A 72,089-nucleotide genomic window follows, 5' to 3' on the forward strand; every position below is an offset into this window, starting at 1 on the left:
AGTTACATCTTTTTAGCCCTCTAGGTCTCCGAAAACCAATATGTCACTCTCTGAGTCCTGCCAGATATATTATTTTAAAACCCTCTTCTTTGGTCTGGGAGCATACCCTCCTCCTTGTGACTGTGACTGATGAGCATATTTTGGAGGAAAACTAGTTCGCAATGATCTTACCCAGTAAAAATGCTAAATGGGCTCTTGGCAGCTGGAGATAGAGGAAGGTAAAAAGAGTATTATTACTACTAAGTAACAATTGAGCGTCTTGCTCCAGTTTGTGTAAGACCCCGGCTGTTTTCTGTTTTGCTTCCCAGAAATCACTGAGGCAGCGCAACTAAGGACTGTGCTGCTAATTGGAATGAGCCTGAGTGGAGACCATGACCCAGGGAGAAAGTTGATGTCACTTTTAGTCAGAGGGCAGGAAAGTACATTCTAGAGACACGCTATTATGTACTGTTGAGATTAAAAGAAACCCAGGTTCTAAAAACTCATGAAGAAAAGATTTTTAATGAGAGTTTTTGTTTATTTGCATTAGTGATTGCTTACTGACCCAATTAATGAGAAGCCAGAACTTCAGTTGCAGAAGAAAATAAGGAGAAAAGTAAAAGCGTAACTGCAGAAAATGTTATTCAAAATCACTTGAAGGGAAAACGTTTTTTAATCATATAATCAAAATTATATTTTTTCTGTATATAATTTTAAATTATATGTGCCAATTTGGGTATCATAGTTTACAGAAGTTGAGATCTTAGAACGATGGAGCCAAGGAAAGCATAGAAATGGTCTCTAGTGTATACAACAGAATGAACTGTCTTTAGTATGAATTATTCCAACCATGAAAAATTTCTTTTAACTGAAATTTAAGCATTCCAAAATGTCTTATAACGTGTGCGCTTGTGAATGAATACTTGCATGCATGTGCTTATTTTAGTCAGCTACCTGTTAACTCATGCCTGGAGGAAGAATCAATGTTTTGGGAAGCAAGGAGCATAGTACATCTGTCCCTGTTCTGTCTTTATTGAGCTCTGTGAATCTCCAAGCACTTCTCTGAACTCGGTGTTTTTAGTCTCTAGAATAAACCCATTGTCTTGTAAACCTATTACTGTTCATGTATTTTAATTCTGTAAGCCTATAAATGTGCATATATTTTAGTACAGGTCTTTCTACTCTGCCCATAGGTAGATGTAAATTGAGTAATACAAATATATTTGCAATATCCTCTCCTCTCCATCTGCCAACTTTCTACAATGGAAAGAAACTTCCTTGTTGAGGTTAACAACCTATGGGTGTGTGAATTTTCTTTTGTTGCCTATTTGAGGAAATGGGCTACACCTCAGAATTAAAAAGAGCTAAGAAAGGATAGATATTTTAAAATTAGAACTTGAAGTGCTCCAGAAGAGGGACAGGAGGATCAGAATAAGAGAAATGAATCAGTAAACCTAATCAGTTAGGAGTGGAGTTTGGGGTATAGAGGAAGGTGTATGACCAGAGATAATTAAAAATCATCTTTTTTCATTAATTTCTAAGACCTGAGTTTCCTTCTTGAACATTTTGAGAACCTACTTGGAGGACTTTGGAAAGCTAGCTAGGACCTCCTGTTCTGAGAAGAATTTTGTGGAGGGCTTTTGGATTCTCCTGGCACCACCTGAAATATTTTAATGATTATAAAAATGTCTTTTCGATACTGTTTGAGTCCATCCTCATATCGAAGGGGACATATGGCAGCTTGGGTTTATTAGGGTATGTAAGGATATGGTGCATAGTGTTTAAGTTCTTATTCCTTATAAATGATTTTCCATTCCCTAATGACCATTACTGCTGCTCTAGCCACCTTGGCACCAGATAATGTGTTACATGACTTTGTTCTATCGAATAGCATCTCACCACACTTTCATTCACAAATCTGCTCCTAAGTCTTGCCTATTTCTCACTTCAGTTTCTTTTCTGTCTTCACCATATGAGTGATTGCGTTGATCTTACCACACGCTAAAGATGGAAGATGACAGCTACGGAGTAGAGCATACCACAAAGCTGTTTTATAACAATAGAATCTGGAGTAGGACATGGTGGCCCATGCCTATAATCTCAGAACTTTGGGAGGCCAAGATGAAAAGATCACTTGAGCTAAGGAGTTCAAGACCAGCCTGGGCAAGTAGTGAGACCCCATGTCTACAAAAAAAATTTAAAAATTAGCTAGGCATGGTAATGCACACCTGTAGTCTCAGCTATTTGAGAGACGGAGGCAGGAGGATCACTTGAGCCGAGGAGTTCTAGATTATGGCAAGCTATGATTGCACCACTGCACTTCAGCCTGAGTGACATAAGGAGACCCCCATCTCTAAACACACACACACACACACACACACACACACACACACACACACACGCACGCATGAGTCTGGTAACTCTTTACTGAGGAAGCTGTGAAAGTATCTCACAGAAACAACTAAAATCAGCTTTCATAGGCATGCGATGCACAGCAGGTCACTGGCCCTGGCATAAGTATTATTCTAGTCAGTCTTTCTATAAATAGAGTCTCAGATGTCCCATTGAGTAGGTAATTTAACAGAGGTAGACGAGGGGCTAAATAGCCTACAGACGGGGTGCTCTATGTGTCTTTCTATGGCATTTTATACTTCAATACATGTGCTCATATATTATTTGATCCCCTTTGCCACCCTGTGAAGCAGTCAAGGCAAAAGTCAAGACCCCAGATGAGGAGTCAAACTTAGAAAACTGCAGTTAGTTACCCAAGCATGTAGGTACTGTCAGAGTCCATAGGAGAACTCTGGGCTTTGGATTTGAGTCCATCTGTCTATCACCTGTAAGATGTTCCCTTGAGTAAATCTGATCAAGGTCACAACCGCCCCTTAGTGTTTCCATGGACTTTGTAGTCAGTGATCCTGTAGGGTCCTTTGGTCTTTTCACTAGGGTTGACTCTTCTTTCACTGTATTTTCAGAGGGTCAGTTCCAGAAAAGCCAGAGGTAAGAAAAAGCCACAAGCTTCATTAAGAACTTATTTACCTAGATCCTATTTAATTATGGTGTGTGGGAGGAGTTTGTTTATTTTGATTGCCACTATTTAAAGAATACGAATAACTCATCCTAGTTTAGAAGTGGGGAAAGTGAGGCATAGAACATAGAATCCTCTTTAGTCATTTTCTTCCTTCCTTATTCTAATCACCTCCATCATGTTCTTATTATGTGACTATGGGAAAAAGAATGCGCTCATTCAGGTGGAAAATATGGTGCAGCTTATTAAGATGAATCGTTTGGTGATGACATTCCTTGTGGTCAAACTGTTGGCCTTGGGACTATTTTGTTGGAAAATTTGAGGCTGTGTTAATTTCATATTTTGAAAAGACACTAAGCTATTACTTTGGTGTCTTCTTTCAAAATTATGTGCTTGGGAGTAGAACATCAGTTTGGCAAAAATCAGTATTGGAATTCCTTTGTCTCTTGATTGGACTTCTTGGTAACTACAAGACAGTAAATTCAGTAAACATTTGGTTCAGGGGAAATCTTCTACAAATTTATCAGAAAGTTTTACTTAACTACAGCTGATTATTTTTTGCTTTATTCTGTCCTGTTTATGTCTAATCCTTTTAAATCTGTTATAAAACCTATGCTTACTGAGGTTCATCTTACTCTACCACAGAGAACAGCCTACTTCGAGATGACATGTCATAGGCTAAGTAACAAGAAAATTGTGGTGCCTGCCTTGGAATCCTAAGCAACCACTGGGTTGCTGAGGTGTAGCTAGTTACTAATTTCACAGTGCATCCATGCCTTCCCTATAAAAAAAGAATGAAATTCTTCTGTAAAAATAGTTGTGAAGGTAGGCAAGTCAGCTTTCTCTGGGACTATAAGTTCATGGAAAGCAAATGATTGAGAAAGACATTGATTTTACAAATTTAAAACAAATATATGTCATAAAAATTATTCTTTACAGCCAATCATAGTGGCACACAGCTGTAGTCCCAGCTACTCAAGAGGCTGAGGCAGGAGGCTCGCTTGAGCCCAGAAGTTTGAGATTACCGTCTGCCATGATCTTACCATTGCACTCCAGCCTAGGCAACAGAACAAGACTCTTATCTTTAAAGTAGTTAGTTGAATCTTAAAAATTCCTCCTTATATAATAGATTTCTCAAAGTCAAATATGTATTATTTATTTTTTTCTTTATTAGAATATGATGTGTACTGAATCACAGAAGTAATTACAGGAAGAAGTTTCCACCAGGTATCACCCTGAGTGTCTGAACCACTATATATGACAGGGCTGTGGCCTCTATTGTATTATTAATGAATGGTAGTTATTATTCTCTTCTGAGTGGCTCATGGGCACTGCTCCCTGTGCCTGGCACCACATGCAGAGAAACCCACTTCAGGTTACCCTGCTGAGGTAATCTGAGGTAAAAAGGTTAAAGGGTGGCTTTGGTAGTTGTGAAAGGATGTGAGACAAGGTAGAAAGCCCGGTAGACTCAAAAAACTGGTTTACAATTTCAACTTCCCTCCCTATTTTGTGACAATAGGTCAGCCGTTGAACTCTCAAAGTTCAACTTCTTCACCTGTAATATGAGATCTTTATATCACCAATCTGTTGTGATGAATCAGCAAGATAATATTTGGAAGTGTTTTATGTAGGAGTCACTCAATAAGGATGTATGAAATTCACTGGAGTATTAGTTGTTGTGATGAGTTCTGGCTACGGGCTTTTAGAGAATTTTCAAAATCATAAATGCGCTTTTCCCAAACTCTAGTCTGTGGAATATGACCATGTCTTTAGTGGACAATAGGTTTTACATAAAAAGATATGTTTCATCATCAAATAAGCTTGATGAGACTCAACTGGAGAGTCATAAAATGAACCTTAGTAAAGTCACAAAAAATTATATTATTAAAAAGATTTATCCAGTGTTTAGTAAACTTTTTTATCATAGAATACATTCTCACAGAATGTTTATTAAGTTTTTAACATATTTTGAAAAATGCAATCACAGAATTTGGGACAGGTAAGAAGTCTCAGAAATTATCTAGTTCAGCCAGGTGCTGTGGGTCACAACTGTAATCCCAGCACTTTGGGAAGCTGAGACAAGCAGATCATTTAAGGCTAGGAGGTTGAGACCAGCCTGGCCAACATGGCAAAACCCCATCTCTATGAAAAATAGAAAAATTAGCTGGGTATGGTGGTGCAGACCTGTAATCCCAGATACTGAGGAGGCTGAACATGAGAAATCACTGAAATTCATAAGGTAGGGGTTGCAGTGAGCTGACACTGTGCCAGTGCACTCCATCCTGGGCAACAGACAGAGACCCTGACAAAAGAGAGAAACAGAGAAAGAAAGAGTGCGAGTGAAAGAGAAAGGGAAGGAGGGAGGAAGGAAGGAGAGAGAAAAGAACACAAAAGAAATCTAGTTCAAACCCTGCAAAATCTTACTTCATAGGCAAAGGTGGTGGATTCATAGGGATTAAGGAGTTTAAGATCACACCACCAATTAATGGCAGACCCAGGACCATAACACAGATCGATGCTCTTTCCATTGTACTACTTGCTACAGGTCTAGATTAGTGCTCCCTTGCACATAATGAATTATTTATCAGGAGTCTTTGGAATGGCTTTCCATATCCTTGTTTCTACACACAAACCTACTTTCCCATGGTAAGACCCTCAACATTTAAACAATTTGTCTTTTTTACTACATCAATGAGCAGTTGCAGCATCAACAGGATGCATACGCTGAGTTGAGAAATAGCTAGTTCTAAACATCAGACATCACTCAACTATATGCCACTTATTTCAGCTCTCCTGGACGAGTGTATTGAGTCCCTATTCTATAGTTGCACAGTAAAAGTTCCAAAACTGAGAAGGACCCAGTCCTTCAGGAGTTTTAACTAAAAAGCCACGTTCAGAAGTTTTGGTACTTTTATAAGCTCTTTAGTGATCTGTAGCAATCCTGTTAGGTTTAGAAACACAAATTTCTTGTATATACATGGACAAAGATCAGTACTTATGGCAAGGCCAGAGTATATACCCTGTAGGTATTTAGACTCTTCCTTTAGCTTTTGCTGTAAACTCATCTTCCTGACTTTAAAAATTACAGCTAAGTAATTTGGCATATGACCAGTATTTGTTTTGTAAAAAATATTTATCCCATTCTACTTTATACTATTTAAATTCAAAAATAGTCTTCAAAAACAATTCATTTTTACTCTTTTTTTATTGATGGCAACATTTAATTTATGGCTTGGTACCTTGTAGACACTTAGCAGGTTTTGTCTTATTCTTCATCTTAATTGTTGAACTCAAAATGAAGCAAACATTTGAATAAAATTTTTTCTTAAATGTTGCTATGCTTGTATTCAAGAACTAGGCACATCACTTAGTGGCTAGGCTGAATAAAATAATCTCCATTCTCTTCTCAGTTATAGTGTTCCCTGAAACACCATAACTTTGTGTTTTGTACGCTATTCTATAGCATTTTTAACTAGGACATCTAAGACACAGATTGTTTGTACCATTAAATCATGTCTATTTAAAATAATCGTGAAGAATAGTCAAAACGTTCTTCATCAGAGTCAAAAAAATCAAATGCCCAACCTATCTGGGGTGATTATGAATTGCCAAGCTCATGAGTTTTCAAGAGGTGCCCTTATGAGATAAGTTTAATTAAGCAAGACATTCTATTAATCATTTCTAATTACTCATGCAAATCACAGATGCTCTGGCCTGTGGTTTAATAGCCTGATTTGATCTCAAATGCAGCTGATGACTGTGGCCCAATGGATATTTCAATGAACTTATCTGCACCGATCTTGTTAAGGTATCTAGATATGATAATTGTTAGAAAGCCATAGTTTGATTTGTTACGTGTTACGAGTGTGTTAATTGCCGAATTAAAGAGGCAAAGGTAAAAGAATGCAGGAACATGTTGTGTTGCTCTATATAGCAATAAAGTGCAACAGGCACACATGTATCTGTTTTCCTGTCTCTGCACTATTCAGGGTGCTGACCCAGAGATACATTCCTTTTTGTGCCTCAACACAATTTTTAACTATTCACCCCAAAATTGATGCCAATGAAAAGATATTATCTTGAGTTCAGCACCATCATTTACATATATAAATAAAGCACATAGAAGAATACCAAACTTATTCAACCTCATTCCAATGTCTTCCCTGGGTCATAGTTTAAAATTCAAAAATAAGGTTAAAAAATAGACTCTTTACTCATTCCTGTTCCAAATTATTTAAGAACACTTATAATGGCAAAACTACCATGCTTTTAGAGTGAATACATAGTAAGTCCCTCTGATGTGTGTAATACTGTTTTTCAAAATTTGTAGATAGTAAATTATAAATTGATTTTATATAATTTATAAATTAACTTGATAATTGTTTACAAATATATTTATAATTAGAATCTATAAATTTTGAAAACAGTCATTTGCATATGAGTGGGATTATTTATTCACTCAAAAAGCAATGCTTGGTGAATATATACATTCAAGGATTGCCTTGTGGCCAAGCACAGAGACTCATGCCTGTAATCCCAGCACTTTGAGAGGCTAAGGCAGGAGGATCCCTTGAGACCAGGAGTTGGCGATCAGCCTGGGCAACATAGCGACACCCTGTCTCTGCAAAAAATGAAAACGATTAGCTGGTCATGGTGGTGCATACCACCATGCATAGTCCCAGCTATTCAGGAGGCTGAGGTGGGAGGATGGCTTGAGCTTGGGAGTTAGAGGTTACAGTGAGCTGTGATTGCAACACTGTACTCCAGCCTGGACAACAGACTGAGACCTTGTCTTTAAAAAAAAAAAAAAATTGTAGTAATTCTGCAATCCCACTAAAGGTTATATTCCATAGGTTGGAACCTCTGTACTTTTTCTATTCTACAGCAAATTTAGGTCTGTTTTGATCTTCCTACTTGGATGAAAATATTGAAACCCCCAGTACACCAAAAAAAAAAAAAAAAAAACCCAAAAGCACACATACCCCCTGAAATGTCCCCTAAAAATATGTAGCCAATTTAGGCAAGCCTGAGAAGCATTTGCAACCTTGACATCCTTGCCCTCTACCCATTTTCCTCTGCTAAGAATCCTACTTTATTTTATAATCTGAGTCATTTTAGTGTTCCCTTGGACATTGCCAGGATCAAAATCTGCTGCCGCAAAATGTCTTGCTAAATCAATTTGTAGTAAGGTATAAAGGACAGATAAAGTTTAATTTGCATTTGAATAGAGATCCCTCTGTTTCACTAAAGGAATTAGGCTCTGACCTGAAATTTTAGACATCAGCAAATAGATGATAGGAAGGCCTATTCAAAGAAATTGAGCCTTCCTAGTACCCATGAAATCACACTAAATGTTGGTTCACTTATTCACCCACCAGAGAACCAGAGCAATCTAGTAGTTACAGGCATAGGTTCGGGAACCAGACTGCTTAAGTTTCAATTTAGTCTCCGATGTCTTCTTAATATTTGTGACTTTGGGCATGATTTTTTTGGAGCTTGCTTGTGCCCCAGTTACACCGGATGAGAGGTATAAAGAAAAGGGGATAAAGATAAAGCATCTACAGCATAGAGTTGTAGGTTATAAAAACCTGTGATTCAATGCATGTGGAATGCTTAGAAAATATCACACATATGTCAGTGATCTGGATGCGTTTGATATATAACATAAATACTGGTGTGGCTGAACCTGAATCTTTATGGTCTTTCTGTGAAAAACAAGCCTGAATTCCCTGAAGTTGTCTTTTTCTTGAGGACTAGGCTGTGCAGTTGGATGGCTGATTAGGCTTGATTAGGCAGAGAGGTTAGAATGATATTCTTTAAAGTATAAGCAAGTTTAAGAGACACTTGATGGGGAAAGGCAGTGAGACAGGAGGGAGTTTTCTCTGAGAATGAAACCATTTTCTGAAACCATAGTTCTTCATGAACATCAATAAGTATTGGAGAATAGTTTAATGGATGTGAAAATTTTACTCTCCAGATACACTGTTTTTACCTTCCTGCCTTCTCATCTTCCTTGTTTCCCCCTTTATTTTCCTCTTTTATTTATTCTACAAGTATTATTTGGACAATAGGAGGAAGAGAACGTTGGCTGGAATTGGGTGCAGATAAAGAGCTCAGTTAGGGACACTTGGGATTTGGTTGCCTACATGACTATGTCTAGCTGGTTGTTGAATTCAGTGGTTTGAACTCAAGAGGGGAATCAGTGCTCAAGATAGAAAAGACATTCCCATGCATGTAAATGGAACTTCAAGGTAGGCTGCCCCATTAGAAAGCATGCAGATTAAATGGAAAGTCAAAGAAAACCCTAGATAAGTGCCCACTGCCAGTTTTAAAATAGAGAGTAGAAAAGGAACCAGTGAAGAAAAGTAAGGTAAGATAAAAGGTGGGACAAGAACCCAGTTTGTTTGTTTCATGGAAAGCAAAGAAGAATCGTATTTCTAAAAGAAGTTTGAGCGTTGAAAGCAATTTCTAGTAAGACAAGGAGTAAACTGTCCAGGGGATTTGCAATGAGGTCATCTTAATGATCTTTGCCAAAGTAGTTTCAGAGAAGTGATGGGAATGAAAGTCAGATTTCAGTGCGCTAAGGAGTAAATTAGAGGTGAGGACGTAGAGAGTATGAGCTGTGCTGAGAAAGAGAAAAGTAAATAACTTGACAGGCTCAATAACATGGCTCATACGACCTAATATACCATTTGTTGCCTAGACCATTGTGTTTTACTCTCAAAAGCCTATTGAAATACTAGGGGATTGAAATACTAGCAGTCAATCCCCTACAGTCCCAAATCTTGGTTCATAATCACCTTTTCCTGAAAGATTTGAAGAAGGACAAGTAATACAGAATAATGAGCTGATAGATAGAAGCCAAACTTACTTTTGAATAGGGACATACAGGCAAAGATAATCGGCAGTGTCAGGTTGCAGTGTTTGGTGTGAGATCAGGGTAGCAGGTATGTACCTAGAGCTAATCAAAAGAAAAGTGATGGTTGAAGCGATAAACAGGTAACCCAGAAAATATACCATAAAGGGAAAATATATAGATCATTGTTTAAGTTAAGCCTCTAAGTTCAGTGGAGATCAGAAGGAAGAAGAGTCAATGACAGAGATAAGGTGGATCAGAGCAGTGGCAGGAGATCTAGAAGAATGCAGCGCAACAGAAGCCCAGAGAGGGGGGATTCAAATATGGGAGGCATGAAGGACATGCCCAAAACAGTAGCCAGGTCAAGGGAAATGCATAAGAAAATTCTGTTGTTTGCAGGTCTGTTTGATCTATTATATATATACTTATATAGTATTTGTAACATATAAAAATATAAAATACACACACACATGAACACATACATGTACTTATGTCTATGTATATGTATGTATATGATTTATCGAGATATAATTCACATACCATGCAATTCACAATTGGTACACAATTCAGTGGTTTTTGAATATATTGGCAGAGTTACCGTAAGATAACTGACGAGGTGATTGCTGTAAACCTCGGGAAAAGCAATTTCTGGGTAATAACTGGGAGTAGGGCAGTTATTGAGAAATTAAGAAGCAGTGAGTAATGCGTGATAAGTAAATGGAGTCACTGAGTATTTGTTGTTTTTCTGAGATTCTGAAAAGAAAGACAAGGATAGTGGTCAAGGGATAACTGAGTCAAAAACAGATTTGCTTTTAACTTTGTTACTTTGGATTTTTCTGTGTGACCAGCTCTTATTTAAGAAAGGGAGAGAACACAGAATTCAAGTGCACTTCCCCTTTACATTGTAGAAAGTGAATCTGAAGTTGTACAAGACAGGGCTTGATGGAATGAGACCATGAAAGAAGCAGCATAGAGGGAAAGTAGTTAGGGTTTTAATAAAGTCTCAGGCAGAACAAAGCCTTTACATGTACTGATCGACTTACGACCTATGCAACTTACGACCATTTGACTTTACGACCACAATCACTAGCCACGACTGCTCCACGTCTGGCAGCGCAAACGTTGCCCAGCTGGGTGTATGACAGTGTGGACCAGCTTCCGGCAGCACTACCATCTCCGCGTGCACCATTTCAACTGTACATATAGCCTACTCAACTTACGACCAAATCGTGTTACGACCGGTCCACGATCCTGACCGTGGCCTTAAGTCGAGCACTAGCTGTATTTAGAAGTTGTAAAGAAGGGCCACTTTAAGTTTTTGTAATTTAAACTCTTTATTTTGTATTAAAGAATATGTTTTCACAACAATCCTTTTTTTAGGTCTCATCAGGTGATGCCAAAATGACTTTTGAATGGTGAGAAAAGACAGGGCCCTTAGCAAACCCTGAAGTGTATAGTAGCAACCAATTAGTGAGAGCCTACAGTAAGGACTGTGCTAGGTACATGACAGACATTTAAAAACAAAGGGGTTTCCAAGCTGTTTTCCCTGGAATCTTTTTGAAGTCCAGTGTTTAATCTGTAAAGTGAAGCCTAAATTATCACTAATCAAATATTTACTAATCTAAAAGTCATAGAATATGTTAGATATTGCTGTATATGTCAGATGATATAGTTTAAGGCTCAAAAATTCCAATTTTACCTTTAAAGCAAACTTTGAGATTAATTGCCACGGCCACACAATTAATAAGCACACAGTCTGACTCACATTCATTGTCTATCTTCTTTCCACAAGGCTACACCGTGAAGGTCAACAATTCTTTCACATAATTCCTTTGAGCACTAAATGAGTTTGAGGGATGTCTTTCCTAGAATTACCCTTATTCTCTCCTCGTTCTTTTCATATCGCTGCAGCATTAACAACTCTTTTTTATCCTTTTCCTACTGTGCCTACCTTTCTAAATGTGTGCTATTTCAACTCTCCGTTGTTAACTTTCTGTCTCACTCATGTCTTCCTTTCATTTGTTTTTTTCTGTCTTCTCTCCTGAATACTGAAATTCTTTTCTAATACAGGAATATTATGGCCTTGTGTTTGGCCCCAAGTCTCTCTAATTGTCCTAGAATTTTAGGAATTTTAGTAGTAGTATATCAGAAGGGTGCTTGCACTGTTGATTCTAAATATTTTTGAGCAAAACCAGACACAGGTTGGGGGCAAAAGAGAAACTTGAATTAAACAAAAGGCTTAGCAAACATTTTTTCAGAGTTAATCTGAATTATTTAAAATGGCTTCCTGGGGAAGTGGCATTTTGTCAACGTGTTTAAAAATACATATTCAAGAATGTTGCGGTGTATCGGGACTAATATAGTCTGTATCATGCAGCGTGGCAGCATTTAGTTGAACATTTCCATAATGTTCCCAGCACTTCTTTATTTCACTTGAGAAGTAGGGGGAAAAGTGTTTTAAAAATATTGATTGTTAGATTTAATTATACTCCAGACACATCTTAGTTGTTTGGATGGGATTGTGACATTGCATGTTGCAAAACCAATCACTTTATAAATTATCCTCATTTACATTTTATAGTTTTATGAATTTGATTACTAGTACAGAGAGTTCATTCCTTTAACAATAACAGATCTTTGGGTTTACACTCAAAGAAGTGAGATTTTTGTAACTATTCTTTTTTCTTAAAAAGTATTTTACAGCCTCTAAGATGTGAAATATGGGGCTTTCATTAGCTGCACTGAGATTTCCCTGTTACCACTCCAGCTGTTGACTGTTTACTGCGGGAGCTGGTGCTAGTGGTAGGCAGAGAAAAATGCTCATTTAGTTAGAGCTTTCCAGGTGAAGCGTTCTTTGAGGTTGATTGGAACATTTGCCTATAATGAGCAAAAGCTCTTGCATTATTCAAATCATGAAAAACTACAAGAACCTTCCCAAACTGTTCAGTGTTTTGTCAAATAAAATAAGTGCTAGTATTTAGAGGAAGATTCCATTATACTAATCAACTTAAAAATTCATTAACTAACACATTTTTTCTTTAAATGATAAATAGTAGGAAATCCTATATCTGTTTATAGATACATTTTAGCACATTTGTGAATATTTCTTTCATGACCGAGCTAAACTATTGTTTATAGTTGTAGTTATTATATAATGTAGCTTTCAAAGTCTCAACTGCATCTTAAATAATCATAAAACAGTTGTCTATATCCCATTGACCTCTAGGGACATATTCTGTGAATAGCATTATTTTCTTAATGTGAAGTGATGTGCTGCAGCGGCTAAAGCCCCAGCTCGAAGACAGACAAATCTGGGTTGGAATCTTTGAGCACTTAAGAGATAAGCAAATTTAGCAAGTTTCCTGACCTCTCCTAGTCTATTTTGTCACTTGTTATGCAGGTGCAATGATGATCCCAGTAAATGGATTGTTTGAGTCCTGTTAATTACCTGGATCATTAATTAATAACTTTACTCAGAAGTGGTACATATATGTAAACTGTGGTAGAATAAAACCGTGTGATCTATTTTCTTTTTTTTTCTCTTTCTAATTTTTCTAGCATTAAATATATATTTTTAATCACTTTATATATTTAAAAATAAAGTACATTTATAGAGGTAATATTTACTAAGGAATTACTCTGAAAGGCAGGCTAAAATAGTTAAAGAATTTATCAAGGGAAAGGATTATCTAGTCTGTGTCTATCCACTGCCTTCCCCTTCACCTCCCAACCGAAACCTCTGGAAACAGGTTTTACCATCCACTGGCACACACCTAGGATTTCTGCTTGCATAGCCAAGAAGTGCAAGAGCCATGTTGTGAGATTTTCAATTTGATCGTCTCACATGAGGGTACCAGTGTTTTCAGACTGGAAACAGCATGTTACTACACTTTGGCAATAATGCATTAAATACAGATGGGTTTGTTTTTAGCCAAATATGGATCATACAGCCAACAGCTGTTTAGATATTGCCAACGGTCTGTTTAGTACACAGAGAGACTGCGGGTTTCTTTTTTGCTCAAGAAAATCTAGTGATTCCACGTTAAATCTCCACAGTGGTGTCCAGTTGGCTGCAAAACAGGAGACACATCATCAGCACCCCGGCAAAAGCCTGCAATGATATCTTTTTTCTCCCAAATTATAACACCTATTTTATCATAATGAGTATCATTAGCATATTTTAAATATAAGTAATAATATAATCCCAGATCTTTCAGTAGTTAAAGAATTCCTTGTAGTCTCAGCAGTAATTCAATTAATGATGTTTGATATTTAATGTTTTCTTTAAAAGTATGAAGCACTGAGGAATATACAGAGCCCTAGAAACACAGGACTTCCCTGCTCCTGACCACATCTCCCTCAAGTGTGAGAAGCAAGGAACATATGAAATATAGTATTTCTCATCACCTAAGGTTTATTTTAATTACTATTAAAGACATCCAGATATAGAATTAAAAGAACATATGTATTATCTGAAAATTGAAAAAAAACAAAGCATTATTTTATTCCATCAAATTCATGACTGATTTAATAAAGAATTGTCACAATATAAACAAGCCAAACAAAATACAATTTTATATGTTCAAGGGCTTCCCTCCCCCACTCCCTTTTGTAAACATTGTTTTTGCACTTGAAGCCAGGGAAAACATTTATTTACACTCAGGATATTAGGGATACTGCCACCATGTGGTAGTAAGGAAACATGATCTCAAAAACTTCAATAGTTTTTTTTTTTTTTTAACTCCATAACCATACATTTCTATTTTTTAAGAAATGTAATTCTTATTATAAATTCTTATTACCAAAAGTAATGTGTTTGTCAATCAATAGGAGGAAAATAAGGCAAAATTAATATACGTAGAGTGTTTGGGCCGTGGTTGAGAACTGCAGCCCAAAAATCACTAATTCAAATTACCCTGAATATATGCTCCAATTAGCAGCAATTACAAGTGGGTTTTTAAAGAGGAAAAAAAAAAAAAGAAGCTAGGGGATAGTTTCTAAGCTATTTACCAAAAATGTATATTGTTTCATTGAAATAACATCAACTATTGATTGGCTATACATGGCTTCTTATATTATAAATTCCAGGAAAATGAAGATAATGGTTTAGGGTCACGTTACATAAGTTGTGGTAACATTTGGAGATATTTATCAGCTAGTCTGGAAACTACATGAAAGAAAGTAAAAACAAAATGTCTTTAAACAGTTACCCGGGACATGGTTGCAAAGGATGTGACTGAATCCCCAAGCTCTTGCTTCTCTGGGCTTGTTACATTTTGCAGACCTCAGGTTCTTCAGACTGCTCCAAGCTATTTTTCTTTCTCACATCTTAAATCAGTTTTAAATCATAAAGGATAAATAACTCATAATGCATGCAGAGATGATCCAGATTTTGTGGGTCCTGAGATTTAGAAAACTGGGGGGATGTCAGCCAGGCATGGTGGCTCACACCTGTAATCCCAGCACTTTGGGAGGCTGAGGCAGGTGGACCACGAGGTCAAGAGATCGAGACCATTTTGGCTAACATAGTGAAACCCCATCTCTACTAAAATACAAAAATTAAATGGATGTGGTGACATGTGCCCGTAGTCCCAGCTACTCAGGAGGCTGAGGCAGGAGAATTGCTTGAAGCCGGGAGGCGGAGGTTGCATTGAGCCAATATTACACCATTGCACTCCAGCTTGGTGCCTGGCAAAAGAGCGAGAGACTGTGTCGAAATAAATAAATAAATAAATAAATAAATAAAATAGCGGGACTGTGTACTTTTGAGAAATGTCTGTTTAAATCCTTTGCCCTTTTTTGATTGGATTATTAAATTTGTTCTTATTTGGCCATAAAAAAGAATGAGATCCAGTTTTGCAACAGCATGGAAGAGGCTGAAGATCATTATGTTAAGTGAAATAAGCCAGGCACAGAAAGACAAACATCGCATGTTCTCACTTATTTGTGGAATCTAAAAGTTCAATCAGTTGAACTTATTGACAAAGAGACTTGGATGGTTACCAGAAGCTGGGAAGTGTAGTGTGCAATTTGGGGGAGGTGGGGATGGTTAACATGTGCAAAAAATTTAGAAAGAATGAATAAGACCTATTTCATACTATAATATGGTGACTATAGTCAATGATAAAAATATGTTTTAAAGTAAAGAATGTAATTGGATTGTTTGTAACTCAAGATAAGTGCTTGAGGGGATGGATATGTCATTCTCCATGGTGTGCTTATTTCATATTGCATATCTGTATCCCAACATCTCATGTATACTGTAAATATATACATGTACTGTGTATCCACAAAAATTTTTTTAAATAATTTTTATAAAATTTTTAAAAAGAACAAAATTGGGAAGGCTCTTGAGAATACAAAATTTAATATACAAAATTATTTTAAAAGGAAGTCATTATTTGGAATTAGAAATCAAATAACCATCAATCCCTTCAGGCTTGGAGATTCTTGTCCCTTATTTCTGAAATTTTTTAGACATTTCCCCAAAAAAACTCATTGAGAAATACTTCCTCTTTGCAACTTGGACTCCCCGCTCCTCCTCACTTACTTGATAACACAATACAACACCCAGCACTCACTGGGATCTGTGCTAGTCTGTTCTCATGCTGCTAGTAAAGGCATACCAGAAACTAGGAGATTTGTAAAGAAAAGTTTAATTGGCTCACAGTTCCACATGGCTGGGGGTTGTTGCGGGGGGAGCTCACAATCATGATGAAAGGCAAAAGAGGAGCAAAATCATATCTTACGTGGTGGCAGGCAAGAGGGTGTGTGTGGAGGAACTCCCCTTCATAAAACCATCAGATCTCTTGAGACTTACTCACTTTAAGGAGAATAGCATGGGGAAAAAATCGCCTCCATGATTCAGTTACCTCCCACTAGGTCCCTCCCCAACACACATGGGTATTATTTCAATCTCTTCAAGTTGAGATTTGGGTGGGGACATAGCACCAAACCGTATCAGGGTCTGTGCAAAGGGAGAGCTTGGAAGCTTAAGTACTATTAGCTTTATGACAAATTCATCAAAAGGTAAATTTTGACATTTCTTAGCATTTGTTTGCAGCTGTGAGGCTGTCCATATTCCTTCTCTACTCCAAAATACTCTCATAACTAGTTAATCCATAAGCATCGCTGTAAATTTTTACAGTAATTCCATATTCTCAAAATGTTAAACATCCCTGGTAATTATTCCTTTGTTTCTAGTCGCTGGCCATTTCAGTATCTCTTACATGGCAGCCCCCTCAAAGATTTCTTCCCTTTGCTCTCTAGCCAGGAAGGACAGCTTCTCTCTTCAAACCAATAGATCATCACTAAACTGCCTAGCTCTTAGCTGCAGGGCTAAGGAAATCTGAAAAGACATTGATTAGGGAGGAAAAGCCATTGTAAAGGAGGGAGCAAGAGGGAGAAAGCAAAGCTCAGAACTTTCTGGAAAACCTAAGTTTACATCTATCTTATTAGTGGTATTTTTCTTCAGATGTTGAAAATCTTAAAGACAAAATCTTTTTTTGGTTGAACAATTTCTTAGGTAAACATAGCAAATGTTCTCAGTTCGTGTGTTTTCGGCACACTAGAGTAGACACTTAAAATTTCTCTATGGAGTCCCAGTGCAGTGACTGAAGACTGTAATCCCAGCATTTTGGGAGGCCTAGGCAGGCAGATCACGAGGTCAGGAGTTCAATACCAGCCTGACCAACATGGTAAAACCCCATCTCTACTAAAGATACAAAGAATTAGCCAGCCATGGTGGCACGCACCTGTAATCCCAGCTCCTTGGAAGGCTGAGGCAGGAGAATCATCTGAACTTGGGAGGTAGAGGTTACAGTGAGCTGAGATGGCACCATTGCACTCCAGCCTGGATGACAGGGCTGGACTCCTTCTCAAACAAACAGAATGTCTCCATGTAAGAAAACCTGGAAATAAATTAGCTTCTAATCATGGAATTTTGAAATCATCAGTTTTGTTATTAGGCCTTTTCTCCCTCCCACTCTTCCTGTATCTTTTTTCTGCCCCAGCACATCCCTGCTTTACATACTGTCTTAGGATCCCTCCTAAGATATGTGTAAACAAAACACATGAATTTGGACTAGGAGTTTATTCTTTCAGTGTCCCATGGTAAACAGAAAGGAGATGAGGGGAAAAAAGCGCAAACCAAAAAACGTATTGTTCTTCTTTTGACTGCAGTGAACACACAGATTTCTAGAAGACACAGGGAGTGGCAAAAGTCGGCACACAAAGACCTAACAAACTGTTTTTGATTTACAACTGATACTAAGTATTTGAGTTTGTAAACAGGAATTCATGAAGAAATTAATAAATTTCCAAACCTTTTTTTAAAATTTAAAGGCAAGGTTAGCAAAGGCAATTTGCATTTAAATCAACACTTACTTGTCACATGTACTTTTCCCAACTCGAATAACCTGTGACATGAAAAAGATGAAAGGCCTGCGATGTGTATAATCATCTTTAAAAGGTAATCGGCCGACACTTGCAATAAATATTTATTAAGGAAAGAAATGTCCTTTTCTCTTTCTGCCACTGTGTTTCTGCTTCATCTCTGTTGTGTTCTCACCTCCTCATTAACTATGACTTCTCTTTTTATGAGAGGGTTCAGACCACATCCTGATGGCATAGAGAAGATGAAGGAAGCTTGAAGTCTTGTTTTGTGTGTGTGTGTGTGTGTGTGTGTGTGTGTGTGTGTGTGTGTGTGTTTTAACCCAATACACTGCTTTTTGAAGCTGTAGAAAAAGAGTCTGGGACAGGGCTGGATGCCTGAAAATTTCGAAAGGAAAGAAGAGCAGCAATTAGAAGATGAGCTCACTTCAGATTGTCTTTGCCGCTCTTGACATCCTACCAATTTTTATTTATTGACAGGATCTGGCTGTCTCCCAGGCTGCAGTGCAGTGGTGGGATCTTGGCTCACTGTAGCTTCTGCCTCCCAGGTTCAAACGATTCTCATGCCTCAGCCTCCCAAGAAGCTGGGATTACAGGCATGCACTACCAGACCTCGTGAATTTTTTGTGTGTTTTCAGGAAAGATGGGGGTTTCACCACGTTGGCCAGGCTGGTCTGGAACTCCCGGTCTCAAGTAATCCTGGGGCCTCAGCCTCCCAAAGTGCGGGGATTACAGTGTGAGGCACCATTGCCCAGCCTCCTATCACCTTTTAAATCATTCCCAAGTTACTGGTTTTGCTTTAGCTCCTTACACTGTTACAGTCTCTAACTTTGAAAATTGTGAAAACTAATTACATCTAGAGGAAACCAAGCATTTGTCCAATGGCTTTTCAGAACATTTAATGTGAAGACAAAGTGAAGTTTAAGATCACCCTTTCTCTATTTGGCTTGTTGTGTGGTCCAATCATTAACATTTCAATGACCCACTGAAATACAAGCCCCACCCAAATCCTATCAGCCCTTGCAAAGTTGCCTTTAAAAAAACACTTAGTCTCTAGCCATTACCCTTTTCTATCCTTTTCCTCTCCTGTTCCATTAGCTGATTTTTGTCACTGCGTTGTCCTTTGTCATGACTAATCTATGCCATAGTTTTAAAAAATGCTGTTACGTTTAATAATTACTTTAAATAATTTAAGTCGATTTACTCTGAAATCTCTCCTCACCTCATTCATAAAGTATCTTTCAAGCATTAAAATGGGAAAAGAAGTTTCTTCCTATGAACCAGCACTTTATCATGTTGCATACAAATGCCACATCTCTTTCTCCATTCTCAATCCACGTAAAATGGAATCTAGGTTCGCTATGTGCAGTGGCGCAAATTTAGCTCACTGCAAACTAGGCCTCCTGGGTTCAAATGAATCTCCTGCCTCAGTCTCCTGAGTAACTGGGATTATAGGCACTGGCCACTATGTCCAGCTAATTTTTGTGTGTGTATTTTTAGTAGAGATGGGGTGTTACCATGTTAGCCAAGCTGATTTTGAGCTCCTGACCTCAAGTGATCTGCCTGCCTCGCCCTCCAAAGAGCTAGGATTACAGGCGGGAGCCACCTTGCCTGCCCAGGGTTCAATATGATTTCTTACTATAACAAATAACCCTGTTTTCGCCTACCCTCAGTATCTATGCAATAAAGAGCAAAATTTTAGAAGATGCATTATTATGATTTCATTTATTTCAAACTTCATATTATGTTTTAAAAGCCATAGGGTACATTTTAAATGAATTGAAAGATACTGTGAATGAGCTATTCAGGCATCTCTGTAGATTATTGGAAATGCACTGGAATACTATAGAAGCAAGGGTATAAATCTCTGCTGTACATATGTAGAATAACTGCTCAAATGATCTGTGTGCCTTCTACTTAATCCCTTATATTTAACTGCTAATTATGTAAAAAACCCTGACCGTATTAATTTGATCTAATACAACATCTGCAATGCTACAAAACAATGACTTTAATGTTTCTTGGAACTGGTCAGCTGCCATTTAAGTAATTAAATTCTATTGTTCATATTGCAGTTGCCCATATCAGGCCTGTATAAATCCCAAAGGGACTGGGTTGCTCTCCTTTAGAAAAGTAGCACCTACTGAGTCTCCGTGTGCTTTAATGAGGTATTTACAAGGAACCCTTTCCCCTCTCCCAGGCTTAAAGTACACACTTCTCACAAATAGAGAGAGTCCATTTCAATTGCTATCTGAATGTTTACCTTTAATATCTCTATAAGGATTAAAACAAACATTCCTGATTAAATGTTAACTTACTTTAGGCATTTACTGTAGGCATAGCAGACATCCCCATTATGGTTTGTATGTGAACAGTACTTAATGTGAAAATTACTTTTTAAAAAATTGACAAGGAGATGGAATAACTCATTTCAACATTTCTGCAGGTCTCACCTTTTGGAAAGCTTATTACTGAATCAGGGAATGTGAAATTATACGTTCAAAACTCTAAGCTGCCAAGAATACAGTGTTGCACTTTAGAATACTAAAAGATTTCACTTACTTTATAAAATATTGCATAATTTATAAAATGTAAATTAAAGTCCTGTTGGAAGTGGCATTGTGAAAGGATGCTATCAAGTAATTCTTAATAGATTTTCCACCATTCCACTGTATCACTGGGCACTTCAACAGTAATAAGTGTCAGCAGCAGCTGAATCCTTCCATTTTCAGTTAACTAATTTGTTTCTTGTATGTCTTTTAAACCTATGGCTTGTGGTATTTTGGCTTTATTTAGTTTGGCTATAGGTTCCTTAACTCAGGTGATGTGAAAGAGAGCAAGTTAACAAGCCCGGTTAGTCCCAAAGCCAGTCCTGCAGCTGAGTCTTTTGATTTTGTCCAATGTGATTTTTCCACCTCCCTGTCCCACTGCCAATAGCTATTTCAGGCCACCATCGTCCATCACACGGGTTACTGTAATTGTACACCATCTGGATTCTCTGTATCTAGTGTTTTCTTTCTCCATCTATTCTCCACAGTTAAATAAATCAAAAAGCAAATTTCATCATCTTGTTATTTATCTCTTAAAGTCCTCAAAGTAGCTCCTCTTCACTACAAGGTCCCAACTCCCCAATATTACTGTAGCAGATTGTAAAAATAATATCATAAAGAAAGAAATAGAAAATGATCATGCCTTCGATCTTGTATGCATGCCTCTTAGTCATTCTGCTGTTCTGCTCATCAAAAGGTAGACTCTATTTTTCCACCTCTTCAATCGTAGCAGAACATGTGAGATGCTTTGACCCAGCGAATGTAGTGAAATAATTAAAGTTCTGAGCTTAGTCATCAGGAAAGCTTCCGCTTTTGTTTTTGTTGCCTTGGAATGCTGCCCTGGGATCACAATTGGAGGCTTCTGGCCAACTAACTGAAGGACACGAGGCCTTCTGAAACAGATAAAAGCTTTCTCAGCTGAAGCTCCACAGACCCAACAGCCAGCACCAACTGCTGTGCTAAGTACCGTGTGCATAGTGCATATCTTATCATAATTTTAAAGGCAAGACAACCAAGGGAGGTTGCAAACAGCCACCCTGAGATCAGGCATCTAGTATTGGAGCCAGATTCTAAATCCAGACACACCCATGTCACCAACTCCTAACCACCATGCTACATAAATATTAACTTTAAATACATCCTATGTTGCAGACTGTTTCTCCCCCACTTAATTATGTCTAACTGTGTGACCTTTTTATTGATTCTTAACCTAATTGTATCAAAGTTTCCTCATGGCTTAAGACACATAATAGATCATACACCTATAGCGCTTACCGCAGTTCCCAGAATATGTTAAGTGCTGAATAATGATGGCTGCTATATTTATGCGGGTAGCAAATCTCTACCCTTTGGGTATGAATTTTATTTTTCCAAGCAGTCAAAAGTAATTTTGGTACTGAGAAAAGTGAGTAGAGTGGGTAATTCCAACTTTAATTTCATTTTGCTTCAATAATAAAATATACTGGTAAAATGAGGAAACAACGTATCTTGTCTGTGTTAGAACCTGGGTTTGAGGGCCATTCTCTGAAAGTTTCCTGCATCACCAGGAAAGTGCAACAAAATACCCACAAAGTGACACACTCACATGGATGTATAAGTTCTGGCATGCTTATGGAAATGTCAGTCTTCTTATGGCCAAATCTTACATAAGTTCATGTAAATATTTTTATAATATAACAAAATATGGATCATAACTGGTTTTAAATATTCAGTGTATTGATAAGTGCATAAGATGTGCTTGGGTTGGCTGGGTTCAGCTGTGGTACTGACAGTAGCCACGGAGTCAAAGATGAAGCAACTTGAAGATCAAAAGATTTTTACATCCTCAAACTCTAGTGTTTACCAGAGAACTTTTTTTTTTTTTAATTTTATTTTTCTATAGGTTACTGAAGCACAGGTGGTGTTTGGTTACCTGAGTAAGTTCTTCAGTGGCGATTTGTGAGATTTTATTGAACCCATCACCCAAGCAGCATACATTGTGCCCTATTTGTAGTCTTTTATCCCTCGCTCTCTCCCACCTTTCCCTCCAAGTTCCCAAAGTCTATTGTATCATCTTATGCCTTTGCATCCTCATAGCTTAGTTCCCACATATCAGTGAGAATTTCCAAGAAGGATAGATCTAACTTAGTTGTGATACAGTGGCCAGCTAAGTGCCTCTTCTCTTCTTTATTTTACATATCAGGGGAGAAATTATTCTATTCCTGAGAGACCTTTTGTTTCTTTACAGAATGAAGCCCAAAGTCCTCAACCTGGCATCCCAGTCCTTGGTGATTGATTTTCTTTCTGCTCTATGGATGCTTTCCCAACACATCTTGCCTTTCCTCAGTTCTGTGCTTTATTCACGTTTATCTGGGATGTGCATTTCACGTTCCCATTCTTCCCCACCATATTTAATCTTTCCTTACTTAAAAATTTCAAAATCTGTCAAATTATATGATATTTTCCCTAGGAAGTCTTCTCGATGCCTTTAGTAAAGACAATCTTTTCTCTTAATTTTTTTAATAAAATTCTGTTGTGAGAGAATCTCAGCTCAAAATATAACATGATTTTAATAGCATTTGGAATTAATAATAGTAGCTACATGATAGGCTTGTTGGAGAATGCTGTGAATCAGTGTGTGTGTCTTCCCCAAATTCATATGTTAAAATTATTTTTCATAAGTTTAGTTTACATACATTTAAACTTATTTATAAATTTACTTATGAGTAAGTATAAACATTTACAAGTTTATGAGTAATATGTTTCAGCACTGCATTATTATTCATAAGTTTCAACATATGAATTTGCAGGAGGCGCATAAATTTCTTTTTTCTTTCTTTTTTTCTTGTTTTTTTTTTAGACAGGGTCTCACTTTATCACCCAGGCTGGTGTTCAGTGGTGCAGTCTCAACTTACTGCAGCCTCCACCTCCTGGGCTCAAGCAGTCCTCCCACCTCAGCCCTGTAAGTAGCTAGGAACACAGGCGTGTACCACCACGCTGGGCTAATTTTTTGTATTTCTCATAGAGATGGGGTTTCACCATGTTTTCCAGGCTGGTCTCAAACTTCTGGGCTTAAGTGATCTGCCCACCTCAGCCTCCTAAAATGCTGGGATGACAGGCCTGAGCCACTGAGCTCAGCCTAGATAAGTAAGTTTCAAATACGTTGAAACTTATGAATAATAATGGAATAATAAGAAGCAGGGCCTGTGGGAGTTGATGAGACCATGAGAATGGAGCCCTGATGAATGGGATTAATCACCTTATTAAAAAAGCCTGAGGGAGCTTGTTCCTCGCTTCCACTATATGAGCACACATAGAAGGCACCATCTATGAAGCAGAGAGGAAAATCTCATCAGACGCTGAATCTGCTGGCAACTTGACCTTGATCATTCCTGCTTCCAGAACTGCGAGTAATATATTTCCGTCCTGTGCAAATTACTCATTGTAAGGTGTTTTACTATAGTAGCCTAAACAGACTAAGAAAGGGGATTAAATGAGTTATTCCATGTAAAGAATTTAGAATAGTGCCAGGTATATAATAAACAGTATATAAATGTTGGCTATTATTATTTTCAAGTGTTAAAAATAGTGTATAATTGAATTATAGGGATAGTTGCACAGTGTTGTAAGTAAAGCATGAGAATGATCTTGGGCTACCAGTATATTACATAGGTAAGCAGTGAAAGTGGAAAGAGAGTGGTATACAGAGTAGTCACACATTGGATTTTCATACGTATTAAATGGCCTGAAAAAGCTAGATCTAAGAAGACAACAAAATCATGAAGTATACATAACCAAGATTAAAATGGAGCTGCCAGAACTCAGTTGACCTTATAGGGTTGTCATTCAGGAATTAAAAAATAAATATTACATTGTAGGATGGGGAAAATTGTCTCACTTCCTAGGACTTTGTCTTATCCATAAATTGGATGAATTACCTAATTAATTGATTAAAATTTCTCTTCTCACAGTCAAACTCAATGCCAAAGTTAAATTTGTTAAAAACTGATGACCAAAAAACAAAGAGAAAAGATAAGGGGCAATCAGAGAGGCTAGAATTGCTGAGAAACTGAGACCTATTGAGAGAAGGAATTCTTCCGGGATTTTTATTCATACTGACACTAAGATCAAGCAGCTCTCCTCTTCAGAGCCACCAGAGGTAAACCCTCTGAATATTTAACTATGAGTTCTCTGCAGGCATATATGTATCATATGTGTATGAGTATGTAAATATATGGTTAATTCATCTACCACCTACTGGATTTTCCTGAGCAATAGTACTTTGTAATAAGCCTAAAATCTCAAAATTTGAGCAATTTCCCTGTCCTAGGATCTGTAATAACTTACATACTCTATAGGTAGGAGCTATGTTTTGTTATCAGTTGCAATCCCACAAGCATTAGCATACCTTACCCATAGTAGGCTTTCCATAATTATATGACAGGCATGATGGGACCATTTTATTTCTTGATCTAGTAAACTTTATACTCCTATGTGGTCTTTGAATTTCTCACAGAGATTGTCACAATGTCAAGCACATAATAGACAAGGCATTTGGTGGACTTAGTGAATTAATATCAATGTAGTCCAAGATAACAGTTTTTTTTTTTAGCCAGTAATGCAGCACTATTCCTTTTGTCGAATAGTCAACAAAATCAGCCATTTTATTTAAAAATGTATTAAATCAAGCTTTTCCTCATTCTACAAGTTAAAACTTAATGCAGGATTTTTATTAATCCATGCTTATTCACATCATACTAATTTGAACCCATTTGCCAGGCTGTCAAAAATTTTTCAAATCCTCTATGATGGCTTTTCCTTCCTACTTTGTCATCTGTAAATGTCATCTGCTCTTTTTCTGTACACTGGCCTAAAATATTAATCAAACATACAATAGTATAAACAATATGTGAATCCAGGATGCACATTTCCACAGCTCTTGCTCTAGGCTGACATAAGGAAGGCTGTAAAAAAATGTATACTCTCTTCGAAAAATAGTGCCATGGCATTTTCTGCTAATTATATCTGAAACTTGTTTTTCCTGTTCAAAGCCCACTACATCACTTTCCTGTCTTATCAATTTTGTACACAGCCTGAAGTTTGCAAATAAATAGCTTTAAATTTAAATTGTCCTTAGCAAATAAGTTTTCTGGAATATATATGTATCATGAAAACAAAAAAAGGGAGGGGGGTCTGGTGTGAAAATAAAGAGATAATATAATTTAATTGGATATAATTGAATGATATTAGTATATTGAATTTGTATGGCACTTGTAAATACAAATCATTTCTTAGAACATATCTGGAAGGTTCATGGGTACTTTATTCAGATTTATGAATTCCAGAGTCACCCCTTCTTTGTAGGTAGTAGGACATTTGTGTATTCATTGCTGGTTCTAAATCTTTGTTTTGCTATGCTTTTAAATGTTCATAAGTCTTTCTCTCTCGTGCAGAACCAGTTTGTTGATCTTTTGAAAAGTTTTACTTTCATCCGTTCAGGATGATAACAATAATAACAACTTTCATTTGTTTTGGATTTATTATATATCAGGTACTTTACAGTACTTTTCTTCATTTTATCTTCCAACAAGTCTATGAGGTAGGTACTAAAAATAAGAAAAGTAAGCAGCTTTCCCCAGAGTAAACACTCTGCAAATGACAAAGTTGGTCTTAAACTGTGACTTAGCTCAACCCAGGTTGCTTAGCTCTAGCAGGTCCTTACTAGAAATTTTCAGTATTCATGCATTTGTTTTCACATGCGATTTTTCCAGAGTTTTGGAAAATAGTATTCAATAAATAAGTCACCCCAATTATCACTTGACCCATAACTTGCTGAACCATGTTTTCTTTTTCAAGTATTACTATTCCAGACTAACTAGCAAGTCATTGTACGTTTCTTCTGACAAATGTTACTCCAATTATGTCTGCATCCTTGGTCAGTTACTGTGTAAAATAAACATTCAGTACAAACTGCATTTACTAATTTGTATTCTCAGTGCCACTACCCTTACCTTATCTTTTCCATGTTCTACCTGCCCCAGGCCGTGGATCAATCAAATTCATAGCAGGCTAAGTGATTATCAAAACTGAAAATCTGACCTGACCCTCCTCCTTGAAACTCCTCCACAGGTCCTCATTGACCTTAACATTTTAGGCTATGATTTTAACTACTTAGTAAATAATACAGAGAGGGCTCTTTGGGATTTGAGCCTTGTTTACCTTTTACTAGGACACCCATCATGCATGGCAAGCTGCAGGCAGGGTTAGTCTGCCACCCTCTACCTCAAACCATTCCTACTCTCACTCCACCTTTCCTGCCTGCCTAACATCAGAAATAGGTGTCCTGGAATTTGTTTGGAGCTCAGCAATGCTGCAAGAACTCAGGTTGTACTGTGGTGCTACTGAGATCCCTCCCTTCAGGGAAGTACTTAACAACCAACTAGGAGGCCTGCAGTCAGTAGACAGCCTGTAGCTGTGAGCTTCTGCAGTGTCAGCCTTGGCTGCAGGGAGCCGCTCTGTCCCTGGGCATCATACTCTTGGGGAAGCTGACCTCTGGTGACTGACCAAGGCTGATCCTACCGTTTAAAGGTGTGGCTCACAATAGGACCTTGTGATTGAAAATTCTTTGCTCCAGAGCCCACTGCATTTTGGTTGAGGATTTGTTGGGTCTGAATTAGTTTGTCTCCTTCCTCTGCCCAATCCTGCTCCCTCCAATTGTCTTTCACATATGTTCATCCCCAAACTTTGTCTTAGTTCTGCTTCTACAGAGTGAAATCTCAAACTTTTTCTGGCATCCTCAGACAATAGTTCATTCCTTTTCACTGGATGGCTGCAGCAGTCTCTAGTATCATGTTCTCATATGATATTCCACAACGACCACGAAGGAGACAGGGTGTAAGAGTTGTGAGGGCATCAACACAGCACTTTATTTTGTTTTATTATAGAAGAAAATATTTCCCAGAATGCCCCAGTAAAATTAGCTCGTCATTTCACAGATAAAAGCTGAGTGAATTATTTTTTAATCTCTATCGTGAGATGTTGACTCATTTTTTTTTTCTTTAGTTTTTTGGAGATGGAGATCTCACTATGTTCCCAAACTGGTCTTGTATTCCTGAGCTCAAGCAATTGTCCCAGTTATCTAGGACAAGTCTTCAAAGTTTTATGCTCATGAACTGCTAAAAAGAATGTTTAAATAATACAGTTCCTTGTGCATCCGTTTCACATCAAAACCTGTTTTGTTATAAATTTACATAGTTGTTAAAGTGTGATTTCCAACATTTGTAAATACTTTAAAAACGTTACATTATTCTTTAAGTGTATCCAGTGGAATCTGATTACAAGAGAAGTTGTTTTTGTTTGTTTGTTTGTTTGTTTGAGATGGAGTCTCGCCCTGTTGCCCAGGCTGGAGTGCAATGGCACAATTTCAGCTCACTGCAACCTCTGCCTCGTGGGTTCAAAGGATTCCCCTGCCTCAGCTTCCTGAATAGCTGGGATTACAGGTGCCTACCACCACATTTAGCTATTTTTTAAAATTTATTTTTAGTAGATACTGGTTTTCACCATGTTGGCCAGGCTGGTCTCGAACTCCTGACCTTGTGATCAGCCCACCTTGGCCTCCCCAAATGCGGAGATTACAGGTGTGAGCCACCATGCCCAGCCCAGAAGTTTTTATTTGATTTTAATTTTTTTTTTTTAAGAGTCTGTGTCTCACTTTGTAGCCCAGGGCTGAGTTCAATGACATGATCATGATCATGGCTCACTGCAGCCTCAACATCCTGGGCTCAAGCAAAGTAGCTAGGACTACAGGTACACCATCATGCCTAGCTAAGTTTTTTTTTTTTTTTTCTTTATTAGTTTTTTGGAGATGGAGATCTCACTATGTTCCCGAACTGGTCTTGTATTCCTGGGCTCAAGCAATCCTCCCACCTTGGTTTGTCAAAGTTCTGGGATTACAGGTGTGAGGCAATGGACCCAGCCAAGAAATTTTTTTTAGATATGTCTTTAAAAATGCTCATTATTATGGGAATTTTAAGGTATGCACAGAAATAGATTACTATAACAAACCTCCGTTTACCAGTTACCTAACTTGAAGTCAACATTCCGCCATTCTTGCTGCTTACCCAGCCAAGAAATTTTTTTTAGATATGTCTTTAAAAAATTATTTTAAAGTAAATTGCAGACATCATATTATTTCATTCACAAATATTTTTAAACGTATATCTGACAGAAAAACACAAAACTGTTATGTCACAATCAGCACAATTTATAATACTCCCTTAATAGTTTCTAATATTCAGTATGTGCCCATATTTTTCTGCTGTTTTTTTCTGTTGGCTTATTTGAATTAGGATCCATAAAAGGTCCACACATTGCATTTGACTGATTCCTTTGGAGTCTCTTTTCCTCTGTAGCATTTCTTTATTTATTTATTTTTTTAATTCTCCATGCCAGTTACTTGTGGAAGAAGTGGCATCTTTCCTTTTGGATAGGATGGTGTTGTCACAACTGTGTCTTCATGGTGGTGTTTAACATATTGTTCTTTCTCCTACATATCCCATAAACTGAAAGTTAGATGCAGTGAATTGATAGAATTAAGGATTATTTTGTTTTGTTTGCAAGAATACTTCATGGGTGATGCTTAGTATTTTCTATGGAATCACATCATGAGGCACATAATGTCACGTTGCCATATTATTAGTGATGTTAAGATTGATCAGTGGTTCAGGTGCTGTCAGCCTTATCCATCCATTTAGTATTCATCATCAGTCAGTTAAATAGTTTTAGCAGCTGCCTGTGATCAGATCCAATCTTCTACTAAGGTTACAAAATAGTGACTTTCTATCATTCTGCATTTATTATCCCTGGCTCCCTATAAAAAAACTTTACCTTATCAACTATTTGGTTACTTTGAAAAACAGCTCAGTAGGAAAGGCAAGATAAATACTTCATCTGTTCTCTTCATCAGTTTTCAGAATAATGAGTTGTTGCCCTGGCAACCTTCCATGGTTATAAATAATAATAATTATTATTTTTAGTCATTGTGAACTTCTAGACTTTATATGTGTTTCAATCTATTGTAGTCTTTTTGATGCTCATGTTTTTCCATTTTTGACCATGGTAATTCCTTTATGTTAGCTTTTGTCTCCTTTTGATGTGACCCTAGTAGTTTTTACTGTCATCTTTCTCTCAGGCATGGCAAGCCTCACCTTATAAATGCTCTGCTGCAGACCCAGAATTAACCATTTTTTCTAAGACACCAGTTTTTTGTTTTGTGTTTTTAGTCAAAACATAAATGGCATTTAGAAAAACCTAAACACACTGTAGGATTTGGATCTTCACTAAATTAAAGCTTTTTAAACTGTCAACAATCTTACATTGTTCTTTTTTCTTCTGCACTTTTGTTCTTATTTCAGTTCCTCAGGATTTTTACTCTTAACGAAATATGTTTGAAAGCATGTTATTGATCATCTTATCGTAACTCCCATGATGAAATTTATACGTTTAACTTTTTCCTTATCTTGTGTAATCATATGTGTCCAAGTCTTAAATGCTTTCGTAGCTTATATAAACTTCATAAAAGTTAATGAACTTTGTAAAAGTTAACCTCAAAGAAATGATTTCATAAGTTATTTTTCTCCTAAAGATCTAAATAAATGTTAAAAAAAAATACAAACACTTCTTATATAATTTATGTTTTTTTGGTTTTACTTAGTGATGTAGTGTTCATCTGTGAGAAGTAAAGATTGAACATTTTTCTTTTTTCTTAAAATGATGCAAAATATGTATCTGAGGTAGAGAAGGGTGATTTAAAGTACAGGTACTCCCCTAGACCTTTCTCACAGCAAAACGGTGACAAGGGAGCCTTTCATAACCAATTAAAATTATCCAGCGTGTTTCCTACAAGTCTAAAACAGATAGAAAAGGCACAGAGTCTTTCCTTTTGAGTCCTGCATCTATCTTGATGAAACAATGTACCATCATCTTTCTTAGCGACACTTTACTAGTTTTGCTTCCTGAAAACCCATGCATTCTTTGTCAGTAGTCAAGAGTGGAAGAAATGAAGACATAAAAATAGCTATAACTTTACTCCTTTGCCGCACCGTTTGATACATTTGAATTCAGAATGCTCTAACATTGACCAAGCTTCCCTGCTTCTGATGTCATATATCAACCTGCAGACTTAACATTGTCTCTTTGTTAGAATCAGGGATTCAGGTGTTTGAATCCTGGAACATTGTAAGATTTTGGACAGGTAAGTAGTAGGCCTTTCTTCTTAAAGCGAAATAAGAGAAATAATGAAAGGAATAGTGGAAAGGAGAAAGCCAACCATTTAGTTTAAGAATATAAGGAATCCGAAGATTGGAAAAATGATTCAGTTGAAACTATTTGTGCTTGCATACCTCTTTGGATAGATTTTGTGTACTCTCAGAGGTACAAGTACCTCATTTGGAAGACTGCTGCGCTAAAGCAATATCCAGTAGTGGCACTGAAATTTCCTAGATTAGACACATAAATAATTGTACTAATTCCTTACAGATTTTTTAGTTTTGTAGATCTGTATTATACATTTCTACCAGTAAACATCCCATTTCCTTGACTCATCAATACTTGTTATCATTCAACTTTTATTTGTTGCTAATCATACAGTTACAAATTGGTATCTTGAGGTAGTTTTAATTTGTATTTTCCTGATTAATTGTATTACTGTTATACTTTAAGGTTTCTCATTCTCTGAACCTTATTTGCGCATTCTCTCTCCATTTTTTGATTTTCTTTCCTTTGGGAAGTTGATTTTCTGAAGTTTATTGAATGTTCTTTATATGAATCTTTTCAAGATTTAAATGTCAGAACTATCTTCTCAAAGTGTATCACCTTTCAATTTTTTAAATAGTAACATATGGTGATCATACATACTTAATTTCCAGTGTAGTCAAAGCCAACAATTATTTTGATTTTCTTTATAGTTTGTGCTTTTAAGTCCTGTTTAAGCATTATGTACTCACTCCAAGGTAACAAATGTATTTCCTTATTGTATTAACATTACTCTTTTAGTTTCCACATGTTTGAAATTTACCTTTGTGTATAGTATATGATAGGGGGTTCAACCTTGTTGTTATCCATAAATGAATCTCTCTCTCTCAAATATCTTTTACATAATTATTCCTTTATAGATTTCTATTATTGTTTTATTATGTCTTTAGTTCCTGTATGATTATAGAACTCTTTATACATTATTCTATCTAATTTGGTCTGTTTGTTTATTTCTGTGGTAGTTTCATGTTGTTTTTATTATTAGAGTTTTATAATGTGTCTTAAAAACTGTCAGGTTTTCTTTGGTCTACTTTTTGAAAATTAACTTAGTAATCTGATTTTAATTTTTATATACAGTCTTGAATGAATTTGTTGAATTTCATTAAAACAATTCTACTGATTCTGCTGGTATTTTTATGGAGAAATATGTTCAACTTTGAAATTAGTTTATTGATAATACACACCTTTAAAATACAAGGTATCTAATTCATGAATAAGGTATCAACTTGTATTTAAATTTATGCTTATGACATATAATAGATTTTAAAATTTCTCTTTATGAATACTTTGTGAATTTTTGGTCAAGATAATTTTTAGATACTTTTTTTGGTAGTTATGATGAGTGGTTCTTATTTTCTGTCATATCTCTAAATTGGCATTACTGGTTTTGATGAAAGCCATTAGTATGTGCAAGTTGTTTTTACACATCAGGATTTCAGAAGTTTATTTTGAAATCTGTAAAAAATCTGTTGATTATCCTATGTAAATGATTGTACATTTGCAAATAGTTATCGGTTTGTGCTAATTTTTTTCAGTCCTCATCTCACTTTTTTTTTTTTCTTGTGCTTTTGTGTTTGCTAGAACTTCTAGTACTATATCCAACAGGGACTGAGTTAATGGGCATATTTATCTTTTTTCCAGATCTCTGAAAAATGCATACAGTGAATTTTCTTTGAGCAGAATATTTACTATAGATTTGGCATATACTCTTGATAAAGTTCTAGAAGTGCCTTAGTAGTCCCATATTTTAGACATTTTTGGTTTATTTGTTTAGTTTGCTTATATTCATAAGTATGTATTACATTTAATTTAAAGTCATTTTTCTACATTTACTGAGAAAAACCTATGACTCTTTTGTTCTCCTTTAGGCCACTAATAGGTTGCCTTATGTTGATAGATATTCTGATGTTAAACAACCATTTTTCTCTCATGATAAATATTGCTTGACAAATTTATTTTCTTAGTAAGCTCTTGGATTTGGTCACACAATTATTATTTAGGATTTGCTCATCTATGCTCGTAAGTGAAGTGGTTAATACTGCCTTTGCTTTTTTTTTAAGATACAGTCTCACTCTGTTGCCCAGGCTGGAGTGCAGTGGTGCAGTGGCATCATGACTTTGGCTCACTGCAACCTCCACCTCCCAGGTTCAAGCAATTCTCCTGCCTCAGCCTCCTGAGTAGCTGGGATTATAGGTGCATGCCACCACATCCAGCTAATTTTTTATTTTTTGTAGAGACAGGGTTTCACTATGTTGGTCAGGCCGGTCTCAAACTCCTGACCTCCTGATCCACCTGCCTTGGCCTCCCAAAGTGTTGCAATTTTAGGCATGAGCCACGACGCAGGCCTGATAACTCAATTTGCTAATTTTGTCTCAGGTTTGGCAATTGTTTCAATTACTATAGCTGTGTAACCAGTTACCCCAAAATAGGGGTGAAAAATAATTTTTTTTTCCCTCACAGATAGTGTGGGTCAAGAATTCAGATGGGATTATGATGGGATGGCTGGTCCCTGAGTGATGATGTTCCTTAGCAGGAAGAATTGAAGAACCGGGGCTGAAATTAGCCAGAGGCTCATTTATTCACATATCTGACTGTAGATACCAGCTTTCAGCTAAGGCCACTGCTCTTTTTCCTATAGGCCTCTCCATCTGGTTTTTCCATGTATTCTAACTAAATCAGCTAGTTTGGTTTCCAACATGATGCTGGCTTTCTCAGAGAGAAAGACACAGAATGGGAATTTCTTTTTTTGGGGGAGACAGAGTCTTGCTCTGTTGCCAGGCTGGAGTGTAGTGGGGCAGTCTCGGCTCACTGCAACCTCTGTCTCCTGGGTTCAAACGATTCTTCTGCCTCAGCCTCCCAAGTAGCTGGGACCACAGGCGCGTGCCACCACGCCTGGCTAATTTTTGTATTTTCAGTAGAGACGGGGTTTCACCATGTTTGCCAGAATGGTCTCGATCTCTTGACTTCGTGATCCGTCCACCTTGGCCTCTCAAAGTGCAGGGATTACAGGCCTGAGCCACAGCTTCCGGCCCTAGCATGGGAATTTCTGTGGCTGTCTATAGCCAAATTCTTCTATTCAGAGCAGGCATATACCTGCCCTGTTCAAATGAGTGAAAACAGACTTCACTTCTATGAAGGAGTGGCAAGATTCTGGAAGCACGTGTGGATGTTTATAGAAAGAATAAACAGCCACAGTAATTTATATATTTTTTCAGATAGTTCATCAGTGTTTTCACACGTATTAGTGAATTTAATGGTTGTGAATTTAGTGGTTGAGATATTTTTTTTTCTTAATTGCTGTGCTATTTCTGGCTATGTCTAAATTTTTATTTTGTATTTTGTGTAATTGAAAATACTGCCAGAGGATGGATGCAGTGGCTCATACGTGTTATCCCAGCACTTTGGGAGGCCAAAGCAGGTGGATCACTTGATGTCGGGAGTTTGAGACCAGCCTGGTCAACATGGTGAAACCCCATTTCTAGGAAAAAATGCAAAAATTAATTAAATGTTGTTGTACATGCCTGTAATCCCAGCTGCACAGGAGGCTGAAACACAAGAATCACTTGAACCCAGGAGGCGGAGGTTGCAGTGAGCTGAGATCATGTCACTGTACTTTAGCTGAGGTGACAGAGTGAGACCCTGTCTCAAAACAAACAAACAAACAAAAAAAAAAACTGTCTTTTCCCTTTCCTTACTCTTATTGGATATTTGTTTTCCTCACTCTTACTGGATATTTGTTTAGTCCTAAACAAATTAGCTTTAGCTTTTAGTCATATTCATAACTGTACTTTTGTTCAATGTTTCATGATTCCTGCCTACTTTATTAATAATAATGTCTTTATTTCAGTTTGGTCCATTCTTCTCTTTCCCATCAATCAAGTAGGATTCATGGCTCATTTTATTTCAATGTCTTTATTTATGTTTGCTGATCAATGTACTTAAAGCTATACATTTTCCTCTGATTTCTGCTTTAGTTGTGCCCTGCAAGATTTCATATGCAAAGATATTGTTGTCATTCAACTCTAATTGGCTTATAATTTCTCTTACGATTTCTGCTCAAGCCCAGGGGTAATTTAATATCAGGCTTTTTAGTTTCAGGACTAGGTAATATTTTTGCCTGTCTTTTAAATTATTGCTTTGTAACTTTATTGCAGTAGAGTTAGGGAACATATTCTGATGTTCATTCATTGGAATTGATTGAGAGTTTCTCCATATAATTATTACAAATTTAATTTTTGTTGAGTATCCCATGTGAGCTAAAAAATAATCTGGTTTTGTTATCTGCTGTTCACTCTAATGAGACTTTAGAAACTCTTAGCTGCAATCCATGATTCCCGGACCAATAAAAAAAGCATGTAGACATGGATCTGCCTTTTATGTGGGGAGGCAGAGGCAAAAGAACACAACTGAAAATGTTTCCCCAGCTAAATTGGGGAGTGGTAAAGGGTAGGAGGGAGCCAGGGAGAGAACATTTAAAGGGTGTGGACAGAGTTTAGGTAGGTGGTGATAGGGACTTTAAGTGATAGCAAAACAAAACAAGTAAAAAAGATAAAATATCTCACAAAAGAAAAATAAAGAATTGGAGACTACCTCAGGAGGGCAAGAAAGAAGTTAGAGGAGTTAAGGATGATTACACAGTTTAATTAATGGTGTAGGGCAAGAATTATGGTTAAGGAAATTAGGAATCCATGTTCAGATATGAGTCTGAGATGCGGTAATAAAAGCACAGGCAAATGTTCAGAAGGAGCCCAGAAAAGCAGAAGTGAAATCTCCCAGCATCCTTTCAACTGGGAAAGTTGCACTCTGCCTTCCACTGCTCTGCGAGAGCATCACAAGGCTCCCTGAGGGCCCCGACCTCTAGCCCTCATTTCCAAATGTAATGGTCTTCTCAGACAAGTATTTTTATGAAAATAAAGCCAAATAACATTGTGCTGACTTTGTCAGTCTGGCTTTTTATTTCACACTGAATTTCCTGGGAGGGGATAGCCCTCTTCAGGTTTCAAGGGCCAGTGCAATCTGGTTTTCTTTATATTCCCACTAGGGCACCACCAAGTTGCAATCTAATCAATTGGAGATAGTGGCTGATTAATTCTCTGTAGACTGAAATTTAATTCTTTCATCCTGAGTGCTAGTAGATGGCTAAATCAACGTTCTGGACCAGTTTTCTTTCTGCATTTTAAAACTTCCTTCGGGTCTCTTGAATGCTAAATCAAATCTCCCATCTCCTGAATTTTCAAAAAAAAAATGTTTAGGTCTCTCCATGTAGAAAATATAAAGATTAAAACAGATGTGCTGTGTATTCCTCTGCTTGGCATGTGGGGATCCTAAACTATTTCAGATGCAGGATCCTTATGCTTAAAAAGGCAGGAGAACTGCTTGAACCCAGGAAGCAGAGGTTTCAGTGAGCTGAGATAGAGCCATTGCACTCCAGTCTGGGCATCAAGAGAGAAACTCTGTCTCAAAAAAAAAAAACAAAACAAACAAATAAAAAAACAAACAAAAAAACCACCCCAGGGAGTGGAGTAGACGGCAGAGTCCCTCTCCTGCTCTGCCTTTGTGCTCCTCCCCTAGACTTGTCCCTCTGCTGTCCCTAGAACCTGTCTCTAGCAGGCCGCTTCCTCAGTGACAGCTTCAGGCATCCCAGCTGCATCTGTCCTTGGCTGTCATCTTCTGCCTGAAGCCTGCAAGATGCTTCAGTAACTCCAGTGAAAGGGCTTACATTCCTGAACTGGCAGTGGGGAGGGAGGTCTTTTTCTCTTCCCCTCTTCTTTCTTTCTTGTTTTGTTTGTGTTTTCGTTGTTGTTCAATTTACACATTCCTGAGCTGTCATGTTGGACCTCCCCCCCTCCAACAACGGTCAGACCCCCCTCTACAAGAGACAGTCAGAATAAACCAGAAACAAACAATGTACAGAAGAGAAATTTCAAAGAAATTCAGAGAAATGTGTTACTTCAAAGGCAGTAGCCAGGTCCCCCTGGAGCTCATTACTATAGTTGGTGAGATAAGGCAGGGAGGGAGCTGCTCAACGGGCTCCCAGGGGATGGAAAATTCAGGCGAAAAAAGCGCACAAGAAGTGCAGTTTAGCCGTTTTTAAAAACTATCAAGTCTGTATATCCGTCATAGATAAAGAAATAAGCCTTGCCCCTTCTGTGGTCCCCAAAAGCTGTTCACTTCACTGGATATCCCCCTGACACCCCCTAAAACCATGAGTTCTTGGGAGGAGAATGTGTTACCCAATCAGTATAGCTGTAGGGAAAAGAGAATAGCAGGGGTAGAGACCACATCTCACTGAATAACAGTGGTTCAGATAATGAGGTGGGAGAGGAGAGGGGCTACAGCACCCCCAGCCCCACACTGTACCTTAGGATGGAGAGCCACTGAATCAGCTATGGGAACCCCAGCTTTTACTTTTGGGGAGCTGGTTTTGTTTTAGCTGCAAAAGTTAACAACTGTAAGAATGTATCTTAGGTAAAATTGACCCGGAAGGGAACATCTATTCCAGTAATAATTGATCTTACACGTACTTTAGATTGCACATACCGTTACATTGAGGTGGTGTACCATCTCCAAACTTTATATTTTTCCCTACAAGTTTATCTTATTCATTATATTGTGAAATTTAAGGTTAAGGAAAAAGATTTTTGTATTTTATTTTTGTTTTGTTTGCTTTGTCATCTTCAAACTTCTCAAGGAGTTAAAGAAATACAAAATGTCAACTGAAATTGCTTTTCAACTTAGAATACTTTATTGCTACCTTTTTCAAATTAATTTTTAAAAAATATGAATGCAATAAAATGTGTCTTTTTGGGATAGAGTTCCATGTGTTTTGATAAATGCAGAGTAGTATAACATCATTACAATCAAAATACAGAATATTTTTGTCAACCCGCATGAACACATACACCACACACACGCACGCACGCACCCACCCACCCACCCACCCACCCCGCACACACACATGCTAGCCTTTTTAGTTAAGCCTTTACCCCTGACAATTACTAATTTGTTCCCTGTCCCTATAGTTTGTCTTTGCCAGAATGTTACATAAATGGAGTAATGCAATATTAGAGCTTCATTCTGGCTTATTCAATTAATTTAATGCATTTGATACCCATCCATGTTGTAGCATGTATCAGTACTTTGTTCATTTTTATTACCAAGTAATATCCCATTTTACAGATACACTACGATGTATTTATTCATCTCTCAGTGGACGACATCCAGAAGTCGATTTTTTAGCAGGAAAGGGGGCCCAATCGAGATCCCAGAGTGGGTTCTTGGTTCTCATGCCAGAGAGGATTCAGGGCAAATTTGTACTGCAAAGTGAAAGCAAGTTTATTAAGAAAGTAAAGAAATAAAAGAATGGCTACTCCATAGCCCTGAGGGCTGCTGGTTGCCCATTTTTATGGCGATTTCTTGATGATATGGTAACAAGGGATGGATTATTCAAGACTTCCCTTTTTAGACCAAAGAGGGTAACTTCCTGATGTTGCCATGGCATTGGTAAACTGTCATGGCTCTAGTTGGAGTGTAGCAGTGAGGCCAACCAGAGGTCACTCTCATGGCCATTGCGGTTTTGGTAGGTTTCGGCCAGGTCCTTCACTGCAACCTGTTTTATCAGCAAGGTCTTTATGATCTGTGTTTTGTGTTGACCCATCCCATCCTGTGACTTAGAATATCTTAACCATCTGAGAATGCAGCCCACTTGGTTTCAGTGTCATTTTACTCAGCTCCTATTTAAGATGGGCATGTGGCTGGGCACAGTGGCTCATGCCTATAATCCCAGCACTTTGGGATGCTGAGGTGGGCAGATCACCTGAGGTCAGCAGTTTGAGACCAGCCTGGCCAATGTGGTGAAACCCTGTCTCTACTAAAAATACAAATGAAAAATTAGTCGGGTGAGGTAGCATGTGCCTGTAATTCCAGCTACTTGGGAGGCTGAGGCAAGAGAATCCCTTGAACCCAAGAGGTGGTGGTTGCAGTGAGCCAAGATTGTACCACTGCACTCCAGCCTGAGAGTGACAGAGCAAGACTCGATCTCAAAAAAAAAACAAACAGAAAACTAGATGGAGTCGGTCTCATTCACATGTCTCTGACATTTCCTCCAGCCCTTTTATAAGAGAACTCTTAATGTTAACGGTTGCAGAGGGATGAAAATCCATCTTCTGTAACTTCTTCAGGCTGAATAGGGGTGATAATATTTCTGCCTATCAGTTATCTTGTGTTCATGGTAGAGAGGAGCTCAGTCAGAAAACATCAGTATGGCAAGGAGCATTCAGAACTCTTGAGTTTCAACAAGAGTTGATATCTGGAAGATTAATAAGTGTTTAGTTTAAGAAAACATTCAGTAAGCTTGTTCTGTATTCCTACGCAAAGAGCATAATACCAATATATTCACAAGAGTAAAGCAGTATAAGTAAAGTCATTCCAAGTAAATTAAGTTAGAAGGCTTTTCATGAACTAGGCAGCTGTTGGAACTAAGCTGATACGGGTTTGTTAGCTGATTGTAATATGCCCAGAATTAGAATACCGATTCAGATTTTTACATTACCTGTCCGTCTTTTTTCTTCTGAGCAATAGTAGAGATCACTGTTTGGTTTACAGGAATAAGCAAGGTTAGCCTAAACAAATGGAAAAAGCAGTGAGACTAGAATTTAATAACAAGTATACTGTAGTTCTTGAAATATTTCTCTCTCCACTTTCCCATTTTTACTACAGACAAATCATAATACGACTGATTTGCTTTATTATTCTTGGCCTAATAATTTGTGTAAAGTTTAGCAAGTATAATTATTTTCCACATAAGCTCTTTTTAAATTGACTTTCATGGAACTCTTTTTCATAGAAGAAATTTCAGATAAGACTTTTTTAAAGCCGAGCCCAGCCATGGGTTTTTACCCTCAAATACCTGTAAGTTGGGTAATTTTTTTCCTCTTGAGGTCCCAAGATAACTTGGAGCTCCTGGGCCTGTCAGAAAGTGACATTCTTTACTCACCACAGATCAGAAACCCTGTACTAGGACTGTGTAGTCAAGGTATGAGGCCAGTTCCCCAAGGGGCTTTTATTGTCTTTGTAAGTCAAGTCTAATTATTTAAAGGAAAACACACCATTCCAGTCAAACCCTTGACTGGAATAATAATCAGTTTTTCTAATTGTTTGCTGTTACAAAATAGATTTTTATTGTACTTACACAAATAACTCTAATAACTCTATTGCCATAAGTTAAGAAAACTCAAGTAGTTTCCACGTTCTGGAGAAATCAGGTAGACAGAAGCAAATATGCTCCAAATTTTGTTCACCGGAGTATACTTTACTCAGTTGCTGCAAGCTGTAAATAACTCACAAGAAAATTTTCCTTGATTTTGAAAAACAAAGAATCAGCAGCATTTTAAACAAAGCTAAAAAGATTACTTCTGTTTTCTATTGGTTCCGTTAATTCACTTCTGTTTTGATTGATATTCATGAACATTCCAGCTCTTCATGAGAGTTCTGAAAGTTGTTTCTTCTATTCTAATGTTACAATTTCCAAAGCTATTAGAAACTTGGATTTAAGTACACCTGTTAGAGTGCTATAGTTGATTATGAACCACCTTTTGAAGAGGTTTAAAACAGGACAACGATTGTCCTTGGATGACAGAGCATCTTAGGACAGCCATAGTCAAAAACACAATTGACAAAGAAATGTGGTTAACCATGTGGCATACAATGATTTTATGTAACAATTATAATTATCATAAACCTACAACTGACTCATTAGAATTATTGGAGTTTCCCATTATTTTAGAACACATACCAATAATATATTCATACAAATACAGCCTAAGGAAAACCAAACAACATTGCATATTTGATAGTGCTTTTTGTATGATTTTCATACCAGATAAGCCTAATGTCACTGTTGCATTTGTGCATTATTGATATCAAACCCAATTTTTAATAACACCTTAAAGACATATTTACCCAATTTCAATGTTTAACAATAAGGTAAGATTCTTATAAACCTTTTTTAACCCTTTACTATTATTATTGCAGAAGAGCAGGTCAGTGCTCTATGAAAAATCTGCTGTGCTTTTATTCCAATATGTAATTTATGGAAAACCTGAATAATAGCTTTTAACTTTAGTCAGTATGTTCACATGCAGAATCTCTTACAATTAATTTTTATAAACCTTTTACAACTGTTCAAACCTTTAGCTTTACTTCATCTAACTTATAACAATTATTTAACTCTTTAGGCAAAAAACCCACATTCCTGTGTCTTCTTATGGTATTTTACCAAAAGTACATTTTCGTTTCCTTACACACCTTACATGTAAAATTGTTTCCTCAGTAGTCTCAGTTACATATTACCAGGTTAACTTTTAGTGACTTTTACTTTTGGTGAAAACCTTGATTAATAAGCAATTTAAATTGTGTACTAGGTGTGGGGCCTAGCCTAGGACACACCAGGCAGAATGCAGATAAGAGCTTACACGCCAACATAGCTAAGGAGTGTGGCTAACTCCACAGGTGCCCTGGTTTTGCCTTTCCTTAAGCAGGCAAAATGTACAATAAGAGTTACAGTGTCATTTTATGAAGCATTTAGGATGCTTAACAACGTTTGAATTGGACAACATTTCTTGCATACATTCCCTTTCACCAATCTGTTCATGACTTACACAGACAATCTGAGACATTCTTAGACTTCCTTACTTGCCCTAAACATCCTTCCTTTTAAAAAACCGGTCATTTTACTTTAGGACAAGAATTTACCATACAAGATCCTTTGTTTATAAAATCTTTATTTATAATTTTCTTTGTATAGGTAGGGGGCGTGGCTAATTCCACATATCCCCAGGGCTTATCATGAATCTAAGGTCTTAAAGGTAGGTAAACTGAACAGTTTTGTAAAGCCGAAGAAACGGTTTGACCTTAAAGCATTTAGCAAATACAATACCTGACCTTAATTTAGACCAGATGTCTACATTTTCAGGACATTTTAGTTTACCACTAATCTTTAAAACGGTCTTTATTTTCCAAAGATTACTTAAAGTCATGTGAACAAAAAGGCATTAAAGTTTCTATTATTCTGGCAAACAAATTAAGCATTTACTTTTCTAAGTCAGTTAGAGCTCTTTTATATATAAACATACAACAACAAATAATGCACAGACAGAAAAGATTTAGCACTTCTAAGATTTTTTATTTGCCACTTTCTTAATCAGATTACTATCTTCAGGGTAGGGCACTTGGAGGAATGGGACCAGAAAGCATGTGTTTCTAGGGCCAAATAAGCAGCTGAAGGCAAAGACAGATCCCCAGAATTAAGAGCACCATTTTATACTGGATCCTGGATCTCCAAAAGGAGGAAAATACTGTAGGAGAAGACAGTGCAGTGCTTTTACTTCGCATTTAATTGCAAAGCAACCCAAAACCAATCAGCCCATTTTGTAAAATGCCCATCTCTCATCAGATTCTCAGCTCTCAGTGGGGGGCGGTGGTATTTTCTTTTCTTCAGGCGGCCAAGAGCATGATTCTCTGATCCAAGTGTGGAAAGAGACAAGTATCCCTTCATAATTACTATTAACCATCACTTAAAGTGTATTTCCTACCTAGTTATGACACACCAAAGTGCTCTCATAATGTGAAGTAATTTCTGATACTCCCAAAACTCAAAGCCATCAGATAACACAATGCAAAGCAACATAGAGCCTTTGACTTTGAGAGGGATCATTTGCTTTTAATTCCTGGCATTTAACGAGGAAAAAAGAGGTTTTGTTTGTTTTCTCAAAATGGGATCTGTGGCGCCTCCTGTGTTTTTCCTAGGGATTCCCACGCTACCAGAAGTTATTTTAGGGCCTCTCATGTGTGCGTTAAGAGTAGCAAGGCAAAAAAATATAAAAAAATAATTCAACTGGAAGAAAACCTTTTTCCAGAAAAACAAGTTTCAAGAAGAGTAAAACTGAAAGCCTTTTAAGTAGATCTATCGCTTGTTTATCCACTTTTAATTAGCTGACTTTTAACCATAGTGGTCTTTAAAATGTCCTTTTGCATCTCTTATTAGCCCAACTTGAACCATGCCAAATGGCCAATATTTCTAACTTCTGAACTTTGCCAAAGGTAATCTCCTAGGTACTTAGAGAAAGGTAAATTTAAGATGGTTCATGGAGAAGAGAATAGACAAGTTCACGTGGATATTAAATCAGAAACTAGATACTTTGTAAGTGGGGAATTGAACCTGGACAGCCACTGTGAAAGTGCAGAAATCTTAGTTACTGAGCTACAAGATGGGGCAGTCCCCACTTTCTTTCCTAGAAGAATCCTAGAGTAGTTAATTTTGAGCTTGCAAAGCCTTGTAACTATTTAATATGATGTTTAGAGCTAGCTGTGATATGAACCCTAAAATTCCTGTTCCCTGAAAGGCGGAGACTAAGAGAAAGTACTGCCACGTGGTTAAAAAGTCAAGCTTCCAAGGACATAAAACAACGTGGAGGCTTCATCCAGCTTTTTGGTTTTTTTAGAGACCTACAGCCAACTTTGTTACTGACCGATTTGCTGGGTCATCTTGAAAAGTGGGCTTGTGAGTATTCTAAGCCCATGTTTTATTCCACAGAAAAACAAAATCATACCACAAAATACAGCAGCTTAAGACTAGCCTTAAAATTCTTTTTCGTGTTAATCCAAATTTTACAGAGGAGATAAACAGATTTTTTTATTTTTATTTTATTTTTACCATTTATTCACCATTTGCACAGAGAGAGAGAAGCCAGGAATCTAACTGGTAAGAAATTTTTACCCTTTCGTTGGCATGCCAGACTTCTGGGTTCCCTTTCTTTGAGCGGCCCTAGTGATCCAGCTGTGGCACCATTACCCTGGGGGGTCAAGCCACATCATAAAGGAAAATTATTATTTTTTTCATTCTGGCTAGAGCAAAATACATGTGATAAAATGTAGACATTAGTCACTCTGCTTAGCCCCCAGTATCAAACTGGCAAGGCTTGAAATTGCCCTCAGATAGGCCCTGTCATCTTCAATATAGCCTCCAACTAGGAGTTTCATCATGTGGTCTCTGAGCTAGATGGTAGCTCTGAGTAACAGAAAAGACTGAAATAAAAAGGAAAGGAAAGAAGGAAAGGGAAAGTATTGCCTGTGTTAGGGTGGGGCAGATGGAGTGCTCAGGGATGTCAGATAAAGACCCACCCATTGCAGCAACATTGAAAAGTTCAGGCGGCTGCTTCTCAATAGCAAAGGGATCTTTTCTAGCAGTCTTGTTAGCTCTCATTTCCCTTTTTATGGAGGAAAAAGCTCCCCATGTCCCATGCTCTTGTACATTCCTAACCCTGTCACCCACAGCCATCAGCTGTGCCAGGCAGATTAATTAGCAGTAACCTGTTCTTAGTCCAGAGGGACTTTACTGAGTCCTAAATCTTAGAAGGGACCTTCCTGAGTCGGTCCTCTAACCCGAGGTCAGTCAAGCATCCTTGCCTTTTACTAAGAGGGACCTATAACCCACTCTGTCTTAGGAGAGACTCTATCTCCCCTAAGTTAGGCCTCTAACCCAATCCCATTTTTTACTCAGGTACCCCACGACATACCCATAGTCATTCATTCAGTGCTGCAGTCTCTTTCGGGTCAGTGGGGGTCTCCTCAGTATTGTCGCTTTGGTGGTTCACTAGAAAGATATTAACAGACCCCACTACTTACCCAAAGTTCGACTTTGGGTTGGAGGTTTCTGCCGTATATAGTTGCTCTTGTGGTCACCAGAAAGATGTTACAGGACCCCAACACTTACCCAAAGGTAGCTGTTGGGTCCTGCACTACAGTCTCTTCATGGTCACCAGAAATATTTTAGAGGAAACGGGTCTTGATCCAGACCCCAAGAAGAGGTTTCTTGGATCTTGTACAAGAAAGAATCCAGGGCAAGTTCACAGTACAAAGAGAAAGCAAGTTTATTAACTAAGTAAAGGAATAAAAACATGGCTACTTCATAGACAGGGCAGCCCAGAGGGCTGCTGGTTGTCCTGATTGATTGACTGACTGATTGAGATGGAGTTTCACTCTTGTTGCCCAGGCTGGAGTGTGGTTGCATGATCTTGGCTCACTGCAAACTCCGCCTCTCAGGTTTAAGTGATTCTCCTGTATCAGCCTCGCGAGTAGCTGGGATACAGGTGCCGTCCACCATGTCTGGCTAATTTTTTGTAATTTCAGTAGAGATGGGGTTTCTTCATATTGGCCAGGTTGGTCTTGAACTCCTGACCTCAGGTGATTCACATCTTCAGCCTCCCAAAGTGCTAGGATTACAGGCATAAGCCACTGCACCCAGCCTGGTTGTCCATTCCTGATAACAAGGGGTGGATTATTCACGCCTCCCTTTTTTAGGCCATATAGGGTAACTTCCTGACATTGCCATGGCATTTGTAAACTGTCATGGCTCTGGTGAGAGTGTAGCAGTGAGGACAACCCGAGGTCACTCTCATGGCCATTTTGGTTTTGGTGGGGTTTGGCCAGCTCCTTCATTGTAACATGTTTTATCAGCAAGATCTTCATGGTCTGTATTTTGTGCTGACCTCCTGTCTCATCCTGTGATTTAGAATGCTTTAATCATTTGGGAATGCAACACAGTAGGTTTCAGCCACGTTTTACCCAGCTCCTATTTAAGATGGAGTTGTTCCGATTCACATCCCTCAGACGTATTCAGTTGGGGCAGTTATAAATAAAGCTGCTGTATACATGAGAGTAAAGGTTTTGGTGTAAACATACGTTTTCATTTCATTTGGATACATATATTGGAGTGGGCCACATACATTTTGTTGAGTGAATGAATGAATGAATGGACTAGTATGCAGTGTTTTTAATTTTCCTCTATAAGCTGTTCTGTTTGTTTTCTCAGTATGCCACTAATGTAACAAGGGTATGCCAATGCGTATTTCACACTGAAATCTAGTTTCTAGGATCATTAACCTTGTATTTTCACTAAAACTTGACTTCAGATGTAAAAATGATGTGACAAGTGGTTCAATTTTTATTTACAGAACTCAAGGGCATTGAGTTCTTAATTCCTGTTGTGCTTTTTTTTGGGCTACGTGAGTCTGACCTCCCTGTGGTAAAAGGACAAGGAGCCTGGCTCAACTGCATCTCAGCCTCCAGGAGACAGTTTGACCCCTGAGTTTCTTCCTGGGTTAAGGCTGGCTAATTCTCTCCAATTGTAAGCACTGGTTACTTCTTATGCCCCCACCCTCACTACATTGAAAAGGCAAGAATAGATGATGAATGTTCTGCCTCTCTGTGTAAACGTAGAAAGAGGGATAATTTGGGTACATTACCCCCAAGAGTATCACTACTACTGTGTAAAGTGTCATCAGCTCTAAATCAGACACCAGTGTCTACAAATCCAGTTCCCTTATTAATCATGTATATGGGGTGGTAGCAAGCAAAGCTGGCTAAAATAATTGCTAATTTTTGTTCCTTTGAAATGCTAGTTTTTTCACCAAGCAGTCCCATAAAGATGTGCTTTAATGCTTTGTGAGTGCATCAAAAGACTTTTCATTGAATAGGGTTTACACCATGTTAATTTGAAGGAAGATATACATTGTGAATTAAATTTTACATCAGTCCCTTTTGCTGAGTAATCCAAATTCTTTTTATATCATGTTAAGACAGGGCAAACTTTAAAAATGTACCATCAAGATATACTCAGTGATAGTAGCCTTCATTTGTGTTCATCACAATTGTGATCAGGAAATCAGATAACATATGAGAAAGAGCTGTAATGTTAAGCCTAGACGAAGAACAAATTTTATAAACTTTATCACTTACATTTCAACAGCTCAGAGATTTTTAACTATTTTTAGGTTATAGACCTCTTTGCAAATCTGATGTAAGCTATGGCTATATTTAAAAAAAAATGTATCTACATACTCAGGAACAAAATTATACTTAAAGTTTTAGGGCGGTGATAAAGTCCATCTTTAAATTCCTTAATGATTCATGTCCAGGTTAACTACAAAACTTTTATTGCATATACATTCTTGTTAGACCTGTAGGAAAAGCTATTATTTAAAAGAGTAGATAGATGATCCTTTTCAAAGACAGTGAGGAGGGAGAATCTGAACCTGGCATTTGACTGAAAAGATTCATTTTAAAATCATGTGTAAAAGAATGATACAGAAGAACCTTGGAGACGACAGGCCCATGGGAATCACAGTTAAGCAGAACCTCTTCACCAATGCCTACCACAGTGCATATAGAAGAGCCTCAATAAATATTTGAGAAGGGAAGGAAGGAAAGGAAGAAATAATGAGAGAAGAAAGAAATGAAGAAAGGACGGAAGCAGGAAAGGAAGGAAGCAAGGCAAGAAGGAAGGAGGGAGGGAGGGAAGGAGGGAAAGGAAGGAAGGAAGAAAAGGAAAGGAAAGAAGTAAAGGAGGTAGGGAGGGATGGAGGGAGGAAAGAAAGGAGGACGGACGATTGCTTGCAGGTGGGACATGTGTAATACAAAGGCAAAAGGTAACTACCCTCTAAAAGTGACCCGGCATGAATTATATTTCTTTATGAATATGTTAGAAGAACACACTGAAGAACAGAAAAAAGTCTTCCTGAACACATCAAGCCAGCGTATACAAATCTAGCCTTGAGCTCAGTGTCACTAGATGGACAAGTGATAAGCCTGCTATAGCTTTAGGGGATGGGGGGAGGACGCGTTCCTTCCACTATGATTCCAGTTGCAGGTCAGATTTCATCTACTCCAAAGCAAACTTTTGATATTGACTTCTCCTTCCATAGAGTAGTTTTCATTTTTTTCTCAATAGTCCTGTTCATCAGCCTAATGAGGTCTTTTGTTAGGCCGCCTTTATCCTGGTATTCATCTGAGCTTGCATCCCAGAAAAAAAATTAAGGTAAAGAAAAGAGTTGCTGCCAACTAACATTTCCTTGGTTGTCTTCTTCACAACTTCCTGCCAAACTTAAAACGTCATGCTCCCAAAACACTTTCTTTCAGTTTTTGGAGAAGAACGTATAGTCACTGAAGCCATGCAGGTTTGATTTCAACCCTGGCTCTATCACTGGTTGTGTCACCTCGGACAAAACTCATATATATATATATATATGTATATGTATATATGTATATGTATATGTATGTATATACATAATGTGTATGTATGTATATGTATATGTGTATATATATATGTATATGTATATATATGTGTATATATAAAATTTCGTTTTAGGTTTTGGGGTACATGTGAAGAACATGCAAGATTGTTGAATAGATACATACATGGCAATGTGGTTTGCTGCCTTCCTCCCTATCACCTATATCTGGCATTTCTCCCCATGTCATCCCTCTCCAACTCCCCACCCCCCCTCACTGTCCCTCCCCTAGATCCCCCCACAGACCTCAGTGTGTGATGCTCCCCTCCCTGTGCCCATGTGTTCTCATTGTTTCACACCCATCTATGAGTGAGAACATGTGGGTGTTTGAGTTTCTGTTCTTGTGTCAGCTTGCTGAGAATGATGGTTTCCAGGTTCATCCATGTCCTTATAAAGGACACGAACTCATCGTCTTTTATAGCTGCATAGTATTCCATGGTGTATATGTGCCACATTTTCCCTGTCCAGTCTATCATTGATTGGCATTTGGGTTGGTTCCAAGTCTTTGCTATTGTAAACAGTGCTGCAGTGAACATTCGTATGCCTGTGTCCTTATAATAGAATGATTTATAATCCTTTGGGTATATACCCAGTAATGGGAGTGCTGGGTCAAATGGAATTTCTATTTCTAGGTCCTTGAGGAATCGCCACCGTGTCTTCCACAATGGTTGCACTAATTTACACAAGCTCTTAACTTCTTTGAGTCTCTTAGAATTATTAGGATTCTTGGAGCAGCTGCATGAGTCAAATGGGTATGTTACCAGAGAAGTAATACACTCACCTTCCCATGTGAATGTATCAGCTATACATTTTTATACTTTACAATGGTAGTAGAAAGAGCACGAGTCAAAGGAAAGGAAAATGCCAGAGGGAAGTAGTGGAGAAAATAAAGAGATGGTAGCATATTAGAGGAAGGTCGTGGGCGCATGGCAGAGTCAGAGTCCAGCAACTGTTTTAAAGGAGGGAAATGAAAAGCAAAACACTGGTGTCTCCAGTCCGTATCATCTCTCCTGCCTTGTTCAGTTTTGTTAACAGGATCCCGAGTGTCTTCAGGAAATGCACCTGTTTAAGAATATGCTTCATATCAGGCAGTATTGGTAGCCTTTTCTTTCTGCTCCTTTTTTTCTCTCTGTATTTAAAAGTCCTTGCTTGTTCTTTGGGTAGAAGGGGGAAATACTTAACATTTCTCTAACACATATAATTTATGTTCTTATTTACTACATAAGGCCTTATGCTATTTACTTTTAATTCCTCTGTGTTCTAATCTTTGAAATCTAAGTTTAGGCATCTTGTCTGCTACAAAGAAATTCACCTGTGACTTAATGTCTTTCCACTGTATGAATTTATACTCCTGCATCCATTTAGGTCCAGCAAAATGTACATTCATAAAATATGTTACTGTTTACACAGTATTTTTATATCAATTTTAATATCGGAGCCTCATGGAAATTAAGATTCAGAAAAGGTTAGTGGTTTGGCCAACATCACACAGCTAGTGAGCTGTTGAACTAAAACCTAGGTTAGGGCTGGTACAGTAGCTCACACCTCTAATCCCAACGCTTTAGGAGCCTGAGGCTGGAGAATTGCTTGAGCCCAGGAGTTCAGAACCAGCCTGGGCAACAAAGTAAGACCTGTGTCTCTCTTAAAAAAAAAAAAAAATCAGGCATGGTGGTATATACCTATAGTCCCAGCTACTGGGGAGCCTGAGATTGGAGAATCATTTGAGCCTGGGAAATGGAAGCTGCAGTGAAAGTAATGGTGCTCTGTATTGCAGTGTGGGTGACAGAGTGAGACCCTGTTCCCACCAAAATAAATAAATAATAAAATCTAGGTTAGGTAGTCCCATTTTCATGTATAAACTCATTTTACATCTCTGATAAGTCAAAGAAAAATTAATGAGTTAATTATATAGATATAAAATATACATTTAATTATGCGTTACTAAATATATAATCACATACATGCAGTCACGTAAGCATGTTTTTTCCCCTGTCCTTGGCATTTCATTAGTTCTCTCAGCATTTTTGTGAGTTTGAATTGCAGTTTTCATTTTATAAATGGAAAAACTGAAACACGGTGAGGTGTTTGGTGGACTGATGCTTCTCTATCTTGGAAAAAGTTTTAGAAAACTAAGGACACATTATTTAAGCATATAATTCTGGAGCTAGTAACCACCCTCAGAGAAATCACATATCTTAGTAATTTTGTCCCAGCTTTTTAAAAGCCACAACAATTAAAGCGTTTGTAAAATGTATTGGCTGCTTTGTTTCAAGATGGCAACTTGAGCTACACACTGTATATAAACTATGAGCATCCATTATATCCTTTATGCAGGTACTGTTCTAGGTGCCAGTGCACATACTACCTTTAGGAAAACATTTAATTCCACAAACTCAAAATGAACCAGACTCTACTGATTTACAAATGCATGTGAACTAGAGTCAGAAAAGTTTTCCTTTGTCTGAAATAATGTCCAATTATCTTCCATAATTTTAAGTACAGAAATACTAGTAGCATTTTTCTGTACATTCTGTAGATTATTAGACGTACAATTAAGATGCTGAGAAATGCAAATTCTTATTAACTGGAAAATCTTCCCTTAGCATGCATCCCTATTTAGGGGATTCCTTTGTCTTTGCAATAGGTGGGTCCAGCCACAGGGCCTTCCCGCCTTTTCACACAGGCTGACACTGGGGACCACCAAGGCTGGAAACAGTCTTCTTGCTGAACTCTAGTTCCTATTGCAGAAGAATATTTATCTCTGGGAGAAGACAAAGGGAAAAATAGATTCCAGGGAAGCCTTACACACAGGACTAAGGGAGGATATGATCCCCCAAAGTGAAACTAAACCTGTCCTTAGACACTTCTCTGAGTACAGAGAAGTCAAGGACCCTTCTAGCTTTGAAAACCAGGCCAGAAATACTGGACCTGATATTCAGGGCCTAAATGAGGGAGTGAGTTTGGTAAGTCTGGGAAGGACCTTTTAATTGAAAAGATTTTAACCCAGTTTAGTGGTTGAGCTGCCTGTGTCATTGATGGTTGTTGATGGTGCCACCCTCCAAATGGGATTCTATCTTCTGTTGCTCTGCAATTGCTTGTGGGATAGCCGGTCTTCAGCTTTGTCCCTGACCTGGTATCTTCCTGCCTTCTTCTGAGTGAAGTGTCATTAACTTCTTCCTACCGCAGGGGCTGAGACCTTTAGGCAACCTGTAATATAGTCACCCCACACAGAACACCTGTGTATGGCTGGTCTGTAGTTAATTCCTTACTGTTTATCCTGCATGTGGAATGGTACAGTTCCTAGTTGAGACCACAGTTTCTTTCTGTGATCCTTTTCATTACCCCAGTTTGCTGCATTGACATATTTCAGCATATTCTTCCTCCCCTCATGCATGTCATCAGTCCTTTCCCAGAACTCATGCCCTTTTTCTTATTTGATATATGCTTTCTCCCTCTACAACCTCCTATAGTCCTTCATGCTGGTATTTCTTCCCTTTCAATGTTGCTATCCCTATATCCCTAATGCGAGCCTCCTTTCTTCCTCTGTAATTTGGAGGAATAACAAACGGTATTTATTTATTTTTATTCTTCCCCGAGCCTTAACCATTGATATCCCCCTTCCCAACAGTGGTGACACCTCTCTCATTTCTACCCACAGTCCTCATCTTGCTGGGGCTTGGAGCTGTCTAAAAATAAAGTAGATCTGGAGATGTTCTCATTGTTATCAAGGAGTAGGCAAGAGAGAGGAATCACCCACCCAAGTTTCAAAATAATAGAGGATGAGAGAAGTAGGAAAATGTTATCCTGAGATATATCCCATGAAGATATTATTGAGCATGAAATTTCTTGCATTTATTCATTTTTTTCAGCAAATTTAGAGTACTTACTTTACCCAAGTACAATGTCAGACTCTTCATAAGGGTTAGGAGTAACAGACACACTTAGGTGTGCCAAGCAATGTGCGAAACCCATTTAACCCTCAAAATAACCCAAGGAAGTATGATAACTCCCACTTCAAAATAAGGAACTGTGGTCAGTCAAGTTAATAGCTTGCTTAAGTTCATGCAGTAGATACTGTGACTCTACTATATTTTCTTGCTTCTCAGGTTATGATTGAGCACATTGTGCACTAAGGAAATTTTATTTGTTTGGGGAAACTAAACAAGTCATTTCTTATTTCTAACATGGTGGATAGACTTTTGAACAACAAATATATGATCTGCCTGTTGGTAAATTAGGAAGCGTTTCTAGCCTGATTGTTTTAGGGTTTTTATTATTAATTTACATGTTATAAACTCCTTATCTAAATATTGTATTTGAAATCTAAACACACATCCACGCACACTCTTTTTTAATATGAGTAATTTTAACCCTATATTGAAAAAAAAGGAAAAATCCTACAACAGAAGCCATTGAATTAAATGCAGATGTGTGGGTTGTGTAGAGAAAAGCCAGTTGCGACATATCCCCATCTTAAATTTTCTTGTTTTTCTAGCCATGAAACGATCTTTCTGGATACTCTTGCTGTGGCTATGTACAACTGCAGGAAGCAGGGTCTCATCTCAGAAACAGAAACATCATATAAACCTCTAGAATGTATCTGGGGAATTCTGTATCTATTTTTCCATCCTTCAATCAGAGATGCCTAGCCTCTACCCTGGGCCAATTAAAGGGGATACGTTCAAAAGACACTCTCAAAGCTGAGGGACAGAAAATTTAAATGAATTTCATTTATCAGAGCACGTTCAACTGTGTTTGGGCTCCCCCTAGCTGCATGGAACCAGATTCTCATTGCTTAGGCTGTTCAGCTTGATGCTCAAGCTCAACAGACTGTGGGTAGCAGAGCAAAGATTTTATCTCCTCTCTGTCTCCCTTGTTTACTCTTCTGACTCTACTGGTGTTGTTGCGTTCAGTTGCGGAGAATGGAGAGCATATTAAGTAGTCATGGTCAGAAGAGGGAACTCAAGTCAGAGAATGAAAAGGCAAATGTTATTGTGGGGATTGTTTTAGTGATGCTTTATGAATGTCTGCAAAGATAACATCAATTTCCCTTGTCAATACCTTTATTGGTTTTTTCCCCCGAAGGGAGTGGGCTGAATGTGCTCAGTTATTAAACCACCTCGGTCTCACATATAACCTCCGCTGTTTTTACATGTAACATTAATTTATCCTTATGTAAGGAATCGACCAAGTGGAGGGAGTCTGACAGGAAGAGCCACATCATCCACGGCAAAAGCAGCTACCTGGCAGCCGTGGACAGAGATGTCCCAAAGGCCTTCCCACACATCCAGAGCTACTGCCAAGCAAGGGAAGCTTTAGGAATAGGAAAACTGGAGCTGTTTTAGCTTTTGTCTGCTTTACCAAAGCCTACTGTTACTGCTCCTACTGAAAAATAATAGAAGGCATCCCCAAGCGGCTTCTAGCATCCCCAAAGCTCTGCCTTCAGGGCACTGACATTTCACTGTTTTTTTCTTTCTTACATACTGTCGTTGCACGTGGGGAATTATAAAGCGCCAAACAGATGTAGCATAATATACTGGTTAAAGTGATTCATATTGTTATACACAGCACTGCTGCCTAGGTAGAATGGAGCCACTGATTGCCTCTTTCCATGGAATTAAATGAAGTTGTTGAGTCTACAAGTATTAATTCAGTACTTGGTAGGTTCAACACACAGTTTTTGGAACCAGGACATCAGAAATCATGCAGGTGCCAGCTCTGCAGCAAGGACCTCACCATCTAATGGAGGAGGCTACACAAGCAAAGGCATGGCCAGGCAGGGTGGGACTTGGCAGGTAATATAAACAGGGCATTCTGGGGGTGTGGGTGAGGAAACCTGTTGCCTGTGATGGAGATTGGGTCAGGAGAGAGGCACCAGGGGCAGCTTCATAGGATGAAGAACATTTGGAGAGAAACAGGCAGAATGGATGGGGTTTTGAGAGACCAGAAAAGGGATCATAGAGCATTCTGGGAAGAATGAAGATTGCAAAGAGAGAATTGGAGGAGACAATGTTAATGGAGCGCTGTGGTGGTATTCCATGGCTCCAGTGAGAATGGCATGGATGAGGAGCTGCATGAACGACCAGCAGGCAGGGTGGGGGCTGGTTGTGAAAGGACTTAACCACGATAAGTTTCCAGTTTTTGGAAGGTATTGGGGAACCACATAAGCCTTTATTAGTGAGGAGCTGACATTATCAGATTGGTGTTGTAAGAGAAACTACAAAGCCCGTGGGGACTGGAGGAGAGAAGGGTGGACTGAATGAGTTAGGGAGAGTGGATGATGCAGTAATCCATCCAGAGAGAGAGGGAGAGGGTCTGAACTGGAGCGAGGTGCTGGGAACCATATGGGAGTAGATAGCACAGCTCATCCTGGCTGTGCTCTGATAGTCTGGAATACCTTGGGTCTGTCTCAGAGGGGATCTGGGGCTACCCACAGAAGTGGGTTTTATTCTCACTGTGCTGTGCTGTACTTAATAGCTGAAAGGTGTATTCTTCTCTGGTTTTATACTTTTTTCTTTAAGTAAAAGCACATCAAACCAGTTTTCTGTTCGTTTCTACTCCTAATCCTCTTTCTTACTATTAAAATAAATACTTTATGCTGAATGTATGGTAACCCACAACAAACTGTCTCATTTTCTAGGTTCATGATCAACACTGCACCTCCCCCAACAAAAAATCCTCACTGCGGAATATACAGCAATGACTAGCAGTATTAAAAATAAACACAGGTGTTCTAAGAGACAGCACTTAACCCTCAGCCACATTTGCCTGCCGCTACTTTCAGCCTGCTAACGTCACCCATGAATTGACAATAGGCAAAAGCCCCTTCTGTCCTTCCACGTTGTATAAAGTACTTTAGTGCTATAGTGTTAAGCAACATTTAAGTAATTAATGCATTTCTGCTGTCATAATGCAGCAATTTTGCCAGAATGTATGTGGGAGAATGTAGATGGATTAAACACATTTATATCTCCGGGAAAATTGAGCAGCTATGTCAAAATAAAATATCACTGTGCATAGTTTACCTTTTTATTTTTTCTCTAATTATTAGACAAATTTCAAACTTGGCTGTCTGTCTGAGTATGAGACAGATTAGGGCTATTTATACCTAATTCCAATTAAATATATAGGATTGCCATTTCTAAAATAAATATGATTCAGTGTGAACATTACCATACTTTTGAAATTATACAAAATAGTTTCTTTCAGACATTTTTAAACAATGCAGTCAGTGAATACACGTTTAGGGGTCCAAAGAGAATATGTGGGCATTGGTATTTCCTTGCATCCTTTTCTCTCATCAGCAGCAAGGTCAGATCTACCACCAGCAAGACTGAGAGAGCTGCTGCACTTGGCTAGTTCCCTCTTTCATTTGAGAAATTGCGGAGAGTGAGGGCAGATCACGTACACAAAGACTTAGTGCTTTCTAGAGCATCTTTCTGCTCTGTGAATCTGCAGCTCCTGGTGGCTCCTAGAGGATCCCAAACTGAGAGCATGGATAGGCCTCTAAGGGCAGGTGAAAGATCTCTGTTGATAGCAAGACAAGCAGGCACACAGGAAAGCCTGGGAGCAGAAGTGGGACTTGGGAAGTGTGAGAAATAAAAAATAGTGGCCTTATTACCTAGTTTTTTTCTTTGTATTGTTGTATTAACCTTCAACTGCTCTACAGGTTCTTACTGTATTAGGGTTAGCAAAGTGCTGTATTTTTGCCGATTTTGCAAAGCATAGTCCCAGTAATTAATCTCAAATCACCTTGTGAGCACCCCTCCCAGAAAAGCAGCCAGAGTTCATTCTTCTGTATTCTGGGCAGAGTTCAGAAGATCAAGTCCAACCCTGCCAATTATTTCTTAAGGTGAGAGAGGTGCAGGCTGGACATGAGTATAAGATCATGGTCAGTTTTCAATACACAAAGAAAAAGCTCTGCTGAAGTGGACGGCAGGCACAGGAGAGGCTGAGGGGAAGGTTTGCCATGTTTTCTTTTACAATGATCCCATTCTAATAACTACTTTTTGATTTCTACAGATTAGTGCCAGAAAATTAGCATAATGTCATTACCCATACGCCTTTGCTGTTGTTTTCTTTCAAAGGTCATTGTGACTGAGGTTGGAGAATATAATGGATTAAGAAAAAGAGAGGGAAAATTACCATATTTAATATTGTTTCCACAGAAATTGACACAGTTTATGGAGCTGAGAAATATAAAGCAATTTTCTCCTCCATCCCTGCTAGAAAGAGAAAGAGAAGGGGTGGGGTTCGGGGGAGCAAGAGATGTGAGTGGTGGAGCGCAGTAGTTACCAAGATGATGTAGCTGCTAATGCGTGATTCCCGCCATACCTTCAGCTCTCAGGGGTGGCCCAGGCGAAGCCAGGTTCGTTATCTGTAAAATCTGGGTGTGATCGGAATAGCATTTCAACGAAATTAAACTTGGGATGGTTTTTACATAATAGTTACATGAATGTGTGAGAAAAGACCTTGATCACGGGGCCTGCTCTGTGCCGTGTACAAAATCAGAATTGCCGGAGAAGAACACCAGGGACAGGAACACGAATTGCCTTCACTCTGTTACACACATACCAATTGCTATAATATTGAAGAAAATATTCATAAATCCCTTTTCCTTCCTGTGCTTTATGCTTCATCGCCTTTTCCCCATTTGTGGTTTATAGATGGAATGAAGAAAAAATGTAGAAAGCAGATGGCAAGAGGGAGAATGTTTCCTAGAGACAGAATTGCAGAGTGGCTAAGAGGCAGGTCTTTCTCATCAGGCAACTGAATTAATTCTGGGCTCAGTCTTTTACTAGCTGTATGAAGGTTTCTTAATTTCCTTTAACTTCATCTGTAGAACAGAAATGTTGTAAGTGATGACAGGAAAAGTACAGAAGCAAGATCAATTGCCAGTAATGGGATAAATATCAAAGAAACTGACTAAATAGTTTGATGTTCCTTTGTTGAGGAGAGGATGATAACATTTAAAGAAGAAAATGAAAATTAAATATTGATGTAAATTATGTCAGTAAGGTATGACGTGCAGGCAAAAAAATGACAAACGGTTTACTAAATACTATTGTTAATATAGTTTTAAAATCATTAACACTAACATTGTGCTTATTTTGTTTTGTTCCTGAGTACCAAAGAACCAGATATAGAAATATGTATAAGGCAGCAGTCCAAGAAAAAGAGTCCGTTTGACACTTTGAGGAACCTGAGTAAAAATAAATACATAAATAAAAATTAGGGAATTGGGACAAATGAATAATACTATTAAGGCAATTAGAAGAACTTGAGAAAAAGGGTAAAATTGAAGATAACACAAACACAGAAGGCGAAATACAGGGAAGGAGATTTCTGAGCCTAGTTTCCTTCCATAATTGGCCAAGCAAATGCTTCTTCCCCATAGTCTTGTTCTTTAATTTTGAAGAAAAAGGTGAGAAGAAGGTTCCCGGTGTAGAAATGTAATTTAAGCCACACAAAATATTCACCTCCATATGTAAATTTCACAGACTACTATTAGAGAGACTGTGGCTTAGTGGAAACAGCACAGGTAGGAGAATCAAGTCCTTTCCCTATTTCCTCCTTTATCAGTGCAGCTAATTTCCCATTTGTAACTCATGGATGGAATAAGCGGAAACTGTAGAAAACAGATGGCAAGGCATGAGAATGTTTCCTAGACACAGTATTCCACAGAGTTGTCTTGTGGATCAAATGAGATCAATTGAAATTTTTAAAAATTGTAAAATATCATTTAAGAATAAGACTGTTCTTATTATACTTATAGTCTCTTACAGCATTCAGTGATTTTAGTAATAGTTATTCTTAGAGTTTCAACTACACAAATCATTCCTGCTTTGCCAATGTGGACACTGGCCAAGATTAGAGTTTCTATGCTATTCTATGCTATATTATACACATACACACACACATATATGTGTACATATTATACATATATTAAAGAACAATGAAAATTAAATATTGATATAAATTATGTTAGTTATGATGTGTGTATATATATACACACACACTTTTATATATACGTACTATACTATATATATGCTGTATAGTATTACTCAGGTTCATTCACATAGATGATATAGGCCAGATTAAATTCTACCCTTTCACAGCATTTCCATAGGAGTAGAAGGCCTCCTTTGATAAAAATGTACAATTGTACTTCACCAGCCCCAGTAAATAAAATCTTGTGTTTTCCTCCCCACCTAAGCCTGAGTTAAATCTACTCATAAGTGATGGACTCTTTTCATAAATAATTAATGGTTACTTAACAAGAGTTTAGCATTTTCCTGCCATTGTTTTGATTACATTAGTTCACAAGGTGACTTTTTGAGGAAATGTGAATGGCATTTACCCTAGATAGCTGTGATTCATTTTTGTCTGTTTTTAGAAAAGCTTTTGTTTCATTATCATGAAGTAAAAAAAATGGAGCCTGAAGAAAATCAAAACAAGCCTGATCTTAGAATACCTGAAGCTTTGATTAAACGATTTTAGGGATGCTAGGTCCATTTTGTACTTACATAATATTATTTATTTATGATTTTGATTTATGTGGAACTTGCAGTGGGAGCTCTTTTGTGAAAACTACTCTTTCAGGGATAGCATTTATGAATCAGCACTGAACTGTGTGCTTTTTTGACAGTGGTCTTGGGTTCTTACAGCTACATCTTTCAGTGAAGATTTAAAACTCAAGGCTTGTTCATGGGCAATGGTTGAGGATCCATGACACTTCTGAGAAAGTGTCAGGATTAGCTCCAATCCTGGCCAAAAATATATTTAGGTATTGTTCTTCATATCCCCAAGGTTCCTTGGAGGAGACTTTTTGGTTTAAACTGTCTTATTGTTGTTTAGTTGCAACTGTTAAGCAGCTGCTTCATTATGCTCTCCACGTGGCAACATTTCTATTGAAAACTGAAAGAGAATTACAACGTCAGAAGGGGGCAAAAAAGCAAAACAATGGCAACAATGAGAGAGGCAGTAGGGATGCAATTAGAGTGTGTGGTAGTGAGTTTCTTATGGCTGTTGTTCAATATACACTTGAAAGTCAATAATGACCGTGGTTATTTTTAGAAAATGTTATTTTCTTCTCTGTTGTGAATGTTATTCAAGACACCATGGAGCAGTATGACAATTATCCCTGACTAAGAGGGACCCTCTGTGAGTCTCATGCTTTAGGACATCTTCCCTACCAGTTACACCTCCACTGAGGGGGTCAAAAATCCTTGGGGGTAAAAGAGAGAAGCCCATCTTGGGCCTACCCCAGCCCTTCTAGACTATGATCCTGCTTCAGATGAATTTAAAATTACTTGTCCAAGTATCCCTGAGCTCACTCCCAGAATCTGTATGGAGCTCTTTTCTAGGCCTGTTCTTCCAAGTGCTCGCCGTAACAACTAGTGTGCACATCTCTAGGCCAGAAGGAATGGCCAAGGGCCAGTTGTTTGCATGGAGAGTAGACAAAGCTTGGACGTGGAGCCTTGGGCTGTCCACATGGATATATTTCCTCATCGTGTTGACTGAACTGGAGTGGGAAGAAACAGGAGGAAGCCCAGGGGTCAGGGTTTGCTCTTCTTGTGACACCATGTTCTGGTCTAGAACTCAAAGTGGCTTAAGAGTTATAAATGTTAAGCAGGCTTTCCAAGTCAAAGTAAAGATAAATTCTCAAGGTTGGAAGATATAATATATTTTATTATCAGTTTATCATCTTGATTTATAACATTCAATGTTTAAACATATGACAATAGGCCTCCCTTCATACTCCTGCCCCATGTACTAGAAACAGTGGTTCACCTACTATGAGGTCCCATTGTCTCCTGGCACATCCTCTATTCCTACTGAAAATAATCCATACACAACACTATTAAAACTTCATCATTTCACTCCAGTGACAATCTGGAAAAAAAAAAAGTTTTTTTCAGTTCATTTCCTGGCCAAAGTAGCAAAGCTTTACTAATGTTCCCCAGGGATATTAAGACTTAGAATGTTGTTCCTGCCCTGTGAGTTGAGAAATTCTACTTGGATCTACATGAGTGTCTACTCATCATTTCCTTTATGTTCTCATGATACCTCTTTCCCAAGCTTATCATAGGCACTCGCTGAGAGCATGTCTACAAAACATTCAGGAAGCAGTAAAATCCACACAATTGTAATGGATCAATGTTATTCTCATCTCTCATCACCACCTCCCTTCCTCAATGACTTTCCTGAGCTATTATTGCCTCAGAGAAGTTCAATTAGCCTATTCTGGGCTCAGCCATAGAATTCAACTTTTGTAAATGTAGTATGCTTTCTCTTTGATCTCAAGCCTATCTTCCCTATGATGAAGCAAAAAAGATGCTGCTGAGATTACCCAAGAGAATATAAGAAAAATAGCTAACATGTCCTATGCTTTTGTCATGAACAGACACAGGCTAAGCACTTTCATGATGTAGATACAGGTATTATCATATTACAGATGGAGAAACTAAGTTCAGTATAGTTTAAGTAACTTACCCAAGCTGGTAAGATTCAGAGTGGGTTTCAAACGCAGGTATTCTAACTGTAGATTACTTAGTCACTCCACAGTGTTGCCTGCAGAGTATCAGGTTGTCTCTTGCCAATTCCACCAAAGATCACCTTCAGCAGCCTCTGCCCATTAGTTTTGAAAAGCTGTTGCTGGTCCCCAGAGAATTTGAAGCCTTGTAAATGTAAAAGTAATCATCATGCTTCATTATTATTTTCTTAGCACCACCATGTCCCTTTAAGACTGCATTGAAACATACTAGCCTTTAGCTCACCCCCCACCCCATCAGACAGCCGATAATTTGGTGCGGAAACACAATTGTGGTAGGTCAGGCCTGGGTATCACGGAGTGTGCCTGATTACTTAATCTAAAGATACTTGACTAAGAAAAGCCAGCATTGAAAGTCATGAGTAGCCACATAAGCAAGTGGCACCACATTTTTCTTTCTCTCAAGTCTGAAAATTTTTAATACAGTATAATTTAGTTTGTCTCAATACCAGAGGTAGGGATAGTTATGCTCACCTATTTTACATAGCAATTTGTTGAAGGTCATCATTGTCTCTTAGTAACGCGAGGGCTAGTGTAGTAGTGTACAGAAAAGCACTTTATATTTCTATCGTCATGTTGAACTCTTTTAAGATAGACCCATATCTATTTAACAACTAGGGATGTTACAAAGGGATGTTACTTTTCAATACCTTTCTGGAACTTGCATTTTAAAACTCTTAACTCACTTGGAAAACAAGTAAAATAAACATCTCAAAATATCTAATTGAAGAACACACTTTTCTTCTACCCAAACCAACTAAGCCCTATCTAAGAAAGCTAGAAAGCTGTTCTTTGCTCTCTTAGCTACCTTTCTAAATGCAATCAGTCTAGCAGTCACTTGACTCACCAATTCCCATCTAATAGTTTTCATTTACTAGAGAGCATTGGCTCAGTCTCCACCAAAACAGCAGCTACATGCAGTGCTATAATGCGGTTTTGCTCATCTCACAACGCTCTGTGATAGCTTTAGTAACTTCCATTGTACATTGATAACAGCTTCATTTGTCACATGCCCACTGAAAAGAACCCAGTTCCTATTCTCAGATTGGGCGGGATGAAAGCCAAGAGCTTCCAGTGCTCACTGTGGATGCTAAGATAGAATATACACTGTTAACATCCAATAGCAGATAAGAAATGCCAGGGTATAAATCCTCAAGAGACTAATACAGCTTTCATCCAAAGCAGAAAGTAATTCTCTTTTTTGCTTTGGTGACTGGGACTACCCTGTTTGGATCATTTGGTTTGCAGCATAAAAGGCATGATATCTGGGTGATAATTGAGGGTCAACAATGAAGAGAGATGGGAGTTCTTATGGGAAGGCAGGGAGAGTCAAAGTTCAGTTAAGGCATTTCAGAGGTCTCACTGCACCACTGAAAGGTGCCACAGGGAAATGCAATCTCCAGTGGTACTGATGCGGGGAGACTGCTAGGAGCTGAGTGTGTGCATCAATTCTCTCAGCAGTGAAGTTCTTGCTGACGATTTGGCAGCCTGCTCAAAGGCAATTTACCTCTGTGTCTCTGACTTTCTCTATACGGTCCTGGGCTATGGCTAGGAGACATGTCTTTGCACTAATGTTTTGAACTGAGCATAAAACTGAAGGCAAAGTAGAGATACAACTTTACTGTTTTAGACTGTTGAGCCTGCCCTAGACGAAGGAGTAGTCCTGTTTGACAGATGTACAGATTACCTTCAAGAATGATTATATGCAATATGCAACCTTTAATATCAGAGAGAGTGTCTTGATTCCAGTTAAACTGCCAGACCTAGCAAAGAGGCTGTCACACATTGTCACACAGTAAGGGTCAATAGATATTTGGTGAATAAATAAAAGAATGAAAGACTGACTAAATGGTGAAATACATGAAGAGACCAGGTAATTTTCACCTTCTGAATTACATTGAGACCTTGTCCTGGTAGAGTGAGCACGTATAATATGGGAAAATCTGATTTGTGCAAGATATTTAAATTTATGAGGTAGGAGTACCAGTGAACTATCAGATTTTCAGAAATAAGCTAAAGCTGTAATGTCAGGACAGGGGAAAGCAAGATTTGATTTACAAAATTTCAATGCATAGATAGCATTTTATAAACATGTCTATTATAGAAAACAAGTATATTTTTTTCTTTAATTAAGGTTCCAAAAACACATTTACTGTGAAATGATGTTTAAATGCTTTTGTTTTTGTTTTGTTTTTCAGGTAAGTGAAAAAGATATCTTCTGAAGTGTTCTGCAGAAACTGTGCAGGTGGCGGTTCTCTTAGAAGAAAAAGAAAGGCAGGGATCCTTGAAATGGTAATGTTTCAGCTGTTCTGTTTACATAGAAGCGTCTCACATGGCCAGCAGGGCTGTTTTCTCTTATGTGCTTATACCTGCTTACTTCATTATATCTTGATATGGCTTAAACCTCAAGGCCTGTGAGAATTGTTTTTGTGTATCTGCATGAGAGCAATTCATACCCAAAACCAAAGTTTCTGCAGCTCACCCTCAGTGGAAAGCTCATTATTCATGAGCTGTTTAAAATTGAAATGTCATTCTAAACAGATCCTACAAGAACAGACATACACAATTTGGACTATATGGTACTATATATATGTGTGTATATATATGTATACACATATATATACATGCGCACACATATGTAAATATACATATATTTGTAACCCTGTCTTCTTTCATAATCGTTTCTTGTTGAATATGAAGTGCCTTTTCCTGTTTATGGCTGAGTTATCTGTTTAAAATGTGTATGTAGCCTGTAGACTCAGTCTGACAAGCCAGCTGAAACGTGCTACAGATTTTAGTAGTTATACAACCTAGCTTAACAAACTGGCTCCCTGAGAATCAATGACTGACAAAAAAAAATTTGATTTACAAAATTTCAATGTATATGGAATTCTAGTTTACAGTATAAGGGTCTGCAAACAGTTTGCATGAGGGCAGAAGCAAAGGAAGTAGATAAAGGTAAGTATTAAATGAAAGGTTTATGAGGTTATCTTGTTGCAGCAGATTTTAGAAACGTAATTTGCTAAATGCACCCAGTTGGTTCAGCGACAAAATTTACGTCCCAAAACTAAGGCATGTTTTCTGTTTGCAAAAGTGAAATCAGTTTTGATGAGTTACTAGTATTTGGCAATTCCTACCAGAATTTTCTTTTGGAATAACATTTTCATTCTGTCTAAAATTACTCATTTGCTAAGAAAGTTTATATAGTTGACTTAGGAAATGTTAAAATAGGTCATATAGCTTCCTGCAGAGTTAGCTATACGATGCTCAGTACTTTTTAATATTCACATACGTGGTCAAGTTTTTACATGCTGGTCATAACAAAAATATGTGCAATGAAGTGTAAGTCACCTAATATCTAAAGTGTATAGATTAAGTATTAATAAAAAGTAATGATAATTCAAAGCCATTAATAATCAGAAATGGATCCTGCACTCAAGAGTTCAGCCCTTTAGAAAGAGGTAAGACAGAGCCTATACTGAATATCATCACTTTAATTGAAGAAATTAAAAGTATGCTTTTAATACAAAAAATATATGCAGAAAACTAAAGGCCTAAACTATCATTCAAATTTGAGAAAGCATGCAGTGGTTATTTTCTCTTTCCTAGTTCTTTTTATTTATTTGCTTATTTTCTTTCTATGGAAAGCATCATTACATCTTTCTCCATAAAAAATCATTTTAATTTTAGATTTAAAATAAAAATAAATAGGAAAAAAGTAAGCAGAGAAATGTTCCCACTCATTAAATTAGTTGGTTATTGACCTTTGAGGAAGAGAAGCTCAGTTACAGAGTATAAATTTTTAAAAATTATATTGGATACTAAAAAATGTATAATTCAACAGATTGTTTTGTTAATGTACGGAAAATCAGGTAACATGAACTACACCAACAAAAGTAGCTCCCTCTGTGGTATGGAGTGAACAGAGCAAAGCAGATTTTTCTGTGTGAACCGCACACACTGCTCTTGTGTACTTGACTCCCTCTGTCTTAAGGAGTGTCTGGTAACTTATATACCTTTTGACCCAGCAATCTCATTACCAGGTATATACCTAAAAGTATATAAATCATTCTATTATGAAGATATATGTGTATGTACACAGCAGCACTATTCATAATAGCAAAGACATGGAATCCACCCACATGTCCATCAATGATAGACTGAATAAAGAAAATGTGGTACATATACACCATGGAATACTATGCAGCCAGAAAAAAGATCATGTCTTTTGCAAGGACATGGTTGGAGCTGGAAGCCATCCTCTGCAAACTAACGCAGAAACAGAAAACCAAACACTGTGTGTTCTCACTTATTATAAGTGGGAGTTGAACAATGAAAACACATGGACACAGGGAAGGGAACAACACACAGTGGCATCTGCTGTGTGGGCGGGGGAGAAAGAGCATCAGGATAAAGAGCTAACGCATGTGGGGCTTAATACCTAGGAGATGTGTTGATGGTTGCAGCAAACGACCATGGCACAGGTTTACCTATGTAACCTGCACGTCCTGCATCTGTATCTTGGAACTTAAAATGAGATTATACTACATTTTTTTAAAGTAAAGAAATTAGCTGACAGAAATATCAGTGAATGAATCTTAGGGATCTGTCATTGTCATGATTATCCCTATAGCTCAGGCATTCTAGAAGACTGTGAATTAAAGGGAGGAAGAGCGAATCATGGGAAAATCCATGGATACAGAAGAGAGTCAGAACATTCAATTCATCAAAAGTTCTCTCACTCATTTAGACATCTGTCCATTCCTAAACCTTGTTTATAGTCCAAAGATGCTTCAAGATTTTTTCTCTCATTTTCTTAGTCTATGGAAGCCACTTAGTGTTTATATTTCTATTACAAATAGACAAAGTACTCTTTGATAACCTAGAATTCTGAAGAGAAATCAGTTAATAGTATGAAAAACATACTTTACTACCTCATTTTATTTGTTTAGGCATTTATTTCTACTCTGTCTCATTTTCCAAGAGATTTGAGCGGTTCAAAAGGTAAATAACACTCCTGCATCTTCACATTCTTATTCAAAGACTAAGCATACCAATATCATGGATTTAGTTGATTTGAGGAACTTCTGCCCCGAGCAGGATGACCTGTTACATAATCTAGTCACTGAACCCAGTTCAAAAAAATAAATCCAAGGATCTACACAACCATGTGCTTGATGGTGAGAAAGGTAAATTCATAAAATATGTCTGCCTTCAGGGACTTTGCAGCTTAGGCCTCCTTTCTGGCTGCTTTTGCTTGATCGTCTAGTGGTTTAACCTTTAGTCACCTAACTGATAACCACAATTATCACTTATTCACATAACTGATAACCACACGTCATGCCTCTTTCACAGCACAAGAAAGAAAAGTTACTCCTCCAGCACAGGAGGCCTTCCTGTGAAGGTCAAGTGAAACTGGATTTGACTGAACTAGATCAGATGAGATTTTGATGTTATCAGTGTAGTTACATATAGTATTTTGGCTTCTTCAGTAGGTTGGATATCAGGACGTGACAATTATAACACTAGTTTCATGAGGGATGATAATCATGTCATGACATTTTTATGCTTCATTCACTGTTAAAATTTGAACAGCTTCATGTCCAACACTGGTTTGCAGAGTTTTAGTGTTGCATTGCAGTATTATAAAAACAAGCTAGAGTCACACGATTGTATGCAAAGTTTGGACTGTTGCAGTAATATATTGATTATTTTCATGACATCAAAAATAAAGACAGTGTAATCAAAACAGAAAATTATTAGAGCCAAGAAAGTCATAGCATTGGCTGGCAGCTAACATAAATTAGTTTTAACTTTAAGATTTCCTATATTTTTGTAATGGAAAAGAAGTTTTTTAAATATTTGTTTAGCTGATTATGTATTCTAGAAAACTGTATGGTCTTGGTTTTCTTTTGTGACCACGAATTCTTGATTTCCTGGTGTTTATGTTTATGATTTGGCTGATAATCTTGTTTCAAGCACTTCTTGGATTGGAAGTGGAATTGCTATTAGGACTCAACACATTTCACAGTTCTAAAATTAGTAAGAATGCATTCTTTCAAGCCCACATGGACTTCCTTAAATGTTGGGGAATATCCTTCATGTATTTGAATTTGGCTACTTTACAACCAGCACATACTAATTTAGAAATTCACAGCACCAGTATGTGAACATTTTCTAGTCTTCAATTTATGCCTCTGAAAACAGTAGTCTCCTCAAAGAAAAAAAAAAAAATAGCCTCTTCTAGAAAATGAAGTAAAGGCAAAACCAAGTTGATGTAGTTCAAAAGCTGTGTCCAGCATCCGGTTCAGATATAATTTGCAAAGAATGAATTTTAATACACACAACCCTGTTAGCACAGGATCAGATTCCTAACAAATCGATTGGACATGCAAAAAGAGTCTGTTTCCTAGATTTAAAGTCATTACATAGTCTTAAACACAGCTGTGCGGCAAGCCTTTCATTCTAGATGGACATGAGCAAATTGAATGGTTCTGAAGGTGATTGGCTGGTGGATTTTCTACAAAGCAATTTTCAATAATGACAAGTTTAATGAAATCACTATTGTATTATTTAGCAAGGGAATGTGTATCATATTTTGTATAGCCATCAATGGATGATTAAGTGTGCACAGGAGTATGAATGCACAAATATTTAAACAGATTCAGAGGCACCCATTATTCTTTGGTTTAGGGGAGGTACATGCATCCAACTCTGCCGTTACCCTTACCCACCCAGGGATGAAGAAAATCCTATACTTTTTATTGCAACTTTACTTTCTTTCTATTATTCCTGAATTCTGGTTTCTCTGATCTTTTACTAGAATTGTCAATTTCCATTGAGTATATGATAAATTTTCTTCTTAATTTTAAATGTTTTCCATTCTATATCCAAAAATATGTGCTCACATAAGCATTACACATACAAAAATACTATATATGTAAACTATTGACCTTGTATCATTGTTTGCAGATGACAATGAGGAAAATAGTACTTTTAATCTTTTTTTTTTTTTTTTTTTGACACGGGGTCTCACTCTTTTGCCCAGATTGGTGTTGAGGGGTGTTTTTTTGTTTCTGCAACCCCCCCCTCCAGGTTTCAAGCAATCTTCCCACCTCAGCCTCTCTAGTAGTGGCGACTACAGGCGTGTACCACCATGCCTTGATAATTTTTGTATTTTTAGTAGAGATGGGGTTTTACCATGTTGGACAGGCTGATCTCGAGCTCCTGACCTCAGGTGATCCACCCACCTCAGCTTCCCTAAGTGTTGGGATTACAGGCATTAGCCACTGCTCCTGACCTATAATTTCTTTCTTCATTTTATGTCATAAGAAGATTGTGGCAGAAAGATGAATATACATTCTACAAAATGAAATTCTAATTAATAAATGAATATTCATGGAGGAGATTATTTTTCCTGTGAAATTCAGTCCCAGTACCTATATTTACAGGAAAAGTGTATTATAACTGTTCAGTTTTGGTGAATAACTTTATACTTGTTTCTTACTATTTCTCATGTGCGGAACATAAATTTAAAAATTATTATAAATTGTCAAATTGCCAGTCATCTTTCAGAAGTAGCCATGCAGTCTGTATAATCTTAGGAAAGCCTACACACATTTCTGGAAAAGGAAGATCAGGAGGTGGAAGTTTTTCCTGCCATGGTTGAAAGTCTTCCTGATTGAACCAAAGTGTCAGGTAAACAAAGCAGAAAAACAGAAACAGCTGTTTTTACAGCTCAATGTAGTTGTACCAAGGGAGTATACATTCTTTTCTTTTTTGTAATGAGGAGCCCATCCTGAGCAATGAATATAGTTAGTTAATAACTCCAGCTGTATGCCTTAAGGAACTTGCCTTCAGGGCAGTTGTTAATACCTAGATCATTCTATCAGAGAGACATACTGAAAGTTATCCAACAGAAGCTGATTCTTTCAAGTTGTGCTATAAATCTAAGTCAACAACAAATAGCTTGTTTACAAAAAGTGATAGGAAATTGAGCTTTTGTGGAGCGTATCTGTAAAAAAAAAATACTGATAACTATGAAGATGAGCAGATTTTATTTTATGTCATTAGAAATTATAAAAGTGTTGTGAGTAATACATTTGGTCAAGAAAATTATAGACTAGATTTTGAACTTCTTTAAAAGTTGTATCATACAAACTTATTAAGATATATTTATATAATTAAGAAGAAAACAATTTAGCCTACCTAAATAAACATTTATTGACAGACACTGTCCCTAGGGAAGGTAAAGATAAGGATGGTCCTTGTCTTTGAGGAATTTGTATTCTGGAAAGAGAACCAACAAATAGGCAGATAATTTTGGTGTTAGATAAAATGCAGCAATAGAGTGTACACGGATTCATGTTAGTACAGTGAAGATGAGGGCCTTGGACCAACCTGCATGGCAAGGAAGGAATTGAGAGGTTAATCAGGCAGCGAAAGAAAGGGAAGAATGCTCCAGACAGAAAATAACATCGCTTGCATGTGTTCAATTTTCCACTTACTCTGTCTGTTACAAATAAATCTATTAAATGACTAGCATATCCTACCCAAGATTTTTAAACCACTTACTTCTCCTATAGTCTTTTAGTATTTCTCTTAGGTTCCTCCAATGGGAAAGAAGTGAAAAATTAACACAGGTGGCTATATTCTTGGATAAGTCCCCTGGTAGTATTTAGTTTCCTTATCATTTCACAAATAATAGAATGAAACAGAAGCTGTTGATTCAAACTCTCAGTGTCCATATAAATTAACCACCCCTACTACCACACACTCACAAGTTTTCAAAAGATGAATCCTTCTAAATCTCTTCCATCACTTTATTGCTTTCATTTAAACCTTAGGAAAAGAACAATATTAATAAGGTCTTTTGCTATTTAATGTCATACATCCAAGTATGACACAGTGCCATGGACTTTCCATGGGATGTCTTATTTAATCCTTACAGTAGCCTGAGAGACAAATATTACTTTCTTTGTTTTATATATCAGAAAACAGAGACACAAAGAGATTAAGTAAGGTTTCCAAATTTACTCACCTAGTAAGTTGTGGAGTCAGTTTTTGAATTCAGGCATTCTAACTTGGGGGCTGCACTCCTAAATCTTGTTCTGTACTGGCCCCTTGTTTGGTATATATTCCATAAATATTTAATATGTTTACAATGTAAAAGACATTTGTATGAATTTTATTTTATGACTTATGGGATATTATACAATTTAGTGCACTTTCAATTCATTATTTCATTTCGATCCTTAAAACAGTTCTATTAAGGAGGCTAACCAGGGAGCTAAACTTTATAGATGAGCAAATTAAGAATTAAGGCATTTTAACTGATCAGCATCTCACAATTAAGAAGCAACTAGATGGGATTCCATGTTTGGGTCCCCTTCCATGAACACTCTCTCGTGGAAGCTGCTTTCCCTCTCCTAAACTTCCTCTCTCTCTCAATTCCCTACCACTCAGTGTGGAAGCTGTCTTTCCTCTCCTGGATTCCATCTTTCTGGATTCTCTCACTCAGTGTGAGAGGAGTTTTCCTTCTCTGGGAAACCTTCTCACTTAGTGTGAGAGTGGCTTTTCTTTCTCTCACTCAATGTGAGAGTTAGCCATTTCTCTCTCCTCCTTTCTCTTTCTCTTCTTAAATAAAGCACTTTCAACAACAACAACAAACAAAAAAGTGACAAGGCTCAAATCTGGGTTTTCTTGATCCTACAGATTTTTTCAGACCAGAAAAAAATGGATACTATTAGAACTATCATTGTAACATATGAGGGGAAAATGATTATGTTAGTGAACTCATACAAAGTCACAGGCTGAATTATTGAAAGACTCAACACTAGGATCAGGTCTCTAAAAAGCGATCACAGCCTTTTTCTCAACCACATCACTTGAAAAGCTTGAGCAGATTTTGTGGCAGTTAACTTTTTCTCACTGCTGATAATCTTGACTAGCTTGTATACTTCCCCCAACATCTAATTTGGTTGGGGTCAAATAGAAGGCTAACTACTCCAAGTCCTTATAAAACTTAGAACAATAGCAGAAGTTTGTGTGCCGTAGAGAACTTTAAAGTCACTGCCTGATTATAGCCTGTTACGTAATTGTGGGAACAAACATGAAGAATTATGGGTCTCCTACTTCCAAAGATGTACACTTCCAAAGATAGACGTACACATGTACAGCTGATTATAGACAGTAATGAGAAATCGATTGTTCACTACTAGCATTAAGCACTCATTTCCCAGTCCCATGCAACTTCCCATTTTCTTCCATTAAACCTAACTCTTTTTTGGCCATTAGAGAGGCACCATAGCAAAGTGGGGTAAGTTCATCCAGCTCCACTACTTAGAATTGTCCCAAAAGGCAAATTAAACTCTTGTGACCATAATTTCTTCTTCTTAATGTGAGAATAATCATCCCTAACAAGGTGTGTAAGAAATGTTGCTTACCATATAATAGGTGCTCAATTAATATTGTGCTATTTCAATATCACTGGCACATAATGTATTGGTTTGTATAAATCTATTCAGGAATTCAAGCCATTATTATTTTCCAGTAGGTAATGTTCGTTATTGGAAGGCAGTTCACGTTTGTGTACTCCTTTTCTTTGTGCAGAGCTAGTACAGGTAGTGCTTGGCTTACGACCACGATTGGTTCCGACAGACCGGTCGTAACACGATTTGGTCGTAAGTTGAGTAGGCTATATGCACGCAGAGATGGTAGTGCTGCTGGAAGCTGGTCCGCACTGTCGTACGCCCAGCTGGGCAACGTTTGCACTGCCAGACTCGGAGCAGTCGTGGCTAGCAATTGTGGTTGTAAAGTCGAATGGTCGTAAGTTGCATAGGTCATAAGTCGATCAATACCTGTAATATGTTATGGCAAAAAAGACACAGATGCCGAATATGGAATTTGGCCATGCCACTGAATGGCTTTATAAATTGTCTATGAGTAAGATGTTTAGTTTTTCTGAATCTCAGTTTTCTCATCTGAGATGAGAATAACAATGATGGTAATTTATGCCTGTGGTGAAAATTAGGTGAGATGAGACATAAAAATCAGTTTTTTTATGTGACTTATGATAGAGTTTTTGGTTAGATTGGTGATTTTTCCTCTTTACCTTCCTGCATACCTATGTATGCCATACTTTATTCCTTTATCCTCCTAAACGAACCATATCACAAGTCTTTTAATTGCAGCAATGTAAAATACTGAGTGACACCTCAAGATAGAGCCATACGGTCTAGGCCAGGAAACTTTGGCAATAATTAGAGACTTAAAGACAAGAAAGCAGGCTTTTGGTTCCCTGTTTACTTAGATTTTG

At 37.7% G+C, this 72,089-nt stretch overlaps 2 long non-coding RNA genes across 2 annotated transcripts; both read left to right on the top strand.

Annotated features, from left to right (window-relative positions):
• Positions 1 to 15,476: 15,476 nt before the first annotated feature.
• On the top strand, positions 15,477 to 17,754 carry LOC116565581. Its single transcript, XR_004275515.1, has 2 exons — positions 15,477 to 15,507; positions 17,679 to 17,754. It is a non-coding gene; the product is annotated as an uncharacterized LOC116565581 (long non-coding RNA).
• Positions 17,755 to 25,667: 7,913 nt separating this feature from the next.
• Positions 25,668 to 41,848, top strand: LOC116565588. The gene is made up of 3 exons (XR_004275521.1): positions 25,668 to 25,678; positions 32,079 to 32,089; positions 40,851 to 41,848. It is a non-coding gene; the product is annotated as an uncharacterized LOC116565588 (long non-coding RNA).
• Positions 41,849 to 72,089: the final 30,241 nt, after the last annotated feature.

The sequence above is a fragment of the Sapajus apella genome, unplaced genomic scaffold (genome assembly GCF_009761245.1).
Source record: "Sapajus apella isolate SASKATOON/1434 unplaced genomic scaffold, GSC_monkey_1.0 scaffold40, whole genome shotgun sequence".
Taxonomy (NCBI): domain Eukaryota; kingdom Metazoa; phylum Chordata; class Mammalia; order Primates; family Cebidae; genus Sapajus; species Sapajus apella.